Source organism: Centroberyx affinis, unplaced genomic scaffold, assembly GCF_046629955.1.
Source record: "Centroberyx affinis isolate AG114_WGS23_722 - 3 ecotype Tasmania unplaced genomic scaffold, CSIRO-AGI_Caff_v1 ptg001322l_1, whole genome shotgun sequence".
Classification (NCBI taxonomy): domain Eukaryota; kingdom Metazoa; phylum Chordata; class Actinopteri; order Beryciformes; family Berycidae; genus Centroberyx; species Centroberyx affinis.
The window spans coordinates 53,375-115,800 of NW_027279823.1; the positions used below are offsets into that span (position 1 = coordinate 53,375).

Sequence of the window (62,426 nt, forward strand, 5' to 3'; positions counted from 1 at the left end):
TATGCAGTAGTTTGACCTAGCGCCACCTGGACCAGCTACAACATTAAAATACTTCTTACAGTCTAATGCATCAATAATTTAACACTCTGAAAGGGACCGTTCTTCAGAATGAGTACTTCTACTTTTGATACTTAAGTACGTTTTACTGCTAATACTTCTATACTTTTTACTTAAGTAAACTTTTGAATGCAGAACTTTTACTTTTAATGAAGACTTTTTCCATTATGGTATTGCTACTTTTACTTAAGTAAAGGATTTGAGTACTTTTTCCACCACTGCATGCCAGTGTAGGCTAATTTACCTTGGTGAACAGCAAAGGACGCCACGCCTTGTCTCGCTCTTCTCTCTGTGTGCGTCAATTTAACAAACTTGAGATTAAAGGAATAGTTCTGTATTTTGAACCCTGGGCCCAAATAACATGTTTTCCATCATGATCCCTATTAGTAGAAACCATAACTTCGCTAGCCGCCTGCTCCGCCCGTCCGGTAACACCGGGCTGCCCCCTCCTACTCTACTGCAATATAAACCTAGGGGAAACCTAGGGGCATACGCGTTCAAAATACCAAACTATTCCTTTAAAATTAAGAACACTTTTTTTTTCAATCTCCCTGTGCAGGAGGGTTTAACACTGGGACACAGGTTCCTGGAATTCCCTCCCAAACTATTTCTCCTTTCCTGAGAAATAAAATAACAAGAAAACGGGAATACTCTTTTTTTTCATTAGCTTACACTCCTGCTGTTATTTTAGAAAATATGTCCGTCTTAGTTCAATTAAAACATGTGCAACTGCTACATGTGCCAGCACCACAAGCCTCTGACTGCATAATCTCATCTTAATGCAATGTCTTGTTGAGAATGCCAAATATATGCCCTGTATCTAGCAACGGAAGAGTTTCCAAGGATGGATTTTTCCTTTAATGGCCGGTGCTTGGCTTAAAAACAGAAACAGAGTCATATCATTTCTACTTCTCCTCTACTTGACTACACCTCAAACTACGGTTCAAACTTTCACTTGGGCTGTACTTGAGTTTGGCAGACATCCTACTATTCACAGTTAGTACAGGTCAGTTCAGTCTTTATTATAATACCAGAGGTCAATTTGATTTGCCGCAAAATCATAATACATGATCATTAAAAGTAAATAAAAATCATCACTGAAACACTAGCAGTCAAAAGTGAATGAATAACAGAGTTCCTCAAGAATGACCATTAAAGTTATTCAGTTATTCATATTGTGATATGATACATATTGGCTTCTTTAACATATTCTTTCCTATATTTCTTTTCCTGCAGAACGACAGGAACGAGGTAGGTACCTAAATCACTCATACCATTATTCCTATTGATGCATTCAAAGTGTTGCTGAAATCTGACAGAGACAGAAAACTTTAATGCCAGCAGAGGTGGAAAGTGACTCAAGCACTGTACTTATGTACAGTTTTTATGTAAGGGCACTTTACTTGAGTATTTCCATTTCTTGAGACTTTCTACTTTTACTGCACTACATTCCAGAGGGAATATGGTACTGTTTACTCCACTACATTTATCTGACGGCTGCAGAATAAGGTTTTACATGCCAAACATACGATAAGCTCATAAAATATGTTGCAAATTAGAGTTGAAACTCCCAACAGTTTATGGAGTAGTTTGACCTAGCGCCACCTGGACCAGCTACAACATTAAAATACTTCTTACAGGCTAATGCATCAATAATTTAACACTCTGAAAGGGACCGTTCTTCAGAATGAGTACTTCTACTTTTGATACTTAAGTACGTTTTACTGCTAATACTTCTATACTTTTTACTTAAGTAAACTTTTGAATGCAGAACTTTTACTTTTAATAAAGACTTTTTCCATTATGGTATTGCTACTTTTACTTAAGTAAAGGATTTGAGTACTTTTTCCACCACTGCATGTCAGTGTAGGCTAATTTACCTTGGTGAACAGCAAAGGACGCCACGCCTTGTCTCGCTCTTCTCTCTGTGTGCGTCAATTTAACAAACTTGAGATTAAAGGAATAGTTTAGTATTTTGAACCCTGGGCCCAAATAACATGTTTTCCATCATGATCCCTATTAGTAGAAACCATAACTTCACTATCCGCCTGGTCCGCCCTCCGGTAACTCCGGGCTGCCCCCTCCTACTCTACTGCAATATAAACCTAGGGGAAAGCTAGGGGCATACGCGTTCAAAATACCAAACTATTCCTTTAAAATTAAGAACACTTTTTTTTTCAATCTTCCTGTGCAGGAGGGTTTAACACTGGGACACAGGTTCCTGGAATTCCCTCCCAAACTATTTCTCCTTTCCTGAGAAATAAAACAACAAGAAAACAGAATACTTTTTTTTTTTTCATTAGCTTACACTCCTGCTGTTATTTTAGAAAATATGGCCGTCTTAGTTTAATTAAAACATGTGCAACTGCTACATGTGCCAGCACCACAAGCCTCTGACTGCATAATCTCATCTTAATGCAATGTCTTGTTGAGAATGCCAAATATATGCCCTGTATCTAGCAACTGAAGAGTTTCCAAGGGTGGATTTTTCCTTTAATGGCCGGTGCTTGTCTTAAAAACAGAAACAGAGTCATATCATTTCTACTTCTCCTCTACTTGACTACACCTCAAACTACGGTTCAAACTTTCACTTGGGCTGTACTTGAGTTTGGCAGACATCCTACTATTCACAGTTAGTACAGGTCAGTTCAGTCTTTATTATAATGCCAGAGGTCAATTTGATTTGCTGCAAAATGATAATACATAATCATTAAAAGTAAATAAAAATGATCACTGAAACACTAGCAGTCAAAAGTGAATGAATAACAGAGTTCCTCAAGAATGACCATTAAAGTTATTCAGTTATTCATATTGTGATATGATACATATTGGCTTCTTTAACATATTCTTTCCTATATTTCTTTTCCTGCAGAGCGACAGGAACAAGGTAGGTATCTAAATCACTCATACCATTATTCCTATTGATGCATTCAAAGTGTTGCTGAAATCTGACAGAGACAGAAAACTTTAATGCCAGCAGAGGTGGAAAGTGACTCAAGCACTGTACTTATGTACAGTTTTTATGTAAGGGCACTTTACTTGAGTATTTCCATTTCTTGAGACTTTCTACTTTTACTCCACTACATTCCAGAGGGAATATGGTACTGTTTACTCCACTACATTTATCTGACGGCTGCAGAATAAGGTTTTACATGCTAAACATACGATAAGCTCATAAAATATGTTGCAAATTAGAGTTGAAACTCCCCAACAGTTTATGGAGTAGTTTGACCTAGCGCCACCTGGACCAGCTACAACATTAAAATACTTCTTACAGGCTAATGCATCAATAATTTAACACTCTGAAAGGGACCGTTCTTCAGAATGAGTACTTCTACTTTTGATACTTAAGTACATTTTACTGCTAATACTTCTATACTTTTACTTAAGTAAAGTTTTGAATGCAGAACGTTTACTTTTAATGAAGACTTTTTCCATTATGGTATTGCCACTTTTACTTAATTAAAGGATGTGAGTACTTTTTCCACCACTGCATGCCAGTGTAGGCTAATTTACCTTGGTGAACAGCAAAGGACGCCACGCCTTGTCTCGCTCTTCTCTCTGTGTGCGTCAATTTAACAAACTTGAGATTAAAGGAATAGTTCTGTATTTTGAACCCTGGGCCCAAATAACATGTTTTCCATCATGATCCCTATTAGTAGAAACCATAACTTCGCTAGCCGCCTGCTCCGCCCGTCCGGTAACACCGGGCTGCCCCCTCCTACTCTACTGCAATATAAACCTAGGGGAAACCTAGGGGCATACGCGTTCAAAATACCAAACTATTCCTTTAAAATTAAGAACACTTTTTTTTTCAATCTCCCTGTGCAGGAGGGTTTAACACTGGGACACAGGTTCCTGGAATTCCCTCCCAAACTATTTCTCCTTTCCTGAGAAATAAAATAACAAGAAAACGGGAATAATCTTTTTTTTCATTAGCTTACACTCCTGCTGTTATTTTAGAAAATATGGCCGTCTTAGTTTAATTAAAACATGTGCAACTGCTACATGTGCCAGCACCACAAGCCTCTGACTGCATAATCTCATTTTAATGCAATGTCTTGTTGAGAATGCCAAATATATGCCCTGTATCTAGCAACGGAAGAGTTTCCAAGGGTGGATTTTTCCTTTAATGGCCGGTGCTTGGCTTAAAAACAGAAACAGAGTCATATCATTTCTACTTCTCCTCTACTTGACTACACCTCAAACTACGGTTCAAACTTTCACTTGGGCTGTACTTGAGTTTGGCAGACATCCTACTATTCACAGTTAATACAGGTCAGTTCAGTCTTTATTATAATACCAGAGGTCAATTTGATTTGCCGCAAAATTATAATACATAATCATTAAAAGTAAATAAAAATCATCACTGAAACACTAGCAGTCAAAAGTGAATGAATAACAGAGTTCCTCAAGAATGACCATTAAAGTTATTCAGTTATTCATATTGTGATATGATACATATTGGCTTCTTTAACATATTCTTTCCTATATTTCTTTTCCTGCAGAACGACAGGAACGAGGTAGGTACCTAAATCACTCATACCATTATTCCTATTGATGCATTCAAAGTGTTGCTGAAATCTGACAGAGACAGAAAACTTTAATGCCAGCAGAGGTGGAAAGTGACTCAAGCACTGTACTTATGTACAATTGTTATGTAAGGGCACTTTACTTGAGTATTTCCATTTCTTGAGACTTTCTACTTTTACTGCACTACATTCCAGAGGGAATATGGTACTGTTTACTCCACTACATTTATCTGACGGCTGCAGAATAAGGTTTTACATGCTAAACATACGATAAGCTCATAAAATATGTTGCAAATTAGAGTTGAAACTCCCCAACAGTTTATGGAGTAGTTTGACCTAGCACCACCTGGACCAGCTACAACATTAAAATACTTCTTACAGGCTAATGCATCAATAATTTAACACTCTGAAAGGGAGCGTTCTTCAGAATGAGTACTTCTACTTTTGATACTTAAGTACGTTTTACTGCTAATACTTCTATACGTTTTACTTAAGTAAACTTTTGAATGCAGAACTTTTACTTTTAATAAAGACTTTTTCCATTATGGTATTGCTACTTTTACTTAAGTAAAGGATTTGAGTACTTTTTCCACCACTGCATGTCAGTGTAGGCTAATTTACCTTGGTGAACAGCAAAGGACGCCACGCCTTGTCTCGCTCTTCTCTCTGTGTGCGTCAATTTAACAAATTTGAGATTAAAATGAAAGAACTTTTTGTTTTTTTAATCTTCCTGTGCAGGAGGGTTTAACACTGGGACACAGGTTCCTGGAATTCCCTCCCAAACTATTTCTCCTTTCCTGAGAAATAAAATAACAAGAAAACAGAATACTCTTTTTTTTTTCATTAGCTTACACTCCTGCTGTTATTTTAGAAACTATGGCCATCTTAGTTTAATTAAAACATGTGCAACTGCTACATGTGCCAGCACCACAAGCCTCTGACTGCATAATCTCATCTTAATGCAATGTCTTGTTGAGAATGCCAAATATATGCCCTGTATCTAGCAACGGAAGAGTTTCCAAGGGTGGATTTTTCCTTTAATGGCCGGTGCTTGGCTTAAAAACAGAAACAGAGTCTTATCATTTCTACCTTGAGTCTTATCCTCTACTTGACTACACCTCAAACTACGGTTCAAACTTTCACTTGGGCTGTACTTGAGGTTGGCAGACATCCTACTATTCACAGTTAGTACAGGTCAGTTCAGTCTTTATTATAATGCCAGAGGTCAATTTGATTTCCTGCAAAATCATAATACATAATCATTAAAAGTAAATAAAAATCATCACTGAAACACTGGCAGTCAAAAGTGAATGAATAACAGAGTTCCTCAACAATGACCATTAAAGTTATTCAGTTATTCGTATTGTGATATGATACATATTGGCTTCTTTAACATATTCTTTCCTACATTTCTTTTTGCTGCAGAACGACAGGAACAAGGTAGGTATCTAAATCACTTATACCATTATTCCTATTGATGCATTCAAGGTGTTGCTGAAATCTGACAGAGACAGAAAACTTTAATGCCAGCAGAGGTGGAAAGTGACTCAAGCACTGTACTTATGTACAGTTTTTATGTAAGGGCACTTTTGTTGAGTCTGCGCCAGCGAGAGGAGACACCTGTGATGCCCATGACCTTATATGGACATCGGTCTTCGAGGCGGGGGTGTTTCCTATGTATATAGGCTGGGCCTTTGACGCACGCTTTTGCGCGCAAACAATGAACTGCAAATCCTTTGTTCCACCTCCCCTTTCCCCAAAAGTTTAGGTTGTAAAATAAATAGGCAATAAATGAAAACGCAAAGCAAAGAAATGAAGTGAATGTCTGTTCTGCACTTACAAAGTGGTGCCGAAACCCGGGAAAGATCAAGGGAATGAAAGAGAAGATAATGGTGGATTGTGATCTCGACTGAAGCTGCAAGGAAAGACAAAGAAATCATGGCACAAGACATTACCCGAATGAAACGAGTACGAGGAGCTGTAAGGTCAGCCACAACCAGACTTCTAAATAAGATTGATGGGGAACTTGAGATGCGGGAGCCGGATCTTGATGTTTTGGAAGAATATATGGAACAATTGTTAAGTAAGGAACAAAGTCTGAATGAATACGACAGAGACATTGAAGCAGAGACTAATGACGATGAATTGGATGATGAAATAAATTCTGCCTTAGAATATATGGATGGCATATGCTCACGGAAAACAAGGATCAAGCAAGCAATGCGCACAGATGGAAATTCAAGCACTGCTTCGAGCCAGAGGAACAATGGGCAAAGAATTCACACAGTCAAACTTCCTAAACTTGTCATACAGAAGTTTTCTGGAGAAATAAGTGAATGGCAAGGATTCTGGAGTCAGTATGAAACGGCCATACACAAGAACGACAGTTTAAGCAAAGCAGATAAGTTTAATTACTTAAAGTCATTCCTAACTGGAACAGCGGCGAGCACTGTCGCAGGGTTTGCTTTATGTGATGAAAATTATGATAGTGCAATTAACATGCTAACTAGTCGATTCGGCCGTAAGGATTTGGTGATAAATGCACACATGAATAAATTACTAAATTTGACTCCTGTTAAAAGGGCCAATGATGTAGCGGCCTTGCGAAAATTATATGATGACTGTGAAATACAGGTGCGCAGCCTTGATGCCCTGGGCGTTGTATCTGACGCGTATGGAAGCCTGTTATGTCCCATATTGCTGAAAATGATTCCGGAAGAAATTGCTCTTGCGTTTACACGAAAGGAAGCTGACCAAGAGCTTAAGGCAAAAGAACTGATGGACTTTCTGAAATTAGATGTGGAAAGTAGAGAGAGAACAGCGAATCTCACACAAAAGAAAGAAAGTTTCCAGCATGAAGAAAGGGGCATGTGCCGTGAAAGGGAGCGCGACAAGGAGCGCAGGATGAAAAGATCATATACTGGCACAACAGCTTCAGCGGCGACATTGCATACATGGAGTCCAAGTGAAGAACGTGACTGTCTGTTTTGTGAAAGGACTGATCATAAGTCTCGAGAATGCACAGAGTTTACCGTGGATATCAGGAGAGAAAAACTGAAACGATTTGGCAGATGTTTTTCATGTCTAGGTCCCAGACATATCGCGCGTAATTGTAGAGCGCACGGCATAGTATGTGAAGGATGTGGCAAAAGGCATTATAAAACTGTTTGTGTCTACCAAACAAAACGTGTTCCAAATGATAAAGACGGATTTGTTCCCACAGATACTGTAGTTTCAGCCTCTCCCGGCAATGCTGAAGGCAACACTGTATTGTTACAAACTGCTACTATTTGGATAGATGCGCCTAGACAAAGACAACTCGCCAGGTGCTTGCTAGATGGTGGGAGTCAGCGCAGCTTTATTCGAGAAGATATTTCTAGGACATTAAACCTACCCGTAGTGGGGACAGAAACAATAAGACTGCACACATTTGGCTCTGTAACCTCCAAACGAGTAATTTCAAAAAAGGTTAGAGCGCGCTTGAGAAACCTGAAAACAAATGAAGCAGTTGATGTGGAATTACTAGAAACACCGAGTGTATGCTCTTCGAACATGCAAATAGCAGATGAAAAAATAAGACGATCCCTCGAAGATAAAGGCCTGCAAGTCGCTGACACTCCGGTAAGAGGCATGGAAACAGAAGGCCTTGGGATTTTAATTGGAGGAGATCAGTATTGGAATATCGTATCAGGACGCACGGAGAGACTTGACAATGGACTCGTGGCCGTGGAGAGTAAATTTGGTTGGCTGATTCAAGGTACCGTGTCCATTCCTGTGATGAGCGTCTCCACGGAACCTGTAGATGTGGGGATCTTTCACCTGAGTGTTGGAGAAGAACAAATTCTGGCCGATCAACTGCGCAGCTTCTGGGAGACTGAATCCTTAGGGATTCACCTGGAAACCGGACGGAGCCCAGACGCAGACGCGCTACAGAAGTTCCAAGAGTCGAACTTCAAGTACAAAAATGGCAGATATGAAGTTTGTTTGCCTTGGAAGGAGGACAATTTCAAATTGACTTCTAATTACAATATAGCAATGAACCGACTGAATAGTCTGGCCAAACGATTTAGGAATAATGACCAGCTGTATGAAAAATATAATCAAGTGTTTCAAGAATATATCACAGAGGGCATTATAGAAGAAGTAACTAACAGTGAAACAGAAAATCCAGTATACTATCTGCCCCATCATCCAGTGATTAAAGAAAACAGAACCACTACCAAGCTTCGGATTGTATTTGACGCCTCTTCACGTGAGAAAGACAGCCGCTCTTTGAATGAATGTCTATTAATAGGACCAAATCTAAATCCCGATCTGCTGAGCACTCTAATCAAATTCCGACAACATAGAGTTGCAATGATGGCAGATATAACTAAAGCTTTCTTGCAAATAGCTCTAAATGAAAACGATAGAGACGTGTTGCGATTTCTATGGCTCAGAGAGAAACCAGTAATTCCAGGAGATCTGAAGGTGATGATTATGAGAATGACCCGTGTCCCATTTGGTGCATCCGCCAGTCCCTTTTTGTTAGCGGCAACAATTAGGCATCACCTCAAGAAATACGAACACATATATCCAGAAGAAGTCACAATGTCACGGAATGTTGACAAAGCCATGGAACTGTATCAGAGGGCTAAATAAATGATGTCAAGTGCGAGCATGAAATTATGCAAATGGAGTACAAATTCCCCAGAACTGCAAAATAAATGGGATGTGGAGCATGATACGGAACCAGTGAAAATCAAGGGCCAAACCCCACTTAAGGTTCTGGGAATAACATGGAAAACTAACACTGATGAATTTGTATTTCAAATAGATGAATTGGCCGAATATTTGCAAGACAAGCGAGATACCAAACGAGGAGTGTTGCAGTCGGCTGCACGTATCTTTGATCCCATTGGATTTCTATCACCATTCACTATACGGGTAAAGTGTCTATTCCAAGAAATGTGGGAAAGAGGACTTGAATGGGACCAAGAACTTCCGGCCGATCTGGCAAATGAATGGCATCGATGGTGCTCAGAAGTTCCTCATCTGAAAACCATATCAATTGATCGTCGTTATGACATTGAACTATCAGACTGTGAGAACTCAAACGCAGACTGTGTAAATAAACGTGAAATCCATGTATTCACTGATGCCAGCGAAAAGGCCTACTGTGCAACGGTATATCTGCGCTGTGTAAATGTAAAGGGGCAATGCTCTACCAGTCTAGTCGCCTCTAAAACTAAAGTGGCCCCTCTGAAAAAATTGACGCTCCCTAGATTGGAATTGATGGGAGCCCTTATTGGAGCCAGACTTGGGAAATTTATCATGACAAATTTAAAAATGAAGGATACTGAGATGTACTTTTGGACTGATTCAATGATAACCTTTCATTGGATCAGGAGCAATTCTAAACAGTGGAAACAATTCGTGACGAACAGAGTCAGTGAAATTCAAGGTTTGACCTTACCTGAACACTGGAATCACTGTGCTGGAAAGGAAAACCCCGCTGATCGCGGGACACGAGGAACCAGTGTACAAGCTTTAAAGGAGGATGATCTGTGGTGGCACGGGCCGGAGTGGTTGAAAGACTCTGATTATGGTTTGGCAAGTGAAACTGAAGTGACGATCGAAAATGATGATATTAATGAGTATGTCGTTCAGAATACACTAACTGAGCAAGAATGCATTGTTGAACCCATTCTTGAATTGGATAAGTACAGTGGACTCAGTAAGGTCCTGAGAATAACGGCCTGGATACAGCGTTTTACGCATAACGCACGAAACGGAGAAAAACGCACGGGAGGCCTGTGTACAGAGGAGATCCAGCAAGCCGAGAGATATTGGATACAGCTGAGCCAAAGAACCAACTGGTCATACGCTCAGAAGCATCCATACATCCTACCCGGTAATGATAAGTTTTCAGAACTTTTGATCAAGAGAGCACACGAAGAAGTAATGCATTCAGGCTTGCAAGCTACTCTCACGCAGATCAGAGAAATGTATTGGATGCTCAAGGGTAGACAAATGACAAAGAGATGTGTCCGATGCTGTTTAATCTGTAAGCGAACTCGAGTTAAAGCCGGACAACAGGTCTGCGCACCGTTACCAAGGGAACGCATAAATAAGACCCAAGCGTTTGAAATAACTGGTGTGGATTTTGCGGGACCATTATATGTTAAACCACACAATAAAAAAGCCTACATAGCCTTATTTACCTGCGCGGTAACAAGAGCGGTGCATCTAGAACTAGTGGGAGATCTTTCTACTGATGCATTCTTATTGGCTTTCAGAAGATTTATTTCCAGACGTGGCATATGTAGCATTATCTACTCAGATAATGCTAGGACTTTCAAAAGAGCTGAACAGGATCTAAAATCTTTGTGGACTCTGATGAAAGGAAAGGAAATACATGAAATGTTTGTAGAGAAGAGGATTTCATGGAAATACATCGTGGAAAGAGCTGCCTGGTGGGGGGGCATGTGGGAACGCCTGGTCAGATCAGTCAAAACATGCCTACGGAAGGTACTTGGACGGTCCTGCCTCGAATTTGAGGAACTCCTCTGATCTGTGAAGTGGAAGCTGTAATAAATTCTCGCCCCCTTACGTATCTCCATACAGACAGCAGTGAACCCTCTCCTCTCACACCTGCTCATTTCATAACGGGACAACGGATTACTACCTTACCTTGGTATCCAGTCAGCGATTCCAGTTTGAGTGGAACGAACGCAGTCCAACTTAATAAGAGATGGCAGTGTCGTCCGAGACTGACAAATCAATTTTGGAGTCGCTGGATGAAGGAATATTTAATGGAGCTTCGTTCTGCACATCACATGAGTCTTTCAAAACAATCTGTTCCCTTTAAGGTGGGAGATGTCGTATTGCTGTATGAAGATAAACAACCAAAGCATATGTGGAAAATGGGACGGATTGAAAAAACGTTTATGGGAAGAGATGGTAAAATCAGGTCATGTGCTATTCGACTTCCATCTCGCCTTGTCATCAGAAGACCAGTTCAACTACTTTACCCGTTAGAGGTAGATGAACATTGACTCTGGATGAGACAAGTTCATCGGGCCGGAGTATGTTGAGTCTGCGCCAGCGAGAGGAGACACCTGTGATGCCCATGACCTTATATGGACATCGGTCTTCGAGGCGGGGGTGTTTCCCATGTATATAGGCTGGGCCTTTGACGCGCGCTTTTGCGCGCAAACAATGAACTGCAAATCCTTTGTTCCACCTCCCCTTTCCCCAAAAGTTTAGGTTGTAAAATAAATAGGCAATAAATAAAAACGCAAAGCAAAGAAATGAAGTGAATGTCTTTTCTGCACTTACAACTTTACTTGAGTATTTCCATTTCTTGAGACTTTCTACTTTTACTCCACTACATTCCAGAGGGAATATGGTACTGTTTACTCCACTACATTTATCTGACGGCTGCAGAATAAGGTTTTACATGCTAAACATACGATAAGCTCATAAAATATGTTGCAAATTAGAGTTGAAACTCCCCAACAGTTTATGGAGTAGTTTGACCTAGCGCCACCTGGACCAGCTACAACATTAAAATACTTCTTACAGGCTAATGCATCAATAATTTAACACTCTGAAAGGGACCGTTCTTCAGAATGAGTACTTCTACTTTTGATACTTAAGTACGTTTTACTGCTAATACTTCTATACTTTTACTTAAGTAAACTTTTGAATGCAGAACTTTTACTTTTAATGAAGACTTTTTCCATTATGGTATTGCTACTTTTACTTAAGTAAAGGATTTGAGTACTTTTTCCACCACTGCATGCCAGTGTAGGCTAAATTACCTTGGTCAACAGCAAAGGACGCCACGCTTTGTCTCGCTCTTCTCTCTGTGTGCGTCAATTTAACAAACTTGAGATTAAAATTAAAGAACATTTAAAAGAAAACTCTTCCTGTGCAGGAGGGTTTAACACTGGGACACAGGTTCCTGGAATTCCCTCCCAAACTATTTTTCGTTTCCTGAGAAATATAATAACAAGAAAACGGGAATATTTTTTTCCCTCATTAGCTTACACTCCTGCTGTTATTTTAGAAAATATGGCCGTCTTAGTTTAATTAAAACATGTGCAACTGCTACATGTGCCAGCACCACAAGCCTCTGACTGCATAATCTCATCTTAATGCAATGTCTTGTTGAGAATGCCAAATATATGCCCTGTATCTAGCAACGGAAGAGTTTCCAAGGGTGGATTTTTCCTTTAATGGACGGTGCTTGGCTTAAAAACAGAAACAGAGTCATATCATTTCTACTTCTCCTCTACTTGACTACACCTCAAACTACGGTTCAAACGTTCACTTGGGCTGTACTTGAGTTTGGCAGACATCCTACTATTCACAGTTAGTACAGGTCAGTTCAGTCTTTATTATAATGCCAGAGGTCAATTTGATTTGCCGCTAAATTATAATACATAATCATTAAAAGTAAATAAAAATCTTCACTGAAACACTAGCAGTCAAAAGTGAATGAATAACAGAGTTCCTCAAGAATGACCATTAAAGTTATTCAGTTATTCATATTGTGATATGATACATATTGGCTTCTTTAACATATTCTTTCCTATATTTCTTTTCCTGCAGCACGACTAGTGGATCTAGGTAGGTATCTAAATCACTCATATCATTATTCCTATTGATGCATTCAAAGTGTTGCTGAAATCTGACAGAGACAGAAAACTTAAATGCCAGCAGAGGTGGAAAGTGACTCAAGCACTGTACTTATGTCCAATTTTTATGTAGGGCACTTTACTTGAGTATTTCCATTTCTTGAGACTTTCTACTTTTACTCCACTACATTCCAGAGGGAATATGGAACTGTTTACTCCACTACATTTATCTGACGGCTGCAGAATAAGGTTTTACATGCTAAACATACGATAAGCTCATAAAACATGTTGCAAATTAGAGTTGAAACTCCCAACAGTTTATGGAGTAGTTTGACCTAGCGCCACCTGGACCAGCTACAACATTAAAATACTTCTTACAGGCTAATGCATCAATAATTTAACACTCTGAAAGGGACCGTTCTTCAGAATGAGTACTTCTACTTTTGATACTTAAGTACGTTTTACTGCTAATACTTCTATACTTTTACTTAAGTACGTTTTACTGCTAATACTTCTATACTTTTACTTAAGTAAACTTTTGAATGCAGAAGTTTTACTTTTAATAAAGACTTTTTCCATTATGGTATTGCTACTTTTACTTAGGTAAAGGATTTGAGTACTTTTTCCACCACTGCATGCCAGTGTAGGCTAATTTACCTTGGTGCACAGCAAAGGACGCCACGCCTTGTCTCGCTCTTCTCTCTGTGTGCGTCAATTTAACAAACTTGAGATTAAAGGAATAGTTCTGTATTTTGAACCCTGGGTCCAAACAACATGTTTTCCATCATGATCCCTATTAGTAGAAACCATAACTTTGCTAGCCGCCTGCTCCGCCCGTCCGGTAACACCGGGCTGCCCCCTCCTACTCTACTGCAATATAAACCTAGGGGAAACCTAGGGGCATACGCGTTCAAAATACCAAACTATTCCTTTCAAATTAAGAACACTTTTTTTTCAATCTCCCTGTGCAGGAGGGTTTAACACTGGGACACAGGTTCCTGGAATTCCCTCCCAAACCATTTCTCCTTTCCTGAGAAATAAAATAACAAGAAAACGGGAATACTCTTTTTTTTCATTAGCTTACACTCCTGCTGTTATTTTAGAAAATATGGCCGTCTTAGTTTAATTAAAACGTGCAACTGCTACATGTGCCAGCACCACAAGCCTCTGACTGCATAATCTCATCTTAATGCAATGTCTTGTTGAGAATGCCAAATATATGCCCTGTATCTAGCAACGGAAGAGTTTCCAAGGGTGGATTTTTCCTTTAATGGCCGGTGCTTGTCTTAAAAACAGAAACAGAGTCATATCTTTTCTACTTCTCCTCTACTTGACTACACCTCAAACTACGGTTCAAACGTTCACTTGGGCTGTACTTGAGTTTGGCAGACATCCTACTATTCACAGTTAGTACAGGTCAGTTCAGTCTTTATTATAATACCAGAGGTCAATTTGAATTGCCACAAAATTATAATACATAATCATTAAAAGTAAATAAAAATCATCACTGAAACACTAGCAGTCAAAAGTGAATGAATAACAGAGTTCCTCAAGAATGGCCATTAAAGTTATTCAGTTATTCATATTGTGATATGATACATATTGGCTTCTTTAACATATTCTTTCCTATATTTCTTTTCCTGCAGCACAACTAGTGGATCTAGGTAGGTACCTAAATCACTCATATCATTATTGCTATTGATGCATTCAAAGTGTTGCTGAAATCTGACAGAGACAGAAAACTTTAATGCCTGCAGAGGTGGAAAGTGACTCAAGCACTGTACTTATGTCCAATTTTTATGTAAGGGCACTTTACTTGAGTATTTCAATTTCTTGAGACTTTCTACTTTTACTGCAATACATTCCAGAGGGAATATGGTACTGTTTACTCCACTACATTTATCTGACGGCTGCAGAATAAGGTTTTACATGCTAAACATATGATAAGCTCATAAAATATGTTGCAAATTAGAGTTGAAACTCCCAACAGTTTATGGAGTAGTTTGACCTAGCGCCACCTGGACCAGCTACAACATTAAAATACTTCTTACAGGCTAATGCATCAATAATTTAACACTCTGAAAGGGACCGTTCTTCAGAATGAGTACTTCTACTTTTGATACTTAAGTACGTTTTACTGCTAATACTTCTATACTTTTACTTAAGTACGTTTTACTGCTAATACTTCTATACTTTTACTTAAGTAAACTTTTGAATGCAGAACTTTTACTTTTAATAAAGACTTTTTCCATTATGGTATTGCTACTTTTACTTAAGTAAAGGATTTGAGTACTTTTTCCACCACTGCATGCCAGTGTAGGCTAATTTACCTTGGTGAACAGCAAAGGACGCCACGCCTTGTCTCGCTCTTCTCTCTGTGTGCGTCAATTTAACAAACTTGAGATTAAAACTAATGAACTTTTTTTTTTCAATCTTCTTGTGCAGGAGGGTTTAACACTGGGACACAGGTTCCTGGAATTCCCTCCCAAACCATTTCTCCTTTCCTGAGAAATAAAATAACAAAAAAACAGGAATACTTTTTTTTCATTAGCTTACACTCCTGCTGTTATTTTAGAAAATATGGCCGTTTTAGTTTAATTAAAACAGAGTCATATCATTTCTACTTCTCCTCTACTTGACTACACCTCAAACTACGGTTCAAACTTTCACTTGGGCTGTACTTGAGTTTGGCAGACATCCTGCTATTCACAGTTAGTACAGGTCAGTTCAGCCTTTATTATAATACCAGAGGTCAATTTGATTTGCCGCTAAATTATAATACATAATCATTAAAAGTAAATAAAAATCTTCACTGAAACACTAGCAGTCAAAAGTGAATGAATAACAGAGTTCCTCAAGAATGACCATTAAAGTTTTTAGTTATTCATATTGTGATATGATACATATTGGCTTCTTTAACATATTCTTTCCTATATTTCTTTTCCTGTAGTACAACAATCCATAGAAGGTAGGTATCTAAATCACTCATACCATTATTCCTATTGATGCATTCAAAGTGTTGCTGAAATCTGACAGAGACAGAAAACTTTAATGCCAGCAGAGGTGGAAAGTGACTCAAGCACTGTACTTGTGTACAATTTTTATGTAAGGGCACTTTACTTGAGTATTTCCATTTCTTGAGAATTTCTACTTTTACTCCACTACATTCCAGAGGGAATATGGTACTGTTTACTCCACTACATTTATCTGACGGCTGCAGAATAAGGTTTTACATGCTAAACATACGATAAGCTCATAAAATATGTTGCAAATTAGAGTTGAAACTCCCCAACAGTTTATGGAGTAGTTTGACCTAGCGCCACCTGGACCAGCTACAACATTAAAATACTTCTTACAGGCTAATGCATCAATAATTTAACACTCTGAAAGGGACCGTTCTTCAGAATGAGTACTTCTACTTTTGATACTTAAGTACATTTTACTGCTAATACTTCTATACTTTTACTTAAGTAAACTTTTGAATGCAGAACTTTTACTTTTAATGAAGACTTTTTCCATTATGGTATTGCTACTTTTACTTAAGTAAAGGATTTGAGTACTTTTTCCACCACTGCATGCCAGTGTAGGCTAATTTACCTTGGTGAACAGCAAAGGACACCACACCTTGTCTCGCTCTTCTCTCTGTGTGCGTCAATTTAACAAATTTGAGATTAAAATGAATGAACTTTTTTTTTTTAATCTTCCTGTGCAGGAGGGTTTAACACTGGGACACAGGTTCCTGGAATTCCCTCCCAAACCATTTCTCCTTTCCTGAGAAATATAATAACAAGAAAACAGGAATACTCTTTTTTTATTAGCTTACACTCCTGCTGTTATTTTAGAAAATATGGCCGTCTTAGTTTAATTAAAACATGTGCAACTGCTACATGTGCCAGCACCACAAGCCTCTGACTGCATAATCTCATCTTAATGCAATGTCTTGTTGAGAATGCCAAATATATGCCCTGTATCTAGCAACGGAAGAGTTTCCAAGGGTGGATTTTTCCTTTAATGGCCGGTGCTTGGCTTAAAAACAGAAACAGAGTCATATCATTGCTACTTCTCCTCTACTTGACTACACCTCAAACTACGGTTCAAACTTTCACTTGGGCTGTACTTGAGTTTGGCAGACATCCTACTATTCACAGTTAGTACAGATCAGTTCAGTCTTTATTATAATACCAGAGGTCAATTTGATTTGCCACTAAATTATAATACATAATCATTAAAAGTAAATAAAAGTCTTCACTGAAACACTAGCAGTCAAAAGTGAATGAATAACAGAGTTCCTCAAGAATGACCATTAAAGTTATTCAGTTATTCATATTGTGATATGATACATATTGGCTTCTTTAACATATTCTTTCCTATATTTCTTTTCCTGCAGCACAACGGGAACGAGGTATGTATCTAAATCACTCATACCATTATTCCTATTGATGCATTCAAAGTGTTGCTGAAATCTGACAGAGACAGAAAACTTTAATGCCAGCAGAGGTGGAAAGTGACTCAAGCACTGTACTTATGTACAGTTTTTATGTAAGGGCACTTTACTTGAGTATTTCCATTTCTTGAGACTTTCTACTTTTACTGCACTACATTCCAGAGGGAATATGGTACTGTTTACTCCACTACATTTATCTGACGGCTGCAGAATAAGGTTTTACATGCTAAACATACGATAAGCTCATAAAATATGTTGCAAATTAGAGTTGAAACTCCCAATAGTTTATGGAGTAGTTTGACCTAGCGCCACCTGGACCAGCTACAACATTAAAATACTTCTTACAGGCTAATGCATCAATAATTTAACACTCTGAAAGGGACTGTTCTTCAGAATGAGTACTTCTACTTTTGATACTTAAGTACGTTTTACTGCTAATACTTCTATACTTTTACTTAAGTAAACTTTTGAATGCAGAACGTTTACTTTTAATGAAGACTTTTTCCATTATGGTATTGCTACTTTTACTTAAGTAAAGGATGTGAGTACTTTTTCCACCACTGCATGCCAGTGTAGGCTAATTTACCTTGGTGAACAGCAAAGGACGCCACGCCTTGTCTCGCTCTTCTCTCTGTGTGCGTCAATTTAACAAACTTGAGATTAAAATGAATTAACTTTTTTTTTTCAATCTTCCTGTGCAGGAGGGTTTAACACTGGGACACAGGTTCCTGGAATTCCCTCCCAAACCATTTCTCCTTTCCTTAGAAATAAAATAACAAGAAAACAGGAATACTCTTTTTTTTCATTAGCTTACACTCCTGCTGTTATTTTAGAAAATATGGCCGTCTTAGTTTAATTAAAACATGTGCAACTGCTACATGTGCCAGCACCACAAGCCTCTGACTGCATAATCTCATCTTAATGCAATGTCTTGTTGAGAATGCCAAATATATGCCCTGTATCTAGCAACGGAAGAGTTTCCAAGGGAGGATTTTCCCTTTAATGGCCGGTGCTTGGCTTAAAAACAGAAACAGAGTCATATCATTTCTACTTCTCCTCTACTTGACTACACCTCAAACTACGGTTCAAACTTTCACTTGGGCTGTACTTGAGTTTGGCAGACATCCTACTATTCACAGTTAGTACAGGTCAGTTCAGTCTTTATTATAATACCAGAGGTCAATTTGATTTGCCGCAAAATCATAATACATAATCAGTAAAAGTAAATAAAAATCATCACTGAAACACTAGCAGTCAAAAGTGAATGAATAACAGAGTTCCTCAAGAATGACCATTAAAGTTATTCAGTTATTCATATTGTGATATGATACATATTGGCTTCTTTAACATATTCTTTCCTATATTTCTTTTCCTGCAGCACTAATCAAACGAGGTAGGTATCTAAATCACTCATACCATTATTCCTATTGATGCATTCAAAGTGTTGCTGAAGTCTGACAGAGACAGAAAACTTTAATGCCAGCAGAGGTGGAAAGTGACTCAAGCACTGTAATAATGTACAGTTTTTATGTAAGGGCACTTTACTTGAGTATTTCCATTTCTTGAGACTTTCTACTTTTACTGCACTACATTCCAGAGGGAATATGGTACTGTTTACTCCACTACATTTATCTGACGGCTGCAGAATAAGGTTTTACATGCTAAACATATGATAAGCTCATAAAATATGTTGCAAATTAGAGTTGAAACTCCCAACAGTTTATGGAGTAGTTTGACCTAGCGCCACCTGGACCAGCTACAACATTAAAATACTTCTTACAGGCTAATGCATCAATAATTTAACACTCTGAAAGGGACCGTTCTTCAGAATGAGTACTTCTACTTTTGATACTTAAGTACGTTTTACTGCTAATACTTCTATACTTTTACTTAAGTACGTTTTACTGCTAATACTTCTATACTTTTACTTAAGTAAACTTTTGAATGCAGAACTTTTACTTTTAATAAAGACTTTTTCCATTATGGTATTGCTACTTTTACTTAAGTAAAGGATTTGAGTACTTTTTCCACCACTGCATGCCAGTGTAGGCTAATTTACCTTGGTGAACAGCAAAGGACGCCACGCCTTGTCTCGCTCTTCTCTCTGTGTGCGTCACTTTAACAAATTTGAGATTAAAACTAATGAACTTTTTTTTTTCAATCTTCTTGTGCAGGAGGGTTTAACACTGGGACACAGGTTCCTGGAATTCCCTCCCAAACCATTTCTCCTTTCCTGAGAAATAAAATAACAAAAAAACAGGAATACTTTTTTTTCATTAGCTTACACTCCTGCTGTTATTTTAGAAAATATGGCCGTTTTAGTTTAATTAAAACAGAGTCATATCATTTCTACTTCTCCTCTACTTGACTACACCTCAAACTACGGTTCAAACTTTCACTTGGGCTGTACTTGAGTTTGGCAGACATCCTGCTATTCACAGTTAGTACAGGTCAGTTCAGCCTTTATTATAATACCAGAGGTCAATTTGATTTGCCGCTAAATTATAATACATAATCATTAAAAGTAAATAAAAATCTTCACTGAAACACTAGCAGTCAAAAGTGAATGAATAACAGAGTTCCTCAAGAATGACCATTAAAGTTTTTAGTTATTCATATTGTGATATGATACATATTGGCTTCTTTAACATATTCTTTCCTATATTTCTTTTCCTGTAGTACAACAATCCATAGAAGGTAGGTATCTAAATCACTCATACCATTATTCCTATTGATGCATTCAAAGTGTTGCTGAAATCTGACAGAGACAGAAAACTTTAATGCCAGCAGAGGTGGAAAGTGACTCAAGCACTGTACTTGTGTACAATTTTTATGTAAGGGCACTTTACTTGAGTATTTCCATTTCTTGAGAATTTCTACTTTTACTCCACTACATTCCAGAGGGAATATGGTACTGTTTACTCCACTACATTTATCTGACGGCTGCAGAATAAGGTTTTACATGCTAAACATACGATAAGCTCATAAAATATGTTGCAAATTAGAGTTGAAACTCCCCAACAGTTTATGGAGTAGTTTGACCTAGCACCACCTGGACCAGCTACAACATTAAAATACTTCTTACAGGCTAATGCATCAATAATTTAACACTCTGAAAGGGACCGTTCTTCAGAATGAGTACTTCTACTTTTGATACTTAAGTACATTTTACTGCTAATACTTCTATACTTTTACTTAAGTAAACTTTTGAATGCAGAACTTTTACTTTTAATGAAGACTTTTTCCATTATGGTATTGCTACTTTTACTTAAGTAAAGGATTTGAGTACTTTTTCCACCACTGCATGCCAGTGTAGGCTAATTTACCTTGGTGAACAGCAAAGGACACCACACCTTGTCTCGCTCTTCTCTCTGTGTGCGTCAATTTAACAAATTTGAGATTAAAATGAATTAACTTTTTTTTTTTAATCTTCCTGTGCAGGAGGGTTTAACACTGGGACACAGGTTCCTGGAATTCCCTCCCAAACCATTTCTCCTTTCCTGAGAAATATAATAACAAGAAAACAGGAATACTCTTTTTTTATTAGCTTACACTCCTGCTGTTATTTTAGAAAATATGGCCGTCTTAGTTTAATTAAAACATGTGCAACTGCTACATGTGCCAGCACCACAAGCCTCTGACTGCATAATCTCATCTTAATGCAATGTCTTGTTGAGAATGCCAAATATATGCCCTGTATCTAGCAACGGAAGAGTTTCCAAGGGTGGATTTTTCCTTTAATGGCCGGTGCTTGGCTTAAAAACAGAAACAGAGTCATATCATTGCTACTTCTCCTCTACTTGACTACACCTCAAACTACGGTTCAAACTTTCACTTGGGCTGTACTTGAGTTTGGCAGACATCCTACTATTCACAGTTAGTACAGATCAGTTCAGTCTTTATTATAATACCAGAGGTCAATTTGATTTGCCACTAAATTATAATACATAATCATTAAAAGTAAATAAAAATCTTCACTGAAACACTAGCAGTCAAAAGTGAATGAATAACAGAGTTCCTCAAGAATGACCATTAAAGTTATTCAGTTATTCATATTGTGATATGATACATATTGGCTTCTTTAACATATTCTTTCCTATATTTCTTTTCCTGCAGCACAACGGGAACGAGGTAGGTATCTAAATCACTCATACCATTATTCCTATTGATGCATTCAAAGTGTTGCTGAAATCTGACAGAGACAGAAAACTTTAATGCCAGCAGAGGTGGAAAGTGACTCAAGCACTGTACTTATGTACAGTTTTTATGTAAGGGCACTTTACTTGAGTATTTCCATTTCTTGAGACTTTCTACTTTTACTGCACTACATTCCAGAGGGAATATGGTACTGTTTACTCCACTACATTTATCTGACGGCTGCAGAATAAGGTTTTACATGCTAAACATACGATAAGCTCATAAAATATGTTGCAAATTAGAGTTGAAACTCCCAATAGTTTATGGAGTAGTTTGACCTAGCGCCACCTGGACCAGCTACAACATTAAAATACTTCTTACAGGCTAATGCATCAATAATTTAACACTCTGAAAGGGACTGTTCTTCAGAATGAGTACTTCTACTTTTGATACTTAAGTACGTTTTACTGCTAATACTTCTATACTTTTACTTAAGTAAACTTTTGAATGCAGAACGTTTACTTTTAATGAAGACTTTTTCCATTATGGTATTGCTACTTTTACTTAAGTAAAGGATGTGAGTACTTTTTCCACCACTGCATGCCAGTGTAGGCTAATTTACCTTGGTGAACAGCAAAGGACGCCACGCCTTGTCTCGCTCTTCTCTCTGTGTGCGTCAATTTAACAAACTTGAGATTAAAACTAATGAACTTTTTTTTTTCAATCTTCCTGTGCAGGAGGGTTTAACACTGGGACACAGGTTCCTGGAATTCCCTCCCAAACCATTTCTCCTTTCCTTAGAAATAAAATAACAAGAAAACAGGAATACTCTTTTTTTTCATTAGCTTACACTCCTGCTGTTATTTTAGAAAATATGGCCGTCTTAGTTTAATTAAAACATGTGCAACTGCTACATGTGCCAGCACCACAAGCCTCTGACTGCATAATCTCATCTTAATGCAATGTCTTGTTGAGAATGCCAAATATATGCCCTGTATCTAGCAACGGAAGAGTTTCCAAGGGAGGATTTTCCCTTTAATGGCCGGTGCTTGGCTTAAAAACAGAAACAGAGTCATATCATTTCTACTTCTCCTCTACTTGACTACACCTCAAACTACGGTTCAAACTTTCACTTGGGCTGTACTTGAGTTTGGCAGACATCCTACTATTCACAGTTAGTACAGGTCAGTTCAGTCTTTATTATAATACCAGAGGTCAATTTGATTTGCCGCAAAATCATAATACATAATCAGTAAAAGTAAATAAAAATCATCACTGAAACACTAGCAGTCAAAAGTGAATGAATAACAGAGTTCCTCAAGAATGACCATTAAAGTTATTCAGTTATTCATATTGTGATATGATACATATTGGCTTCTTTAACATATTCTTTCCTATATTTCTTTTCCTGCAGCACTAATCAAACGAGGTAGGTATCTAAATCACTCATACCATTATTCCTATTGATGCATTCAAAGTGTTGCTGAAGTCTGACAGAGACAGAAAACTTTAATGCCAGCAGAGGTGGAAAGTGACTCAAGCACTGTAATAATGTACAGTTTTTATGTAAGGGCACTTTACTTGAGTATTTCCATTTCTTGAGACTTTCTACTTTTACTGCACTACATTCCAGAGGGAATATGGTACTGTTTACTCCACTACATTTATTGCAAACATCACAGCTTTAGCTTGCCTGGTAACCTTGATCTATCTATGTCCTCAATGCCTCCAACTAGCTGCTGCCTTATCTCCTGAACCAGCCATTCAGATTTATATCATACCACCGTCCTCGGCTTTTCACAGGTTTTTCTGTTGGTGTAGCTTCCTCATCTATGAAAAACCTTTTACATCTGACAATCTTTTGTCCAAGTTTATGGGGCAAATGATTTGAGAGTATGAATACAAGATTAATTCATCATAACATTCCTGATTCATTCTCAATACAACATTTTTATGATGGTCCTGCAACTACAGGTGAAATGTTGTCTGACATATTGCCATTTGAAAAATTGCCAATTTGTCCCGATCATGGTGGTATTCAGCGTGACCAAATGTGGTCTTACACACTTTGGGGCCCCTTGCAAACAGGTAGGCCTATATGAAGTTTGGACGGTCTAGCAATAAGCATTTACAAAATATGCCTCCCTTCCTGTGTGTGCGTCTTCACCACCAACTTCTTTTTTGTGTCACTGCCAAACGGTTCCAAGTATCAAAATTCTGTGATACAAAGATAATGAAGGCAGCTGAAATATTTTGTATATAAAATTTGGTGGTGATTAAGGAAACTTTGTAGGAAAAATTAAAATAAATAGTTGCTCTTGCAAGGTTAGGCTGATGGTGGCACTATGTGAAAGTGAATGAATAGAATGACCAAGAATGACCATTAAGGTTATTCAGTTATTCATATTGTGATATGATACATATTGGCTTCTTTAACATATTCTTTCCTATATTTCTTTTCCTGTTGAAGAACAAGATGAAGAAGGTAGGTACCTAAATCACTCATACCATTATTCCTATCGGTGCATTCAAAGTGTTGCTGAAATTTGACAGAGACAGAAAACTTTAATGCCAGCAGAGGTGGAAAGTGACTCAAGCACTGTACTTATGTACAATTGTTATGTAAGGGCACTTTACTTGAGTATTTCCATTTCTTGAGACTTTCTACTTTTACTGCACTACATTCCAGAGGGAATATGGTACTGTTTACTCCACTACATTTATCTGACGGCTGCAGAATAAGGTTTTACATTCTAAACATACGATAAGCTCATAAAATATGTTGCAAATTAGAGTTGAAACTCCCCAACAGTTTATGGAGTAGTTTGACCTAGCGCCACCTGGACCAGCTACAACATTAAAATACTTCTTACAGGCTAATGCATCAATAATTTAACACTCTGAAAGGGACCGTTCTTCAGAATGAGTACTTCTACTTTTGTTACTTAAGTACGTTTTACTGCTAATACTTCTGTACTTTTACGTAAGTAAACCTTTGAATGCAGAACATTTACTTTTAATAAAGACTTTTTCCATTATGGTATTGCTACTTTTACTTAAGTAAAGGATTTGAGTACTTTTTCCACCACTGCATGCCAGTGTAGGCTAATTTACCTTGGTGAACAGCAAAGGACGCCACGCCTTGTCTCGCTCTTCTCTCTGTGTGCGTCACTTTAACAAACTTGAGATTAAAGGAATAGTTCTGTATTTTGAACCCTGGGCCCAAATAACAGGTTTTCCATCATGATCCCTATTAGTAGAAACCGTAAATTTGCTTGCCGCCTGCTCCGCCCGTCCGGTAACACCGGGCTGCCCCCTCCTACTCTACTGCAATATAAACCTAGGGGAAACCTAGGGGCATACGCGTTCAAAATACCAAACTATTCCTTTCAAATTAAGAACACTTTTTTTTTCAATCTTCCTGTGCAGGAGGGTTTAACACTGGGACACAGGTTCCTGGAATTCCCTCCCAAACCATTTCTCCTTTCCTGAAAAATAAAATAACAAGAAAATAGGAATACTCTTTTTTTTTCATTAGCTTACACTCCTGCTGTTATTTTTAGAAAATATGGCCGTCTTAGTTTAATTAAAACATGTGCAACTGCTACATGTGCCAGCACCACAAGCCTCTGACTCCATAATCTCATCTTAATGCAATGTCTTGTTGAGAATGCCAAATATATGCCCTGTATCTAGCAACAGAAGAGTTTCCAAGGGTGGATTTTTCCTTTAATGGCCGGTGCTTGGCTTAAAAACAGAAACAGAGTCATATCATTTCTACTTCTCCTCTACTTGACTACACCTCAAACTACGGTTCAAACTTTCACTTGGGCTGTACTTGAGTTTGGCAGACATCCTACTATTCACAGTTAGTACAGGTCAGTTCAGTCTTTATTATAATACCAGAGGTCAATTTGATTTGCCGCAAAATTATAATACATAATCATTAAAAGTAAATAAAAATCATCACTGAAACACTAGCAGTCAAAAGTGAATGAATAACAGAGTTCCTCAAGAATGGCCATTAAAGTTATTCAGTTATTCATATTGTGATATGATACATATTGGCTTCTTTAACATATTTTTTCCTATATTTCTTTTCCTGCAGCACCATCCGTACAAGGTAGGTATCTAAATCACTCATACCATTATTCCTATTGATGCATTCAAAGTGTTGCTGAAATCTGACAGAGACAGAAAACTTTAATGCCAGCAGAGGTGGAAAGTGACTCAAGCACTGTACTTATGTCCAATTTTTACGTAAGGGCACTTTACTTGAGTATTTCCATTTGTTGAGACTTTCTACTTTTACTCCACTACATTCCAGAGTGAATATGGCACTGTTTACTCCACTATATTTATTACAAACATCACAGCTTTAGCTTGCCTGGTAACCTTGATCTATCTATGTCCTCAATGCCTCCAACTAGCTGCTGCCTTATCTCCTGAACCAGTCATTCAGATTTATATCATACCACCGTCCTCGTCTTTTCACAGGCTTTTCTGTTGGCGTAGCTTCCTCATCTATGAAAAACCTTTTACACCTGACAATCTTTTGTCCAAGTTTATTGGGCAAATGATTTGAGAGTATGAATACAAGATTAATTCATCATAACATTCCTGATTCATTCTCAATACAACATTTTTATGATGGTCCTGCAACTACAGGTGAAATGTTGTCTGACATATTGCCATTTGAAAAATTGCCAATTTGTCCCGATGATGGTGGTATTCAGCGTGACCAAATGTGGTCTTACACACTTTGGGGCCCCTTGCAAACAGGTAGGCCTATATGAAGTTTGGACGGTCTAGCAATAAGCATTTACGAAATATGCCTCCCTTCCTGTTTGTGCGTCTTCACCACCAACTTCTTTTTTGTGTCACTGCCAAACGGTTCCAAGTATCAAAATTCTGTGATACAAAGATAATGAAGGCAGCTGAAATATTTTGTATGTAAAATTTGGTGGTGATTAAGGAAACTTTGTAGGAAAAATTAAAATAAATAGTTGCTCTTGCAAGGTTAGGCCTACTCTACTGCAATATAAACCTAGGGGAAACCTAGGGGCATATGCGTTCAAAATACCAAACTATTCCTTTCAAATTAAGAACACTTTTTTTTCAATCTTCCTGTGCAGGAGGGTTTAACACTGGGACACAGGTTCCTGGAATTCCCTCCCAAACGATTTCTCCTTTCCTGAGAAATAAAATAACAAGAAAACGGGAATACTCTTTTTTTTTCATTAGCTTACACTCCTGCTGTTATTTTTTTTAGAAAATATTGCCGTCTTAGTTTAATTAAAACATGTGCAACTGGTACATGTGCCAGCACCACAAGCCTCTGACTGCATAATCTCATCTTAATGCAATGTCTTGTTGAGAATGCCAAATATATGCCCTGTATCTAGCAACGGAAGAGTTTCCAAGGGTGGATTTTTCCTTTAATGGCCGGTGCTTGGCTTAAAAACAGAAACAGAGTCATATCATTTCTACTTCTCCTCTACTTGACTACACCTCAAACTACGGTTCAAACTTTCACTTTGGCTGTACTTGAGTTTGGCAGACATCCTACTATTCACAGTTAGTACAGGTCAGTTCAGTTTTTATTATAATACCAGAGGTCAGTTTGATTTGCCGTAAAATCATACTACACAATCATTAAAAGTAAATAAAAATCATCACTGAAACACTAGCAGTCAAAAGTGAATGAATAACAGAGTTCCTCAAGAATGACCATTAAAGTTATTCAGTTATTCATATTGTGATATGATACATATTGGCTTCTTTAACATATTTTTTCCTATATTTCTTTTCCTGCAGCACGACTAGTGGAAGCAGGTAGGTATCTAAATCACTCATACCATTATTCCTATTGGTGCATTCAAAGTGTTGCTGAAATCTGACAGAGACAGAAAACTTTAATGCCAGCAGAGGTGGAAAGTGACTCAAGCACTGTACTTATGTCCAATTTTTACGTAAGGGTACTTTACTTGAGTATTTCCATTTCTTGAGACTTTCTACTTTTACTGCACTACATTCCAGAGGGAATATGGTACTGTTTACTCCACTACATTTATCTGACGGCTGCAGAATAAGGTTTTACATGCTAAACATACGATAAGCTCATAAAATACGTTGCAAATTAGAGTTGAAACTCCCCAACAGTTTATGGAGTAGTTTCACCTAGCGCCACCTGGACCAGCTACAACATTAAAATACTTCTTACAGGCTAATGCATCAATAATTTAACACTCTGATAGGGAGCGTTCTTCAGAATGAGTACTTCTACTTTTGATACTTAAGTACGTTTTGCTGCTAATACTTCTGTACTTTTACTTAAGTAAACATTTGAATGCAGAAGTTTTACTTTTAATGAAGACTTTTTCCATTATGGTATTGCTACTTTTACTTAAGTAAAGGATTTGAGTACTTTTCCCACAATGTCTTGCAATGTCTTGTTGAGAATGCCAAATATATGCCCTGTATCTAGCAACGGAAGAGTTTCCAAGGGTGGATTTTTCCTTTAATGGCCGGTGCTTGGCTTAAAAACAGAAACAGAGTCATATCATTTCTACTTCTCCTCTACTTGACTACACCTCAAACTACGGTTCAAACTTTCACTTGGGCTGTACTTGAGTTTGGCAGACATCCTACTATTTACAGTTAGTTCAGTTTAGTTCAGTCTTTATTATAATACCAGAGGTCAATTTGATTTGCCGCAAAATCATAATACATAATCATTAAAAGTAAATAAAAATCATCACTGAAACACCAGCAGTCAAAAGTGAATGAATAACAGAGTTCCTCAAGAATGACCATTAAAGTTATTCAGTTATTAATATTGTGATATGATACATATTGGCTTCTTTAACATATTCTTTCCTATATTTCTTTTCCTGTAGAAAAAAACCGACTGGAAACAGGTAGGTACCTAAATCACTCATACCATTATTCCTATTGATGCATTCAAAGTGCTGCTGAAATCTGACAGAGACAGAAAACTTTCATGCCAGCAGAGTTGGAAAGTGAGTCAAGCACTGTACTTATGTACAATTTTTATGTAAGGGCACTTTACTTGAGTATTTCCATTTCTTGAGACTTTCTACTTTTACTCCACTACATTCCAGAGGGAATATGGTTGTAGCTCTCTTCATAACAACACAGACACCGGTCGGTTTCTTGAAACGGGCGTTTATTGCTTTGGGCACGTCTTGTTTCTCTGATGCATCCATGCCTTGGTCACGCCATGAGAACTATATTTGTGAATGAACATAGTACAAAATACATCAATAAATTGTACAGTACATGGCATGAAACAAATGAAAACACAAAATGACGCTTAGCGCGAAGATGAAACAAAGGGCATTCTACAAGTACAACAAAATACCTCGTTGGCCGCTTGTCATGAAAAGAGGTTCTTGAGTCCTTGAAATCTTTCGAAAGTCTCTTTAACCATCTGCTTTGACTCCAGACGTCAATAATTATAACTTTGAATGCAAAATAGCAGAGCCTAATGAGCGCTCAATCCGCTCACACTGGATTGTAAACAGTCCATCAATTAATTCTGCCGTAGTGGTGCTACAAACAGAGAACGTTAGTTCCATAACATAAACAGAAAATATAAACAATGGACTAATGCACTAGTGGCTACGACATTTATTTATTTTATAACTGTTATATATATCTCGGTATATTGCTGTACTGTATGAGACAAATCTGTTTAATCACATCAATTTACATTTTAACTTTACATCAAATAAATTATTTATTTATTGCATGAAATTATGGAATCAATTATCAATTATGCATCATGAACACAGAGCATTTATGCAACAGCACTTACAATGGTACTGTTTACTCCACTACATTTATTGCAAACATCACAGCTTTAGCTTGCCTGGTAACCTTGATCTATCTATGTCCTCAATGCCTCCAACTAGCTGCTGCCTTATCTCCTGAACCAGCCATTCAGATTTATATCATACCACCGTCCTCGGCTTTTCACAGGCTTTTCTGTTGGTGTAGCTTCCTCATCTATGAAAAACCTTTTACACCTGACAATCTTTTGTCCAAGTTTATGGGGCAAATGATTTGAGAGTATGAATACAAGATTAATTCATCATAACATTCCTGATTCATTCTCAATACAACATTTTTATGATGGTCCTGCAACTACAGGTGAAATGTTGTCTGACATATTGCCATTTGAAAAATTGCCAATTTGTCCCGATCATGGTGGTATTCAGCGTGACCAAATGTGGTCTTACACACTTTGGGGCCCCTTGCAAACAGGTAGGCCTATATGAAGTTTGGACGGTCTAGCAATAAGCATTTACGAAATATGCCTCCCTTCCTGTTTGTGCGTCTTCACCACCAACTTCTTTTTTGTGTCACTGCCAAACGGTTCCAAGTATCAAAATTCTGTGATACAAACATAATGAAGGCAGTTTAAATATTTTGTGTGTAAAATTTGGTGGTGATTAAGGAAACTTTGTAGGAAAAATTAAAATAAATAGTTGCTCTTGCAAGGTTAGGCTGATGGTGGCACTATGTGAAAGTGAATGAATAGAATGACCAAGAATGACCATTAAGGTTATTCAGTTATTCATATTGTGATATGATACATATTGGCTTCTTTAACATATTCTTTCCTATATTTCTTTTCCTGTTGAAGAACAAGATGAAGAAGGTAGGTACCTAAATCACTCATACCATTATTCCTATCGGTGCATTCAAAGTGTTGCTGAAATCTGACAGAGACAGAAAACTTTAATGCCAGCAGAGGTGGAAAGTGACTCAAGCACTGTACTTATGTACAGTTTTTATGTAAGGGCACTTTACTTGAGTATTTCCATTTCTTGAGACTTTCTACTTTTACTGCACTACATTCCAGAGGGAATATGGCACTGTTTACTCCACTGCATTTATCTGACGGCTGCAGAATAAGATTTTACATGCTAAACATACGATAAGCTCATAAAATATGTTGCAAATTAGAGTTGAAACTCCCCAACAGTTTATGGAGTAGTTTGACCTAGCGCCACCTGGACCAGCTACAACATTAAAATACTTCTTACAGGCTAATGCATCAATAATTTAACACTCTGAAAGGGACCGTTCTTCAGAATGAGTACTTCTACTTTTGTTACTTAAGTACGTTTTACTGCTGATACTTCTATACTTTTACTTAAGTAAACCTTTGAATGCAGAACATTTACTTTTAATAAAGACTTTTTCCATTATGGTATTGCTACTTTTACTTAAGTAAAGGATTAGAGTACTTTTTCCACCACTGCATGCCAGTGTAGGCTAATTTACCTTGGGGAACAGCAAAGGACGCCACGCCTTGTCTCGCTCTTCTCTCTGTGTGCGTCAATTTAACAAATTTGAGATTAAAGGAATAGTTCTGTATTTTGAACCCTGGGCCCAAATAACAGGTTTTCCATCATGATCCCTATTAGTAGAAACCGTAACTTCGCTAGCCGCCTGCTCCGCCCATCCGGTAACACCGGGCTGCCCCCTCCTACTCTACTGCAATATAAACCTAGGGGAAACCTAGGGGCATACGCGTTCAAAATACCAAACTATTCCTTTCAAATTAAGAACACACTTTTTTTTTCAATCTTCCTGTGCAGGAGGGTTTAACACTGGGACACAGGTTCCTGGAATTCCCTCCCAAACCATTTCTCCTTTTCTGAGAAATAAAATAACAAGAAAACGGGAATACTCTTTTTTTTCATTAGCTTACACTCCTGCTGTTATTTTAGAAAATATGGCCGTCTTAGTTTAATTAAAACATGTGCAACTGCTACATGTGCCAGCACCACAAGCCTCTGACTGCATAATCTCATCTTAATGCAATGTCTTGTTGAGAATGCCAAATATATGCCCTGTATCTAGCAACGGAAGAGTTTCCAAGGGTGGATTTTTCCTTTAATGGCCGGTGCTTGGCTTAAAAACAGAAACAGAGTCATATCATTTCTACTTCTCCTCTACTTGACTACACCTCAAACTACGGTTCAAACTATCACTTTGGCTGAACTTGAGTTTGGCAGACATCCTACTATTCACAGTTAGTACAGGTCAGTTCAGTCTTTATTATAATACCAGAGGTCAATTTGATTTGCCGCAAAATCATATTACATAATCATTAAAAGTAAATAAAAATCTTCACTGAAACACTAGCAGTCAAAAGTGAATGAATAACAGAGTTCCTCAAGAATGACCATTAAAGTTATTCAGTTATTCATATTGTGATATGATGAATATTGGCTTCTTTAACATATTCTTTCCTATATTTCTTTTCCTGCAGCAAGATGGGAACTAGGTAGGTATCTAAATCACTCATACCATTATTCCTATTGGTGCATTCAAAGTGTTGCTGAAATCTGACAGAGACAGAAAACTTTAATGCCAGCAGAGGTGGAAAGTGACTCAAGCACTGTACTTATGTACAATTTTTATGTAAGGGCACTTTACTTGAGTATTTCCATTTCTTGAGACTTTCTACTTTTACTGCACTACATTCCAGAGGGAATATGGTACTGTTTACTCCACTACATTTATCTGACGGCTGCAGAATAAGGTTTTACATGCTAAACATACGATAAGCTCATAAAATATGTTGCAAATTAGAGTTGAAACTCCCCAACAGTTTATGGAGTAGTTTGACCTAGCGCCACCTGAACCAGCTACAACATTAAAATACTTCTTACAGGCTAATGCATCAATAATTTAACACTCTGAAAGGGACCGTTCTTCAGAATGAGTACTTCTACTTTTGATACTTAAGTACATTTTACTGCTAATACTTCTATACTTTTAATTAAGTAAACCTTTGAATGCAGAACTTTTACTTTTAATGAAGACTTTTTCCATTATGGTATTGCTACTTTTACTCAAATAAAGGATTTGAGTACTTTTTCCACCACTGCATGCCAGTGTAGGCTAATTTACCTTGGTGAACAGCAAAGGACGCCACGCCTTGTCTCGCTCTTCTCTCTGTGTGCGTCAATTTAACAAACTTGAGATTAAAGGAATAGTTTGGTATTTTGAACACTGGGCCCAAACAACAGGTTTTCCATCATGATCCCTATTAGTAGAAACCATAACTTCGCTAGCCGCCTGCTCCACCCGTCCGGTAACACCAGGCTGCCCCCTCCTACTCTACTGCAATATAAACCTAGGGGAAACCTAGGGGCATACGTGTTCAAAATACGAAACTATTCCTTTCAAATTAAGAACACTTTTTTTTTTCAGTCTTCCTGTGCAGGAGGGTTTAACACTGGGACACAGGTTCCTGGAATTCCCTCCCAAACCATTTCTCCTTTCCTGAGAAATAAAATAACAAGAAAACGGGAATACTCTTTTTTTTCATTAGCTTACACTCCTGCTGTTATTTTAGAAAATATGGCCGTCTTAGTTTAATTAAAACATGTGCAACTGCTACATGTGCCAGCACCACAAGCCTCTGACTGCATAATCTCATCTTAATGCAATGTCTTGTTGAGAATGCCAAATATATGCCCTGTATCTAGCAACGGAAGAGTTTCCAAGGGTGGATTTTTCCTTTAATGGCCGGTGCTTGGCTTAAAAACAGAAACAGAGTCATATCATTGCTACTTCGCCTCTACTTGACTACACCTCAAACTACGGTTCAAACTTTCACTTGGGCTGTACTTGAGTTTGGCAGACATCCTACTATTCACAGTTAGTACAGGTCAGTTCAGTCTTTATTGTAACACCAGAGGTCAATTTGATTTGCCGCAAAATCATAATACATAATCAGTAAAAGTAAATAAAAATCATCACTGAAACACTAGCAGTCAAAAGTGAATGAATAACAGAGTTCCTCAAGAATGACCATTAAAGTTATTCAGTTATTCATATTGTGATATGATACATATTGGCTTCTTTAACATATTCTTTCCTATATTTCTTTTCCTGCAGAACCATTGGATCTAGGTAGGTATCTAAATCACTCATACCATTATTCCTATTGATGCATTCAAAGTGTTGCTGAAATCTGACAGAGACAGAAAACTTTAATGCCAGCAGAGGTGGAAAGTGACTCAAGCACTGTACTTATGTACAATTTTTATGTAAGGGCACTTTACTTGAGTATTTCCATTTCTTGAGACTTTCTACTTTTACTGCACTACATTCCAGAGGGAATATGGTACTGTTTACTCCACTACATTTATCTGACGGCTGCAGAATAAGGTTTTACATGCCAAACATACGATAAGCTCATAAAATATGTTGCAAATTAGAGTTGAAACTCCCAACAGTTTATGGAGTAGTTTGACCTAGCGCCACCTGGACCAGCTACAACATTAAAATACTTCTTACAGGCTAATGCATCAATAATTTAACACTCTGAAAGGGACCGTTCTTCAGAATGAGTACTTCTACTTTTGATACTTAAGTACGTTTTACTGCTAATACTTCTATACTTTTACTTAAGTACGTTTTACTGCATAATACTTCTTTTTTTTTTTAAACATCTCTTTATTGAATTTTCAAAGGGTTCTGGTATACATAATACAAGATCATCATATAAAATACAAAATATAAAACTGCCCTCCCCTTTCCCAACCCCCTGATCTCTCCTACTCATCCTCCCAATCCACCCCACCACCCAGTCCTACCCCCAGTCCCATCCCAGTGGGCTACAACTGTCCACTACTGACAAAAAAAAAATAAATAAAAATAAAATGATAATAATAACAATAACAATGGCAATAATAAAGGAAATTACACAAAGATGTATAACTAGAGAGAAAAAAAAAGAAAGAGAATGGAATCATACATACAGCTACACACAGTGATCCACACGTTCTTGCATTACTACATAAAGAGAGCACTATGAGTCATTCCAATTTGATATCCCAGTAACAGTAGTGAAATAAGACATAAATGGGGTCCACGTTTTTCTGAACTCAGCCTTTTTCCCCCTTAGGGTAAATTTAATCTTTTCTAGTTTTAAATGGAACATAACGTCCTTCAGCCACCTGGCATGGGAAGGGGGTTTAGGATCTTTCCAGTTAAACAGGATAATTCGGCGAGCTAGCAAGCAAGTAAAGGCTACTACATCATAAATATGTCTTGACCAAGTAGCATTCTCTGGTTTCACACTAAAAATGGCGGTCAGAGGATCTGGTTCAATTAATATGTTATAGGCTTCACTCAGGGATTTAAAAATTGAATCCAAAAATGCATGCAGACAAAGGCATGACCAAAACATGTGAATTAAAGTGGCCGGCGCAGATTTACATTTATCACAGGCGGGGTCCAGATTTGGATAAATTTTAGCTAATTTGGCTTTTGTAAAGTGGATACGATGCACAATCTTAAATTGTATGAGCCCATGTCTGCTGCAAGGAGATGAAGCATGTATCTGCTCAAGAATTGCATTCCAAGTCTCGTTTAGAAGTGGAGGGCCTAAGTCCTGTTCCCATTGTGTTCTAAGTATATCTACTGACTGGGGGTTCATCTCACCAATGATTCCATAAATCCGGGAGATTATTCCCTTTTTATCTGTGTCGAGAGACAGCAAATTATCAACTGGGGTAGTTGGAGGCTTGTTGGGAAAGGAAGTATATTGTTTCTTAACAAAGTTCCTCAATTGTAAATATCGAAAGAAGTGGGCACGTGGTAGTTCATATTTCGTTGCTAGCTGTTCGAAGGATGCAAATATTCCATCCACATAAAGATCCTTAATGAACCGTATCCCGTTCCCATGTCAGGCGCGAAAGGCCATATCTATCATAGCTGGTGTAAAGAGGTGGTTAGACATAATAGGTGCCATAACAGAAGGGCTTTGCAAACCAAAATGCTTCCTGAATTGCAACCAGATTTTAAGTGTATGGGATGTCACAGGATTGTTGGCTGAGCTGCCTGTAGAGACTTGTAAGGCAGAGGAGACTAGGGAGTGAATAGGAAGGTTATAAGACTCTGCTGCAACCCAGTCTGGCATATTGTCATCAGAGCGACCCTTGACCCAAAAGATAACTTTTTGGATATTACTTGCCCAATAATAATGCAAAAGGTTGGGCATGGCCATTCCTCCCTCCATCTTGTGTCTCTCCAAGAAGCGCCTGCTGACGCGCGGCTGTTTATTGTTCCATATAAATTTTGAGAGAACTCTATCAATTAGGGCAAATTGTTTCTTTGGAATAAATATCGGAATGGTTTGGAAGAGATATAGGAATCTAGGAACTATGTTCATTTTAATCAAATTGATGCGACCTGCCATTGATAAGGGTAGGGTGCGCCATCGTTCTAAATCCTGTTTACATTTATCTATCAAAGGTGTTAGGTTAAGTTTAAGAAGACGGTTAAAGGATCTAGGAACCACTATGCCGAGGTACTTAAAGTGAGAGCTCACTCTCCTGAAAGGGAAGGCAGAATAAGGCATATTTTGAGCAGCAGAGTTGACAGGGTATAATTCGCTTTTCTCCAGATTCAATTTGTAGCCAGACAATTTCCCGAATTGATCTAATTTAGACAGGATGGACGGTATTGATGACATTGGATTGCTGACGAACAGAAGAAGGTCATCTGCATATAACGCTATCTTATATACAGTATTCCCTCGAGTTATCCCCTCAAACGTATGGCACTGTCACAGTGAAATAGCAAGCGGTTCGATTGCCAGATCGAAAAGCAACGGGGAGAGGGGGCATCCCTGTCTTGTTCCTCTTTGAAGAGGGAAATACTTTGATTGCACATCATTTGTGCGAACGCATGCCAAAGGAGCCGTGTACAGCAGTTTCACCCAGGAAATAAAATTTTGTCCAAAGCCGAATTTCTCCAGAGTCTTAAAGAGGAAGCCCCACTCTACCCGATCGAACGCTTTTTCTGCGTCCAAGGATAGCACAAGTTCAGGGACAGCTCGTTGAAGGTCAGTATATACGATATTAAAAAGCTTGCGAGTATTAAAAAAGGAGTATCTCCCTTGGACGAATCCTGTCTGATCTGGGGATATAATGCGTGGAAGCACTTTTTCTAAACGTTTAGCAAGACATTTTGCCAGAACTTTGTAATCTCCGTTGAGGAGTGAAATTGGCCTATGTGACTCACGGAGCAACAGGTCCTTGCCTTTTTTAGGTAGAAGACATATTGAGGCTTGTCTCAAAGTGGGAGGTAACTGACCTTCTGATAGTGCCTCCGAGTACATAGCGAGGAGCAAGGGTGCAAGGTCATTCGAAAACGTCTTATAAAATTCCGTTACAAATCCGTCAGGGCCGGGGGTCTTGCCTGATTGCATACTTCTTATAGCTTCTTGAACCTCCTCAATCGATAGGGGACTATCAAGGTTGGCTATTTCAGCTTCATCTAATTGAGGTATATTTAGACCTTCAAAAAAGGAATCAGTCATGCTTAAATTGTTTTCACATTCTGAGGTATACAGTTTTGTGTAAAATTCAGAGAATGCATCATTAATCTGTTCATGGTCTGAGACTATGGAACCCGAAGAGGTCTTAATTTGCATTATTTGCCTTGAGACAAAGGACTGGCGTGCCTGATGAGCAAGCAGTTTGCCGGATTTATCACCATGTTCATAAATCAGATGGCGAGCCTTAAGGATTAGTTGCTCTGCTTTAGCTGTAGAGGCCAAATCAAATTCTGTTTGAAGGCTGATTCTTTTTTGATGGAGCTCGGCGGTTGGGGATGTAGCATACTGTCTATCTACCTCTGCTATACCATCAGAGAGCTCCTTCAGTTTAGCAGTACTCTCTTTTTTACTATTTGCTCCGTAGCTGATAGCATGGCCACGCAAGAATGCTTTCAGAGTTTCCCATAAGACACTCTGGGACATTTCTGGAGAGGCATTAGTTTCAATAAAAAGCTTGATTTGACTGCTCATAAATTTAACAAATGTAGGTTCTGAAAGTAGAAGAGGGTTCAAGCGCCATGATCTAAAAGGGGTGGGCTGGTTAGGAAAAATCAATTCAAGGGACAGGGGTGCATGATCAGATATTACTATGCTGTGGTATGTAACCTGATTGATGAGGGGAATAAATCCAATGTCAATGAGGAAATAATCAATTCGGGAGAATGTGTGGTGCACAGGAGAGAAGAAGGAATAAGCCCTACTATTTGGATATTTGAACCTCCAGGGGTCACACAAGCCAAACTGTGCAGTGAAACTGTTTAAGGCAGTGGCCATTTTTAATGGTTGGGCAGGTCTGGTCGACGAGCGATCCAGTTCAGGATTTAGAGTACAGTTTATATCTCCCCCAATTATAAGTGAGTGGCTGTCTACATTTGGTAGGGTGGAGAACAAGGAATAAATAAAAGCTTCATCATCCCAGTTGGGAGCGTAGATACTTGCCAGAGTCACAGGTTTGTTAAAAAGTTGCCCTGAGGCAATGATATATCTACCATTTGAATCTGCAATAGTTTCACTAATTTCAAAGGGAATGTCTTTATGGATAAGTATTGCTGTGCCTCTGGCTTTAGAATCAAATCTAGAATGAAAGATTTTCCCTACCCAACTCCTATGAATCTTGTTGACATCTGCATTGCGAAGATGCGTCTCTTGTAAAAACGCTATGCCTACATTAAGCTGCGAAAGGTGAGCTAAAATTTGGTTCCGTTTACGAGGATGATTTGCCCCTTTCACGTTCCACGATATATAGGTTACTTTTCTGTTATTAAGCCTATTCATGAGTAAGAAAGGTGGAGTAGTATAAGGCAAATGTCAAGTTTTGTATTACTATCTGCTTAAATAAAAAGTGAATGTGAACGTTGTAGCTGCAATAAGCAAGAAACGTAGTTAAACAAAAAAAACATTGACAAATACGCCAGAAAAACATTGATGTAGCCCTCCCACCCCTCAATCCCCCGCACTTACCCGAACTAAGTGCAACATAGCCCAACCGTTTACAAAAGCGCGAAGGGTGCATTAATCCTCAAACTCACACGCCTTGGCGTTCCTCTTTGACTCAAAAGGATAGAGGTATTCAATTAGTAAAGAAAATAACAATATTTGTGGAATTACACTCAAAAGTAGACCTAGATAAATTAGAAAGAAAAGAAAAGAAAAGAAGAAAAAACATATTTTAAGGAAACTGAACATGGTATTATCCGTCCCGAAAACATGGGGTTTAAAAGAAGAGTGGAGACAACAGAATAGTGCAAAAAAAAAAAAAAGAGGGTATTAATTCACCTTGTATGGGTTACACAATATCCTGAGTCTCGCCCCCTGTCTGACTGGCAGATATACTCCAGGGCCAAATTTAGTACCCATATGTTATAGCAAGAGCAGCTGTAATCCAAGCATGGGTTTCTCTATTATACGTCCATCCGACAGACAATGGGAGAGAAGTCAACTTTTAAACTTGGTTAATATCCCCGAGTGCAGAGCAGCAGTTTACCAGCATGTTGGCAGAGCCAACTAGTAGAATCTTACTCCTCCACGGTCACTCCTCCAATGGCGGCATACCTTCAGGCTCGGTATCCGTTGTGGGAGCTGCTGCTGCCGCTGCTGCTGCTGCGGGTAGCATGTAGCGAGTAACAAAGGCAGACGCATCCTCCGGGGACTTGAACTCGTGTCTGGATTCATTGAAGGAGAAGCGGAGCGTAGCAGGATGGGCGAGAGAAAACTTCACAACGGCCTGGTGAAGTTGCTTCTTCACTGGGTTGAATTCAGTTCTTCTCCGCAGTAGATCGGCGCTGAGATCAGGGAAGAAACTGACCTTGTATCCTCTGTAGGTAAGCTGACCCGCTCGCTCATAAGACAGCTTCAGAACCAATTCCCTCGTCTTGTAGTGATGCAGGCGAGCTATCATGGCTCTCGGGGGGGCGTTTGGTGGCGGCGGTGGGCGCAGAGTACGATGTGCGCGATCAACCTCTGGTTTGCGGGGGAAACTGCCCTCTCCAAAAACCTCAAGAAGAACGGATTCCATGAAAATAGTAGGATTGCCTTTTTCAAGTTTTTCTGGAAGTCCCACCACCCTTATGTTCTGACGCCTAGACCTATTTTCCTGATCATCCACGCGAGCTTGTAAACGTGTTTTCTCGGCTTGCAGCGAGGCTACTGCCCCCCGGAGCTCTGATACCGTAGTATCAAGCGTAGTCAGAGATGATTCCATCTCCTCAATTTTCTGTTCGTTGTTAGACACTTTGGTCTGCAGTTGGGTAATGGAACTCTGTAACTCGGCCAAAATCTCTTTGCGCATAGATGAGACATCAGAACGGATACTGTCAATCAACTCTTTCATATAGCCTGGGGTGACCACGTCGGAGCTAGCATGATCTTGAGGGCTAACGTTACTTTGGCTAGCTGTCTCTTTCGGTTTAGCATTTCTAGACGACTTGCTGGCCATCTTTCGAGACTGGCGGTATAAAAACTCAAACACGTAATATTTAGATGCTGTAAGAGTGTATTCCTTATAAGTTACCTCACACTTAAATTATATAAATCTTTGATAATACGAGGAGCGCATGTGGAAACGTCCTCACACCGCCATGACACCGGAAGCCTCCCTTCATACAACACAATTTTATCTGGTAGGCGATTTTTGAACTCCTCCAGCAGGACGAGCTCCCGCAGCTGTGCAAAATCTAGGGCCTTACTGGCCTGACACCATTTATCAAACAGGATCCCCTTCTCCCGCGCAAACTCTACATAGGTCTGGTTGACAGTTTTTTCACACATTCTAAACTTTTGCCTATAAGCCTCAGGAACTAACTCATAAGCACGTAAAACAGTGGCCTTCACAATCTCATAATTTCAACTTTGTTCGATTGTAAGGCTGGCACACACCTCCTGTGCTTTTCCCACTAGTTTACAGTGTAATAGGAGAGGCCACACATCCTTTGGCCAATTCAAGGTGGCTGCAATGCGTTCAAAAGCATTGAAATATGAGTCTACCTCAGCCTCCCTGAATTGAGGAACAAGTGCAATATGCCGGCTTACATCAAAACTGTCGTGGCGGCTGGAAAGAGGTGCTGGATTGACCCCGCTCTAGCTCTAGAGCCCGCAGCCGCAGATGCATGGTCTCAGTTTCCAGCTCCCGGTTCCTCACCTCTGCCTCTTTAATCTGAAGCACCAACCTGAGCTCCTCGGCATTCATGCCTTGGAAACCAAGGGGGTCTCCGCGAGGCGATGGAACACGGTTCTCTGCATGGTGCTTCTCCTCACCACCTACAGCCATTGGAGGCATAGAAAGCAGACCTCCTTCCCCCAGCCGCTCACACAGGATCAGCTTGATTTCAGCCTTCTTGACATTCAATGGCACCTGTACATCAAAAAAGTTAGCAATAATGAGTAGATCAGCTTTCCTACATCTATCCAATTTCTCTGCAGTTGGATTTGTAGTGAAATCATCCAGCTGGAACTCCATACTGCCACACTCACAAAAGAAAAAACTGCCAACCAGAAACAAGAAAGTAGAGACATACGTTACCGTACCCAACAAACTTACCGAACGAGCTACCACCGGAAACGGACGGACGGACGAGCCCCCAATTCATGTTACGCCCCAGCCTAGGGGAAACCCGGGCGCAACATAAATGGATGGCTCCCCTCTTTCCCCACTCCCAAACACAACCAGCAAACACGTAGTTTGAGCCCCAAACAGTTTATTGTTTAAGGGAGAACAGGTGTCAGGGTGGGCAAAAGGCCAAAATAACCAAAAGGAAAGCTAACCCAGATTCCCTAATCTTACCTGTTTAAAGAAAAGAAACAAAATTACAAGAGGCTTACCTACACTCCTAACCAAGGGAAAAACAGGAGAAAAAGGATCTCAAACAACCCACCCACCCCTACAACTCCCAGGGCTGTAACAGAGCAATGAACAGGACTAATACAGAGAACTAAGATGCTGGCAGGTTGGCGGCTGGCAAAGAAAGGAGGCCATCTCTTGACAGGTGGCAGCAGCTTTATACTCTGGTGTCTCAGCAGGAACCAATCACCAGCCAGGACACACCTACACAATCACACAGCACAACCAATCATAGCACACCACCTGTTGCTCATCAGACACACAGATGAGAGAGGGAGAGAAAGCACAGAGCAGAAAAACACAACAGTACATGGAAAACCACACATAACAAAGACCACACATAACAAAGATGTCCCCAATATTTTGTACATTCAGTGTATAAATTCAAACTGTAACTTTCCTGAAACACAGGCCATTTCCTACTGCTATGGTATGAACATGATGCTCAGAAACAATGCAAAAGGAAACATCAGTTTTAGATTTTCATATCATTTTACCTCAGAGAAGAACAGACCAACCGTCCAGGTACAAATAAGATCTGACATTTTGTTTTACTCGACAGGTTGCTGCAGCGACAACAGAGCTGAAAGAGAAGAAGAAGAAGAAAAAGTGTCTCTCTTGGCTCTGTGGCCTCTTCAGGCGCAAGAGGACATAGACAGACACACACACACATTGTATTGTTGTATTATTGTATTGTATCGTTGTATCCCAAACATCTCTCTCTGACCAACTGAGAAACCTCACAGGATGAGGAGCCATGATTTGCCTCCATATAGTGCTTGGCTGTGGCATCTCACCATATCACCAGTTGGATGGCTGTTTTGTGTATTTTGACAGATGACTTATTTTGACCAACATATGCACAATAATCCTGATTTGCTGATGCTGCTGAATGCTGCTGATATATCAGTAGAACATTGTGTTTTATTCTTGTAATATTGTATTGTATAATTGTGTAATTGTTCACAAGATTGTAAACCTAGTGAACATTCTCAGTGAATATACTCCCACCTTAACATGTCAAGGTGATATGATGATTCTTCTTTTTGTATATACTTCTTCACTTCAGAGCTTTATTTATTTAAATAAAATGTTTCCTGAATATCAGCTGTGCCTTCAACTTTTCTGTCATGTTTTGGTCAAATTGTTTTCATGTTTACTATGTAATAACTAGCAGATTATTTATCATGTTTACAAAAGGCTTCATGATAGTTTCAGCATAGGGTTTTTAAACGCAAAAACCCACTGTCACCATTCTGCTTGGGTTTGGAAAATAAATAAGCCACATTCCATATATACATGAGTCTCTATCACTCAACTTTGACCCAGAACTTTTATTTGCAATGCAATAACACCAAACCCTACTCCATACATATCGCAAATATCTGTGGTGACAAAGTTGTCTTGTACACACACACACACACACACACACACACAGAGCTGTGCAGAAGCAGCACAAAACCCAGACGTATTTAGGCACAGACACGCTCATACAGACTGTGTTGAACCCAAGCCAAGGTAGGTCGTATGATTGTGAGAATAAATAGGTTTTGAGTCTAGATTTGAAGATTTCAACGTTAAAAAATTTCAAGAACATTTTCTTTCAGACAGTCTTAAAGAGGAAGTCTTTGTCAATAGAAAACTTTATAAAATCAGAATATTGTCTACATTAATTTAGCAAAAATTAAATGACATGAATCTACAAACAGACAAAAATAATTTTCAGTGCAACCATTGGTGTAGTTTTAGTTTATATTAGGAGACATGAAGAGCTTAGTGATCGCTGAAACAATATTAAATTCCAAATCTAAACAGCAATATCTTCAAGTAAGGGTTACATTTATTGAATATTGAATATAATAATATATAAAATGAATATTGAATATGAGCTCATGGAGAAATCAAAGGTACTTACAGTTAACATCCAGTCTGGTTCCTCCACCAAAAGTGAACCACAGTGATACAAACTCATTGAGCCGCCGTACAAAAACCTCTCACTCTAGAGAGACACGGCTCTCTCACTTTGAGAACAACAAACTCACAAAAATCACTCTCAGTTTGTAAAATCATGCTAGTTGACATATTAAGTAGAAAAAACCTATCAAACTATTCCACAGATTTCAAACATTTATCAATTTTGGTTTGTATATTGTTTTGACATAATTGTGTTGCAGTGATATTGATTTCTCTAGCTGTAAACTAAAACAAGACAGAAGACATTTTTTTCAGCCAATTTTACATAAAAAATGAGCGCTGATACATTGTTAATCAAGAGTTTGGTAACTTGATTGATCCATTTAGAAACAGCATCATCACAGTAATCCAAGTCCCTGTTGGAGTCAGTCAGAGCATTTCCATAGAGAGCCACTTTGCATCAGCAGCACCATGCTCCAGTGCTCTGGGAGAGTTTATAGTCCTGAGAGTTGAACACTGGATGACTGACAGCTGTCCTTCATGACAACAGAAGCCACAGAAATCCTCCTCATCAAAACATGACTTTGATCTCCATCCTCATCTGGACTCTCTTCTGCTGCTGCTTCACAGGTAAAGTCCAGAGAATCAAACTCCTCTCCTCTATGAACATCCGTCCCTCTGAAATGAAGCGGAGAAAACCATGACGGTGGTTTATGTTTTTGTCTCTGTATCCTCAGAGTCCAGAGGCCAGATCACAGTGACTCAGCCTGGAGCAGTGAGGTCTGCTCCGGGAGGCTCGGTCACCATAAGCTGTCGAACCAGTCCCAAGGTTTATCTTTGGGGTGGCAGCGATCACACATTAGCCTGGTACCAACAGAGAGATGGAGAAACTCCTAAACTGCTCATTTACGACGCTAATTCTCGAGCATCAGGGATTCCAGCTCGTTTTACAGGCAGTGGATCAGGGACTGACTTCACTCTGACCATCAGTGGAGTCCAGGCTGAAGATGCAGCAGTTTACTACTGTCAGAGTTACCATGAAATCAACAGTCAGTATGTGTTCACACAGTGATAAAGCGTCGTACAAAAACCTCCCTCAGTCACACTGAACAGAGACTGAACTGACTGCTGCAGCTGGAAGCTACTGCAGGAACTGATACAGTTCACTGAGGACACACACACACACACACACACACACACACACACACAAACACACACACACACACAGTAGCTAATCATAGGCTTTGGAGAATAGGAAAGTTTTTAGTTTGTTTTTGAAAGTGGACACAGTTGTGATGGACCTCAGGTCAGCAGGCAGCTTGTTCCAGAGAGCAGGACCACAGTAACTGATAGATCTCATGGTAACTCTGACAGTAGTAAACTGCTGCATCTTCAGCCTGGACTCCACTGATGGTCAGAGTGAAGTCAGTCCCTGATCCACTCCCTGTAAAACGTCTCTAGCCAGACTCTTCTCTTCTGTGGTTCCCCGGTGGTGGAACTAGTTGCCAAACTCCATTCGATCCGCAGAATCCCTCTCTATCCTTAAGAAAAGGCTAAAGACCCAGCTCTTTAGCGAATACCTCCTTTCATAAAAAAAAAAAATATATATTTTTTTTTTTGATGCACTCTATGCATTACCTCATAGCACTGCCTTGTAGCACTCCCTCGTAGCACCTATGTCCTGTTGGACCAGAACTTAGCTTGTTGCACTGTCTCGTAGCACCTTTGTCCTGTTGGACCAGAACTTAGCTCTATAGCACTTACTCTCGTTGTTCTCTCCTATCTAGAAACTTGCTTGTGTTGTATGCAAATCTCATGTGTAAGTCGCTTTGGATAAAAGCGTCTGCCAAATGTGAAATTGTAATTGTAATTGTAACTGAAGGCACCCTCACCAGACCTGGATCTAATTCTGGGTACAGCTAGAAGACCTCTGCCTGATGACCTGAGAGGCCTGATCGGGTTATGATCAGTCAGCAAATCAGAAATGTATTGAGGGGCCAAACCATTAGTGAAGTATTACGTAATTTCAATCAGGAAGACTACCTATCTCCGCCCCTCTCTCCCCCTAGTTTCATTCAAACTTCTCCCTATCCAATCACTGTTATACAACGCATTCCCTCGCTTTCAATATCCAATCCATGCAAACCATCTCTTTCCCTCTCTTTCTCGCAGAACCAATCATCTGAGTGGTCGAGAGTATATACACGTCATTTACTATGTCATTACGCTACTCACGAATGTGCATGCTGTCTTTCAGTCGCTGTCATTCCAGCCGTTTCGCCTCTCTTCAATCTCCTTTCAATAGTGGGCTCGCCATGTCTGATTCCGAGGACGAGCTCCTATTTCAGGGATTAAATCCGCATGAGGCTGTAGCAGAATCAGCCTCTATCAGTTCCTCCATCCGCCGTAAAAGCGCCCGCATCGCCGATCGGATCCCCTCCGGGTTCCAGTCTGACGGGTCCAAAATCCTCGCTCAGCTCGCAGAGAGAGGGATTTCTCCATCACCGGGGCTCCGGGCCTCTCAACTGCAGGATCTAGCCAGGATGACCCGGGACGGCAGCTCCGCGCCAGCATCCGAGGCCCCCCATCCAGCGGAGTTCAACCCGGCCCCCCGAGGCCGGAAAAGGAGCCGAAAGTCTTCCCCAGGCCGGGCTCCAGCCAAACGCCGGAAAAATGGCTCAGCAACCCCGGCGCCCGCTGCATCAGCTGCATCCGCTCCCATCAGCGCCCGCTCCGTCATGCCGGGACCCTCAACCGGCCCGCCAGGAACCCCAGTCGGCCCACCGGGTATTCAGGATTCGCTGCTGTTAACCATGCAGTCTCTCGTCGGATCCCTCAGCGCCATCGACGGGCGCCTTAAAGCACTGGAAAACGCCGGTCATCCGCCCGCATCGGCGCCTTACCCAGTTCCAGCCCAGCCGCAGTTCCCGGGCATGTTTCCCCCACTCCAACCGGCCGCCTTCCCGGCCCAAATAGCCGCACCCCCAGCTCTAGCAATGCAGCCTGCCCCCCAGAGTACCCTGGCCTCGGCTGTTCCCACTCCAGCGCTCGGTAGGCCTTACATTCCTTTATCTGCTAATATCTCACCCAGGCTAAGATCCCACATTTTGCAGGGTAGGGATATCAACTTAGTCAGCATCATCCTGCCATCCCCCGAATGCAGCAACAAGATCACAGGCGGCCAGGACATATCTGTCGTGCTAAAATCTGCTGATCCCCGTTTGTCCAGAGACTTGTCAATAGGGGAGTTTCTAGTGGCATCTGCTCCGTATATCCTGATCGCCGCTTAGAATTGGATGGCTATCTGGCGCTCATCGGGGATCTTAACCTAAAGTACGGGAAGAACATATTCTATCAATACCACAAAGCTTTAACCAGCAAGGCAGCCCTGTATATCTCCCAGTCCAACATCCGCCTAGACTGGTCCGTGTTAGACACCGAGCTGCTAGTCATGCTAGTAGGCGGCCATCAAGCGCTGACCTGCTTTTCATGCAGTGATGCGGGGCATTCAGCCCCGCTGTGCCCAAAGGTCCTATTCCAGTCCAGCCCCACCTCCCTCCTTCAAACTCCCCCTCCCCTCTTCGGTCAGACCGATCGCCACGGACGTCAGGTGCATTCCCACAACAGCATGGCAATCTGCAATAATTTCAACGAAGGAGTATGCTCTTACCCCAACTGCATTTTTCTTCATATCTGTAGTGCTTGCAGGGAAGCGCACCCCCGCTCAGTGTGCCCCCGTCGGATCCGCCCTCCAAGGCAGTTTTCCAAAAAGGAGGGCCAGGCTGGTTCAAAGAAATTCTGAAAATCCATCCTTCTACCCCAGTCGACGTCCCAGCTCTCGCCTCAGAACTGTCCTGCCACCCAGACCAAGTGTTCGTGGACCATCTGATCACCTGTCTCTCGCAGGGGTTCAGGGTGGGAGTCGTTTCTCCCCCCTCAGTCTCTCACGTCTCTAAAAATCTCCTGTCTGCCCTGAGAGAGCCCGAGTCAGTTGCTCAGCTGCTAGATAAAGAGATTAATAAAGGATACCTAATCGGCCCCTTCGATTCTCCTCCCTTTCCTGTCTTTCGCACAAGCCCAATAGGCGTAGCTACTCGCAAATATTCAGGCAAGAAACGCCTGATTTTCGATCTGTCATCTCCCCATCACGGCCCAATACCAAGCATCAATAGTCTAATCCCCCCCGAACCTTTTTCTCTGCACTACGCATCAGTCGACAATGCAATCCGCTTGATCAAGTTAGCGGGTCAGGGCGCATGGCTTTCCAAAGCCGACATCACCGACGCTTTCAAAGTCGTTCCCATCCACCCCTCTCAGTGGCCTCTGTTCGGCGTTAAATGGGAGTCTAAATTCTATTTCGCTGTCAGGCTCACTTTCGGTTGCAGAAGTAGCCCGTGCATTTTCAATTTTCTGTCAGAAGCGCTCTGCTGGATTTTGTTAAATAACGTCAGACTACCATCCGTACTCCACCTGCTCGACAATTTCCTGGTAATAGATCCTCCGTCTGACTCCTCCGGCTTTTCGTTAAACAAGCTTAAAGAAACGTTCCATCGTCTCGGCGTCCCTCTGTCGGAGGAAAAAACCACCGGCCCTTCCACCTCTCTCGAGTTTTTAGGCATCACTTTAGATAGCGTCCAGATGAAAGCCTCTCTCCCCATCGAGAAACTGTCCCGCATCCGCGCAATCGCACAGTCTTTCCTGTCAGCCAGCCAAATAAGCAAACGAGATCTCCTGTCGCTACTCGGCCACCTAAACTTCGCGATGCGCATTATTCCCCAAGGGCGTTCCTTCATCTCCAGACTCCTGGATCTGGCAGCATCAGTCCCCGGTCTCCATGACCCAGTCTCTCTCAACGACGGGTGCCGGTCTGACTTACGCTTCTGGTCTCTCCTGTTAGATAACTGGAACGGCATCTCGTTCTTCTATGACGAGATCGTTTTCTCATCCGACGCACTTAAATTTTTTACGGATGCCGCCCCATCCGTAGGTTTTGGGGGGTTCTATCAAGGCCATTGGTTCGCAGGGAAATGGCCTCATCAGTTTTCCGGTCTCGACAAATCATCCGCTCTGTTCGAGATTTATCCCATAGTCGCAGCTTGTCACATCTGGGGCCATTTCTGGGCTCGGAAACGCATAGCAGTAAATTGTGATAACGCAGCAGTAGTTGTATCATCAATAAAGGCCGTTCGTCATCCCCCGTCATCATGCCTTTCGTTCGGCGCCTGACCTGGCTTTCCGTAACCCACAACTTCATCATCAGAGCCAAACACATCCCCGGGCATCTCAATGTCATTGCTGATCACCTGTCTCGTTTCAATTTCCAGGCTTTCCAGAGTCTCTGCCCCGAAGCCGACCCATCTCCAGTGGCAATCCCTCCGTTTACCGCTCTGACCCTTTCCTAACTCAAAATCCCCTCCTGGCTCATCTCCTCAATTCGGCTCAGCAGTATATGAGGAAAGGATTAGCAGCGTCCACGCTGAAATCCTACGATGCGGCTTGGAGAATGTTTGCCTCGTTCTGCCTCACTGTTAGTCTGCCTCTGCACCCTATTCTAATCCCCACCGTCTGCGCCTTCATCACCTACTGCATGGACGTCCGCCACCTTCAACCTCCATACATCCGCAGCCTGGTGGCGGGCATTCAATTCTATGCTAGATGTAATGATCCTGCCTTCCCTAGTTTGTTCTCCAACCCGGCAATAAAATTATTACTTAAAGGTATTTCTAAAGTGTCTCCTTCCATTCCCGATTCTAGGAGTCCTATTACGCTTTCCATTCTTCACCAGATGATATCTTCCCTTAGGAATGGTGTGTTTTCTCCCTACATAGACACTCTACTCGAATGCGTATTCTTGTTAGCCTTTTACGGGTTCCTCAGAGTCAGCGAATTCACGTCTCTTGCTGTATTTGACCCCTCTAGTGACGTCTCATTCTCCGATTTAATATTTCATCCCGAATTCTATAGTCTCTCCCTCAAACACCGGCGGTGCTTGCATTGTAATCATTGCTCGCATCCAATCACATTTTTGCCCGTATACTTCTATGCTCCAGTATTTGAATATCAGACCTCTTTCTAGTCCTTCCTCACCTCTGTTCCTGATTTCATCCCAGCATCATATGACTAGATCTTGGTTTATTCACCATTTCAAACTGATTCTCCAAAAATGCAATCTTTCCTCGGAGAATTATTCAAGCCATTCGTTTAGAATCGGTGCTGCTACCACAGCTGCCATGCAAGGGATCTCCTCTGCCTCCCTTCAACAATTGGGACGCTGGTCATCGTCCGCATATTCTGCATACATCCGACCCGACCAAGCTGCTATATTATCCGCCCAAAGATCTCTCCATCCGTAAATTGGTAAGTGATTCATGCATATCGTTGGTGGTGGTTTTATCTCAAACCGGGTTCACTCTCAATTTCAATCCTAATTCTCGTCACCCTAAACCGGAGCTAAACTCTTCCTATCAAGCTGGCCTTCATCTACCAGCACCCTGTGTTTCTAAAAGCTGGCCTTCATCTACCAGCACCCTGTGTTTCTAAAGCTGGCCTTCATCTACCAGCACCCTGTGTTTCTGAAGCTGGCCTTCATCCACCAGCACCCCGTTGTCTAAACTGGCCTTCATCTCCCAGCACCCTGTTTCTACTCTGGCCCCCAGCACTCCGTTATTAAGCGGCCTTCATCTTCCAGCACCCCGTTCTACACCGACCTTTATCTAGCCTACCAGCACCCGTTCCTACACTGGCCTTCATCTGCCAGCCCCTCGTTTTCTTAAGCTGGCCTTCATCTCCCAGCTCCTTTAAATCTAGGTTATGTCACCTGTTTCCTACCTGCCGCAATTCCTCTTTCTTCTCAGCCTCTCTGATATTATAGCTCCACTTCATCTTAACCTCTCGTAGCATCCGACTCCCCTACTGGCACGTAGTCTAATTTGGCGAGCTCCATGGTCCCATTTTATGTATTAGCATGTCATTTTAATCTTAACTTCAATTCATTTTGGGGGGAATCCTAATTCTATCCCATTCCCGACGCCCTCCTAACTTCATCGTGGGAGGCGTGTCATCATGGAGCCTACGCCAAACTCTAATTGTTTTATTCAATAAAAAATATTCATCGAACATTCTACCTAGTCTTTCCTGATTGAAGTGAAGTATTACGTAATTTCAATCAGGAAGACTACCTATCTCCGCCCCTCTCTCCCCCTAGTTTCATTCAAACTTCTCCCTATCCAATCACTGTTATACAACGCATTCCCCCGCTTTCAATATCCAATCCATGCAAACCATCTCTTTCCCTCTCTTTCTCGCAGAACCAATCATCTGAGTGGTCGAGAGTATATACACGTCATTTACTATGTCATTACGCTACTCACGAATGTGCATGCTGTCTTTCAGTCGCTGTCATTCCAGCCATTTCGCCCCTCCTCCTCCCCTGCCACCACCAACGTCATGGCTCCAGAGGGATTCCCCGGGAGGGAATCCTAATTCTATCCCATTCCCGACGCCCTCCTAACTTCATCGTGGGAGGCGTGTCATCATGGAGCCTACGCCAAACTCTAATTGTTTTATTCAATAAAAAATATTCATCGAACATTCTACCTAGTCTTTCCTGATTGAAAGTGCTTTATAGACTATTAGCAGGGTTTTGAAGGTGATTCTGTATTGTACTGGGAGCCAATGAAGTGTTTTCAGTACCGGAGTAATATGTTCACATTTTTGTGTACGTGTAAGGACTCTGGCTGCTGCATTTTGAATGAGCTGGAGCCGTCCTACAGATTGTTTAGATAATCCTGCAAACAGAGCGTTACAGTAGTCTAACCTGCTTGAGATGAATGCATGAACCAGTTTCAGATCAGTCAGTTCAGTCAGTTTGAAATATAAATGCTCTAAGTTCTGATATATTTTTTAAGTGATAAAACGCTGTTCTAGTGATATTGGTAATGTGATTTTCAAAATTGAGATCAGTATCCAAAATAATGCCAAGTTTTCTGACTTGCTCACTGTGTTTCAGAGACAGCGATGCCAAGTGCGAGTACATTTTCTCTCTCTGATTTTTAGGACCAACTATGAGTATCTCAGTCTTGTCTGAATTCAGCTGTAAAAAGTTTCTTGACATCCAGTAATTAATATCGTCAATACAGTTTACCAGTTTGTTAACAGGACTGAGATCATCAGAGAAAGTGAAATGTACAACTGTGTGTCATCGGCATATGAATGGTAGGATATATTATTTTCTTTATGATAGTACCAAACGGGAGCATGTATAGATTGAAGAGCAGTGGCCCAAGGATTGACCCTTGTGGAACGCCAGAGAAAATCTTTGTTTCTGCAGATTTAAAACTACCTATTGAAACGTAAAAGCTCCTGTCCTTTAAATAGGATGAAAACCATAGAACAGGACCCGCTAAGCCGACTGAAACATGAAGCCTTTGAATTAAAATGTTGTGATCAACAGTGTCAAAGGCAGCAGTGAGATCAAGTAATACTAAAATCGAAGTTCTCCGTGAGTCACTGTTGATCTTAAGGTCATTGATTACTCTTATGAGAGCTGTTTCAGTACTATGATTCGCTCTGAAACCCGATTGGTATGTATCATATATATTGTGAATTGAAAGATATTCGTCCAGTTGTTTGTATACAACTTGGCCTGCTCGTCTTCCTGCAGGAGAACAGCACCTGCGCCACATGCACTCGCATCTACCTGCAAAGCCTTAGCTGATTCAAAAGCACCCTGGCAAGCGGGGGACCAAACAAAGCTTTTTGAAGGACTAACAAGTCCTGTGAGAGGAGCCACCACATCAGAGACATTTCTGCAAAATCCCCGATAATAGCCGCACATTCCAAGAAAACAACGTAATGCTTTTTTTGACTGTGGGGCTGGGAAATCGATAACTGCCTGCACTTTTGCTGCTACCGGACGCACCTGCCCTTGTCCCACCTGTTTACCCAGATAGGTTACATCGCCTTTGCCAAATTCACACTTTGCGAGGTTTAGGGTAAGGGAGGCCTCACGGAGACGGCTTAAAATGAGTGACAGTGTTTCTAGATGGTCGGACCAGGTAGAGGAGTAGGCGACCACGTCATCTAAGTATGCTTCACAATTTCTCACTCCATCCAGAACGTTATGCATGAGGCGCTGAAACGTTGGGAGCGTTGCCCAGCCCAAATGGCATAACGGTATATTGGAGGAAATTATCGGGTGTGACGAAAGCGGATATTTCTGAGGCCCGCAGCGTTAAGGGAACTTGCCAGTAACCTTTTAACAGGTCCAGCTTGGTTACAAATTTAGCTGAGCCTACTCTGTCTATACAGTCCTCCATCATAGGGAGAGGAAACGAAACGGTTCTTGTGATGGAATTGACTTTTCTGTAGTCATTGCAGAAACGAGGAGTGTTGTCGGATTTTGGGACTAAGACACAGGGAGAGCTCCACGCACTAGTACTGGGAATAGCCAATCCATGTTCAATAAGATAGCTCACCTCTTGTTGCATCATGGCCCTTTTGGTTGGATTAACCCTGTATGCATCCTGCTTAATGGGTTTATGGCCCTCCACATTGATGTCATGAAACAAGACAGTGGTTTGTCGGGGATGGTAAGAGAAAAGTAACAAATTATCCTCAATCAAATGAATAATATCTGCATGAGCAGCACCGGACAGATGAGCCAAGAAAGACTCCAAATTACTCAGTACTTCAGAATTTCTCAACCGAGCGACTGGCATCGAACCACCCTTCACACCCTGCCACTTCTTTCTTCAAACCCCTTCCTTCTAGGAAGAGGTACCAGAGCATTAGCTGTCCAACCTCACGCCTCCATATGGCTCCTACACAGAGACTGTTTGTCACCTGAATGTGCAGGCTAGGTGATTTTTAATGGAAGTATTAGAAGTCAGGTAAATGAAGGGCCTTTGTAAGGTCACTTTATTAAAGGGTGGGCACTCTTATTTTACTCAGTAGTTCTCATACTGCATAGTGTAAGGATAATGTGTAGGTGATAATGTGTTTTTGTATGTATGGTATGCTGTATGACTGTTATCTCATGTACTTCATTGTCATCTGTGTCTGTGTCTGTGTCTTTGTTTTTAATGGAGCGGCATCAAGGCAAATCCTCTGCCTCCACTGACCCCACCTATTGTTTTCCCTGTTCCTCCAAGCTGCCAGCATGGACTGGCCCAGAAATGAAATAAAATACAATAAAATAAAATGAAATAAAATAAATACACTGAGCAATAAAAATAGAGCATTTCCATTTTAGCAGCATCTCTTCAACATTGAACTGTGATGTCACAGGGCACAATGGAGAGCTGTAGGGTCGTATGGGTTGGAGGACTTGTTGATAAACTTAACACAGTCAGAAGCCTTACCAATAGGACACTTTAGTAATGAGGGATCATTTGGAGATTTTGGAGATTCTGGTAAACGCAGTCAATTTCATGTGGCATTCACTGAATTTATGAATGTGTGACAATGCATTACATATTCCCATCATTTCTTCTCAAATCAATTTTATAAAATTTTTATAAAATCCTATAGTCACTTTACCCTGAGACGAGTTCAGTCAAGTTAGTTCAGTTAAGACAGCATCATAAGACATCTGTTATTTTCATAATAATATCCATGGAAACACAACTGATTTGGTCAAAACATCTTTATTGTCTTAATATATAGAGAATATTGGCATTACAGCGAGCAAGAAAACATCACTATTTAAAGATGTAATGAGAGAGACAGAAAGAGAGAGAGAGAGAGAGAGAGAGAGAGAAGAGCAGTAGCAGAGTAAAACCAGTAGCAGCAGTCCCAGTGAGTCAGGTCAGGACTGGGAACACTGGTCTCTCCTCAGTGTCTCCGAGAGCGGACACTGGGAGCCCTGGGTGGCCTCACAGGTCACAGAGCCCACCTTCCCCCACTGGTCTGCAGGGAGCCTCAGGGTGCTGCTCCAGCTGTAGTGGCCTTCCTTCTCCAGCACCCCGGGGCTCCTGCTCTCCTCCCAGCTGCTGCTGCTGCTGCTGCTGCTGCTGCCGTCCACCTTCCAGGCCAGCCTCCAGTCTGAGGGGAAGCCCTTGTTGGCCAGGCACATGAGCGTGGCCTTCCCCTGCTGCAGCTCCACGCTGGAGGGGGGCAGCACCGTCAGGGTGGGGACCACTCGACCCACTGAGAGAGAGAGAGAGAGAGAGAGAGAGAGAGAGAGAGAGAGAGAGAGAGAGAGAGAGTCAGAGAGAGAGAGAGAGAGAGAATAAAACAAGTGCATGCAAGTGAAAATAAACTACATCCTGTGGATTGCAGGCACTCAGATGAAGAAAATGGAGAGGAGGGGAGGCTGCTAGTTCTGAGCATTTTTCTCAGAAGACTCAGCAGTAGGAGAGATTGGATGAAACTGATCTTCGATGTTTCACTTCCCTCTCTGAGCTCAGGAACTATGAAAACAGACAGGCATCATTACTGAACCATGGCAACAGACAGGTTTCACTAGTGAAGATAAAAAACACACACTTGCAGACATTTTAAATATCAAACTGAAATGTCAGTGTTTGATCATTACAAATTATGCACTGGAGCAAGAGTGTGAGTCTTTTTACTTTGTATCTTCCAGAACTCTTTGCTGAAACCAGTAAGTTGTAAGACATGGTGTGCGTTTGCTCTACTCATTTATGCAGGTTTCACTAATGAACCAGGGCAACAAACAGGCTTCATGACTGAAAAAGGCAGTTACATATATAGTTTTGTCAACTCACCTAATTACTTGATATTATATGATATTCATTGATGCTAATGGAGACGTGGTATGTCATTAAAATCATTAAACTGATAAAATGAGTAAAACAAATAATATACTCATTAAGTGCTTCGCAGAACATAAGAGATTTTTTTTGGCAACAATAAGGCTCTACATTTAAAAATTTCAAGAACATTTTCTTTTAGACAGTCTTAAAGAGGAAGTCTTTGTCAATAGAAAACGTTATAAAATCAGAATATTGTCTACATTAACCAAATCCGTTTTTTAGGAAAAATTAAATGACATGAATCTACAAACAGACAAAAATAATTTTCAGTGCAACCAAACAGTTTTTTCATTGGTGTAGTTTTATTTTATATTAGGAGACATGAAGAGCTTGGTGATCGCTGAAATAATATTCAATTCACTCTAGAGAGACACGGCTCTCACTTTGAGAACAACAAACTCACAAAAATCACTCTCAGTTTGTAAAATCATCCTAGTTGACATATTAAGTAGAAAACATCTATCAAACTATGCCACAGATTTCAAACATTTATCAATTTTGGTTTGTATATTGTTTTGACATAATTGTCTTACAGTGTTATTGATTTCTCTAGCTGTAAACTAAAACAAGACAGAAGACATTTTTTTCAGCTAATTCTACATAAAGAATGAGCGCAGACACATTGTTAATCAGGAGTTTGGTAACTTGATTGATCCATTTAGAAACAGCATCATCACAGTAATCCAAGTCCCTGTTGGAGTCAGTCAGAGCATTTCCATAGAGAGCCACTTTGCATCAGCAGCACCATGCTCCAGTGCTCTGGGAGAGTTTATAGTCCTGAGAGTTGAACACTGGATGACTGACAGCTGTCCTTCATGACAACAGAAGCCACAGAAATCCTCCTCATCAAAAGATGACTTTGATCTCCATCCTCATCTGGACTCTCCTCTGCTGCTGCTTCACAGGTAAAGTCCAGAGAATCAAACTCCTCTCCTCTATGAACATCCGTCCCTCTGAAATGAAGCGGAGAAAACCATGACGGTGGTTTATGTTTTTGTCTCTGTATCCTCAGAGTCCAGAGGCCAGATCACAGTGACTCAGCCTGGAGCAGTGAGGTCTGCTCCAGGAGGCTCGGTCACCATCAGCTGTCGAACCAGTCAGCCGGTTTATGTTCAAAGCAGCTCCTACCACCTTTTAGCCTGGTACCAACAGAGAGATGGAGAAACTCCTAAACCGCTCATTTACGCAGCTAGTTATCGAGCATCAGGGATTCCAGATCGTTTTACAGGCAGTGGATCAGGGACTGACTTCACTCTGACCATCAGTGGAGTCCAGGCTGAAGATGCAGCAGTTTACTACTGTCAGAGTTACCACTATATCAACAGTCAGCATGTGTTCACACAGTGATAAAGCGTCGTACAAAAACCTCCCTCAGTCACACTGAACAGAGATTGAACTGACTGCTGCAGCTGGAAGCTACTGCAGGAACTGATACAGTTCACTGAGGACACACACACGCACACACACACACACACACACACTTAATGATTCATGGTATTATTCATAGTGTCTCTACCAGTTTTCCTTCTGAACTTAAAACAGTCCACCTCCCACCTCAACAACCTGAAAGTTCCCCCAAATGAAGAGGACAGTTCCAGTGAAGAAGCCCAATCAGACCATTAAAAGCACAACAACATCTAGCAAAGTAAGCTGTCCTGATGCCGACCCCCAAACCACTGCTGAATGATCCAAACAGCTTATCCACGCTGGTCCTGGAATATCTGGACTGTCAGGATCCAAACAGATCAGGATGATCATTCAGTCAGCTGGATCAGGAAGCCTTGTTTAGATAGAGGAAAGTCAAGAGAGTCTTTTTCTTGAAGGAAGGGAATAGTTGGGTGAACACATGTATCTATTGTACAGACACTGAGTCAGGCCAGAAGAGGGGAATGTGGTGTGAGACTGTAGAAGGAAACCTTGGCATCAGAAAATAAAGACAAGCCACTGGAAATACAGACAAGCACCAAGAACAAGGGAATATGTTGAAAGCAGGTGTGGGCATTTTACAGACATGGACTGATAATCATTAGTATTAATAGTATTAATAATGTTATTAATATTAATAGTACTTTATTGAATAGCACTTTTTAAGACAGAGTCATAGACAAACTAACAGTGGCTCAAAACCATTTAGATGAACAATAAAAATCCCAGGATTTAATTAAAAACATAAAGGCTAAAACAAGAGGAATAGATGAAAACAAATGACATTAAAAGCCTGTATTAGTTTTTCTATCCTGATGGGACTGTAGGAGTAGTCTCTTCTAGGACAACAACGCCCTGACACTTTATTAAGACCTTTTATTAAGTTGATACATAACCTATTCAAACCTCATAGAATACATAACCTGGGTCAAAAAATAAGTATTTAAGCTGTGATTTGGATCATACAGGATGGTTTTGATGTTTGAAATCTGCTTGACCTTTCAGCAGTCATAATATTTCAATATAAAAAGGCAGCAGATATCCTTATACCTGTTGAGCCTCACTGTGGCCTGGTAGTTTGGATTTTGCTGTGGATCTAAAAACATCTCCTACATAGACAAATTCCAGCTCTTTTCTCCACCAGCAAGGAGTGTCAAACCTCTAAATTGGTGCATTTGAGCAGCTCTTCAGTGATGAATATCTCCCAGGCATCTTTTGGGGACACAGCAGTTGGTCCTACTGCAGGTCTGGGAAGCTCCTCAGGATGTTATGGGTTCTTGCTGTGCCTTCAGAGGGACGAAGCTCACTCTGATAAAACCCCTGTCCACTTGACCTATCAGACTGTTTCTGACTTTCCTCTTCAGGAGTCTCATCAGAAGAGTCCTCTGTCTGTTTATCTAGGAGAGCTTGACTCCCAGGTGCATCCACAAACAGCTTGTCCCTGTCTCTCAGTCCAAGTCAGAAGCATCAGACATGTCAGAATCTGAATCAGGACCAGCAATAGGTCTGGTATCTGGTCCTCAGTCAGCATCTATGACACTTTCTGCTGTATATCTGGAACTACTGTGACCAGAAGGATGAAGCAAAACAAAAGAAAAGGTACTTAATTTGACATGCACATAAATCAACTGATTCATTAGTTGATATGTGACTATAACTGAGCAATATTCAATCTCTAGATGAATAAGGTTAAATAAATGTACATGTCAACATTATTAAATCTCTAAACTAGCTAATTATTATATTCAATTATACTAGTTAGGTCAACAGTACATCCACAACAGCTATCTTGCTAGTAGTTTTGTACAGATTTGTTCACTGTAGTAAGTATAATAGAGGATAGGGGCCTCTGGAAATTTAACTGGTTGGGGCCGGCAGATATGGATGAGATTCCGGTCAGGGAATCGTGTCAGAGCCCAGCAAGCCAAATTACGTCATGATAACGTTGTGATGAAGTCTTTCAGTGACGCCCAGGACTAGGCCAGATCACAGCCGATATGGGGATGATTTAGACGTCATCACCAGGACGTCATCTCGACGACTTTTTAGTGACCTAAAACAGCCTGTTCTACGGCCGGTTAGAGTCATTAAAAAGTCGTCGAGATGACGTCCTGTTGACAATGTCCTGGAAATGACGTCTAAATCATCCCCATATCGGCTGTGATCTGGCCTAGTCCTGGACATCACTGAAAGACTTCATCACAACGTCATCATGACGTAATCTGCTTGGTGCCTTGCTCCCTTTTACTAATTTGCCTTGCTAGATAAATTTATACATTACTTTAAATCCACAGCGAGACTGAGGTGGAAAAAGTGCACTATTAACTTTGGCATTTTGCAAAAACTGGCATTGTCTAAAAATACAAGGGCAATAAATATGTGATCACAAATATAGACAACTTCTCTTCTAAAATGCTCATCTACATACTAATGTTTAACTCAGTCATTTTTCAGTACAACAGTAGATTGTGAAAATATATATCTATTAAAATTTGAACAATTAACATGAATTTAACTTGAACACTTAACACATGGGGTCATGGTGAAGGGGTATCTTAAGGTGTATTGTTGGCTGCACTCTTACTATACCCCCCACCACCAGACCTCCCAGGGGCATGTTTCAGATAGTCGGCAACTATGAGGGTGACACTGTGGTCAGTCGCCGACCTGTCCCACCGTTTCACCGCTTCTGGAATTGAAAATAATGAACATAGTCAGAACCTCAAAACCTAACTTTTAGCTCAAAATAAAACACATATCAATAACATTGTTGTAATTACCTAAAATAGCAGAGAATAGGGCTGTAGGCTCAAAGGCCATCTTGATCCCTGTCCCCCTCATGTTCATCCCTGCCATCAGACTGTTTGTGAACAACCTGAAATAGCAGAAAGATAACCAATATGAAGCACAGCACAGGAGGAAAGCAACAGGGTGACCACCGTGAGATCTAGGAAACTGATGGGAAACTGATAGTTTTCATGTTGCATTGTTTTTATTGAGTTTGCATAATGAACTTCATCATGTACTCATTTGTACATACCGATCCAATATGTTTGTCAGACAGTCCCTCAGGGATTTCCCTCCCACTCGCGCCAGATGGGCAATCTGTGGATATCAATGTTGAATGTCAGTTGATTGTATCCATTTTGGAGACACCTCATACATCGTTGACAATATAGACAATTCTTGTGGCTTCGCAAATATATTGAAAGAACAAGAAAGTCAAGACACAAATGGCAATACCAGCTTGTCCTTATGTCCTGGGTCGTCTTCTAATCTATCCTCCATCTCCAGGAACTCTCGGATGAAGTCCATCCTCTGGAATAAGAAGGGCACTGCTTTCTGTCCCCTCAGCTCCTTGAGTCAGTCAACATAACAACATAACATATGTGAAGAGATCTTGTTATTGAAGCATAGTTTAAAAATGTTCAATTACAATACAATCATTCACCTCATCGTCTATGCATGGTTATACTGACTTTCTTCAGACATTGGGAAGGCTCGTCCTTCATGTCATTTGAAAGGAGAGGGAAAAAAATGTAGAACAATAAACAAACAAATTTTGCAACTTTTCACAATATAGACAATGTGGTTAAAAATTTAAGTGCACTGCTGCATATATTAAGGCTTACCTGCTGTCTTTGGTGACTTCTTCTTGGCAGGGGTCTCTATTATTGGCAGCCGGCTGCTGGCTCACCTTCTTCCAAGGGGATCTCCTCACTATAGTTGAAGCAGAATGTATAGTGTAATGAAATAGAACATATTTTCAACGAGGAAAAATTGACACTATGGCGCATGAGCCATAGTTCCACAGTGACCCTTACACTTGAATGGATCTTTCTCACATGGCGGCCATGAACGTCTACAAACGAGTACATTTACTTCCTGTCCACATAGTTTGCTAACATGCGCTAACTCTGTCGAAATGAATGTGGACAGGAAGTAAATGTACTCCAGTAGTATTTTAGCATGTAGACCACCACGGCCACCGTGTGAGAAAGGTCCATTGAAAAAAATGTACCCTTCTATTGAAAGCTGCCAGCCAACACTTTGACCAATGACATTCCTCAAACATTTCCTGTATTTAGGCAAAAGACAAATGAAACTAGCACAACAATGAATACGCTTATTCACAGATTGTACACTATGCAAAGGACACATTCAAATTTAATGAGGCCATAATCTGACACTTACATGGGATCCTCTCGGGCACTGAACCAGCAGGCTCTAACTCCAAGTCACTGCTCTCGGTCGACATGCCATCCCTCGCTTCTGTAAGAAGAAGAAAAAAAGTGTCTTCCTTCAATCCTCTATTTGAAATGACTCACTTGCTCACAACCTTTAAATGTAAATAATAGTGTTATGATGCTGCAATCAGACACTAAGAAACTGTCAAAGAGTTTACCTGGGGTCTTCTTTGGTGCTGGCCCCTTGGGCCCCTTCCTCATTGCTGAAGCCCCAGCTTTTGAGGTATCTGGAAGGACAGAAGTTTTGTCTCATCAAATAGGAATTTTTTGGCAGTAACCAACGCCTTAGGTGACACTCAACTCCCCCTGCAATAGGAATAACTTCATCACTACAGTGCAGGAGCCATTATTCCAAATTGATCTATATACTGGCAAAAGGTTACCTTTCTGTTGAGCCAATGGTAGGTCCTCTCCTGGCTCTTCATCGCTGGATGTCTCCACCACTTCTATATATAGACAAAGTGTCCATTTTCATTGCTGGATTTTAAATAACTCAACTCCCAATTTTGACAACCTTTAAATGTAAATAATACTGTTATGACGCTGTTATCAGACACTACCAAACTGTCAAAGAGCTTACCTGGGGTCTTCCTTGTTCATTGCAGAAGCCCCAGCTTTCGAGGTATCTGGAAAGACAGAAGTTGTGTCTCATCAAACAGGAATAACTTTTTGGCAGTAACCAACGCCTTCGGTGACACTCAACTCCCCCCTGCAATAGGAATAGTGACTGTCTCTTGAAAACTCACAAACATTTGTTCTGGACTGTCAATCATCATTGTCATCCCCCTCTAAGAGGTTAGTAGGTTAAAGGGTAGTAGGAAAACCATAAGTTAGTGTCGTTCAGTTAGTATATTAGTGTGACAGGTAGGACCTGCCCACTAGACAATTGACAGGTAGGACCTGCCCACTAGCTAATCACTGTCACCTGTGAGCTAATGAGAGGATAAAGTTGTCTGCTTCTGGCTGGCACTTGGAAGCTGCATTGTTTGGTGAATATTGGCTGTGTGAGATGCATGTGAAGCAAACAGCTTAGTGTTGATTTAACGGGGGGTTGGAACATCAACCCACCTTGAGGAGTTGCCATACACTTTGGTATGTTTACAGCTAAACATTTGCTTTTAATTTCTATCATGTTCTATGATTGTAATGTATTCATTACTTTTAGGTGATCAGTGTTCCAAGCAGTAACAGGGGGAAGGGTGAGAACCACATTGAGGTAGGATGCCCTATTTGATATTGCTGTCACATATTGTTTGATTGGAGACAAGTGATTCAACCTTGTGTCATGTTTAGGGCATTCCAGGACGTGTTACCTATGGTGCCTGCCTTGAGGAGGGGAATCATTCTCTGTTGGTCCACTGGTGTGAGCGGGGGATAGTATCGGTGTTTAGTTTAATTCACACTTTGGTTTAGGTTTGGTTGTTCACTTTTGGTAAGTAATTATCACCTACTGAATCACTATAGATTCACTTGTTTGATTGATGATCACTAACGTGTGTAGATTGTTTTTGCAGTGCACTCAGTTCTGTTCACCGG

The 62,426-nt window shown here is 40.5% G+C and overlaps 3 gene segments (V, D, J or C); 2 read left to right on the forward strand and 1 right to left on the reverse strand.

The window, feature by feature from the left end:
• The first annotated feature begins 43,783 nt into the window (after positions 1 to 43,783).
• Positions 43,784 to 44,513, forward strand: LOC139649303 (Ig kappa chain V region 3374-like). The segment is given in 2 exon segments: positions 43,784 to 44,071; positions 44,179 to 44,513. Coding segments are annotated over 2 exon segments (387 nt in total).
• Positions 44,514 to 54,123: 9,610 nt separating this feature from the next.
• LOC139649302 (Ig kappa-b4 chain C region-like) lies at positions 54,124 to 54,575 on the reverse strand. The segment is given in 1 exon segment: positions 54,124 to 54,575. A coding segment is annotated over 1 exon segment (267 nt).
• Positions 54,576 to 56,193: 1,618 nt separating this feature from the next.
• LOC139649306 (immunoglobulin kappa variable 3-20-like) lies at positions 56,194 to 56,565 on the forward strand. The segment is given in 1 exon segment: positions 56,194 to 56,565. A coding segment is annotated over 1 exon segment (372 nt).
• Positions 56,566 to 62,426: the final 5,861 nt, after the last annotated feature.